Source organism: Lactuca sativa, chromosome 4 (assembly GCF_002870075.4).
Source record: "Lactuca sativa cultivar Salinas chromosome 4, Lsat_Salinas_v11, whole genome shotgun sequence".
Lineage (NCBI taxonomy): Eukaryota > Viridiplantae > Streptophyta > Magnoliopsida > Asterales > Asteraceae > Lactuca > Lactuca sativa.
The window spans coordinates 159,491,999-159,564,087 of NC_056626.2; the positions used below are offsets into that span (position 1 = coordinate 159,491,999).

Sequence of the window (72,089 nt, forward strand, 5' to 3'; positions counted from 1 at the left end):
ATTTTCCTAAAGTAACTAAGATTGGGAATTTATAAAAGGTTTAGTTACTTTATATTTATCATTAATACTTTTAATGAAGGGAGAATTCTAGTCCTTGTCCTACCCATTCGACTAACGACCCTCCACCAGTTAAGGAAGCGGTGGGTGAGAGTGGACACCCATTAAACTGCCATTTTATAGGCAGTAACCTTATACCCCCGTTATAGACCGACTTCATGAATTAGGCCTACTAACGGTAAGACTAACTTGCTTTTATACATACATACATACATACTTACATATATATATATATATATATATATATATATATATATATATGTATGTATATATAATTAACTTATAATACTATAAAGTATAATGGTTGAATTTTAACTTTTAAAATTCTAAGGGATTAACTTGGAATTAAAGTATTCATAAGGGAACACTTTTCAAATTCTAAAACTAGAGGGCAAGTTTTGAAACTATTCAAAACTATTCAATTCCATGACTTATGTGTTTAAAGTAGTTTTAATTCAAAAAACTCTTCAAGTTCCATAACTTGAGGACAAGTTATGGAAGACTTTAAACTACTAAAAGAATATGACTTTTGTTTATTCATAACCTATGGAAATATTTATGAGTTTTATGAATCTTAAATGTGACTTTTTCATATAACATGAGGACAAGTTACAAAGACACATTTTAGAACCAACTCTTAGATTAATTTGGATTGAAAACACAACTTCACACAAATTTTCTATTAATCTAAGCAACTCATATGAACAAGATAATTCAATCAAACTTTTTCATGTAATTAGCCTAACCATTAAACTAATACAAAACATGAATCTATTGACCAGTATCTTTGAAATTGGATTAGCATGAACATTACCACACCAAAAACAGGTTTATAAGTTGAAAAACGGCTTAGGGTAATGTCCGTAGTCCAATTCCAGCCAAAACAGTCAAGGATATGCTGTCTGGGGGTCCAACTCGTCGAGTGCATGAACCAACTCGGCGAGTTGGATGAGTTTAGCCTTGGACTCGTCGAGTCCCTTCATGGACTCGGCGAGTCTGCTGAGCAGAAAACAACAAAATTTGACTTTTTCAGCTAATTTTGCAAGTTTAACAAGAAAACAAGCCTAGGCTCTGATACTACTGTTGGTTTTTGAGCATTCTAACACTCCTAAGTGTACATGCAAACCTAAATACCTTGGATCTATGTTTTCTCTATTATACATGCAAATATGAATATTCCAAGGTATTACCCTAACTAGCATACAATCTTAAGTACTAGTATAACAAAACTAGACAGCATACATACCTTTTTGATGTAGCTTGATTCCATGGAGCTCAAGAGCCTAGTGCCCCAAGTGTGACACCTCAAATGGTTCACACAACATCAAATACACTTGGAATAACTTAGAGAGAAATGAACCACTTCATGAAATCGGCTAGCCCTCACCATTCGATCATCATGCCCGATTTTTGGAAGAATAAAATGCTTATATAGTGTGTCACAATTAGAGTTACACCATGTAAACCCTAATTGTCATGGCCTTTCATTTCCATGATCCATGGGTACAATAACACCATGGGGGCATCCATGGAGCATCCTATGGGTTTTAGCCCAACTTGATAATCCATAGAGCATTAGCCCACTATACAAGTATGAATGATTTACACAATCAGCCCATATATTTAATTAGTCTCCTTTTGATCACTTAATTAATTTCGAATTAATTCTTGATCAATAGTAATTAAATAATCTTGTTAATATATTAGAACTTATAATATATTAATAAACCTTAAGTGTTATTTCTCTCATTTTAGTCTATCAAAATGCATGATGTCATGCAACCCAAATTGACCATGCCAAATCGGGTCAAGTACATACCAATTATAGTTATGGACTTATACTGAGGAAAACTCACCTCATAGTCTGAAAAATAGCCGAACAGATCACTACTCCAAATACTGCCTCTATAGATCACCTATACAAATAATAGGGGCCCAAATCTCAAACTACTATTCACATTACCCAAAATGCCCTTAAGTCAAACTTGGTCAAGTCCATGGTTAAAAGGTCAAAGTTAAAAAGTCAAGGAGTCAACGCAGGCAGAGTACGCCCTGCATACTCCAACTCTACGCCTAGCGTACTAGGGTGCCTTCCAGATTACAGGGCCTCCATTTAGTTTGTGTTGTGTACACACAAGGTATGCCCAAAGTACTCAGTCAGCTCCCATAGTGCTTATTCCCTCAAGTCATTACGTTTAAAACTCAGATCCAGACCTCAAATAACTTCCTTAATCATAAAGTTTCCAACTTTATGACTTTGCATGGCTAGAAAGTGCTCAAAATCCAAACCCTAACTTATTACCAAAAACCCAAGCTTCACAACTCTTGCACGGATGGGAGAAAGGGACCAAGATCACATTTTTATGACAAGAAAAACTCAAAAACGTCTGAAAGGATAAATCATGTGGTCTAGTGTAAGACAAACTCATATATACCAAGATTATGGGACCAAAAGGCACAAAAAATAAAGAACTAGAAAGATGTAATGAAGTATCCATCAAGTTCAGAACTTTATACCTTCTGGAGGTTGCTAGAGAGTTGAAAGTTCCAGATGCACAAAGTTTGAAGCTCCTAAAATGCTCTATATCGGATTCCTTCTCCTCAAGAACACACATGAACCACACTCAGGCCTTAAACTCTCACAAATGGGGCTAGGGTTTTGAAATGTCTGCTTTGGCACATAGAGGCTGAGGATAAGGAAGACCTCAAGGACCTAAGGTCTTTTAAATAGGGTCTAAACCCTAAAAATTAGGATTTGAATGTTTCGGATCTATGCCATGCATACTCCAGGTATGCCCATCCTAGCTCATTAAATGCACGTGTCCTAATTCCCATGCTACGCTATGCGTAGGAAGAAGTTACGCCCATTGTACTCTCTATTTTCAGAACAGCCACCATGTGTTCATATCCTAACACCCATCACAACGGGTACCCTCGTTCACATCTGAACACCGCACTTTCATCCGATCACTCCAGTTCGCATCCAATCGCATTCGGGGTACTTCCTTTTGCATCTAAACACTCTTATTCACATCCAATCACACCTGGGGTACTTCCTTTCGCATCTAACACTCTCATTCACATCCAATCACATCTGAGGTACTTCCTTTCACATCTAAGCACTCTCATTTTCATTCAAACGTATCCATGGTACTTCCTTTCGCATCCCAACACTCTCATTCACATCCAATCGCATCCAAGGTACTTTTTTTCGCATCCAAACACTTTAATTCGCATCCAATCGCATCCGGGGTACTTCCTTTTACATCCAAACACTCTCATGCGCATCCAATCGCATCTAGGGTACTTCCTTTCGCATCCTAACACTCTCATTCACATTTAAAACACTTTAGGGTTTCTCTCATATTTAAGCCCCTTAACCCCCATTTTATGCCATTTCCTTCAGCCTCCATCTCCCCATTCTAAAACCCTATCCTCCTTTCCTTAATTTTGATCTTGGTGACTCTATCTTGAGGTCGTTTGCTTCATTTTGTGGAACTAGGAGAAGAAGGTAGTTCATTTTGGTGTAAGGAAGCAATGAGCAAGCTTGGAACCAATATCTTCACATTTTTGAGTTGTTGGAAGTAAAACGTTCATTTCTTGACCTTTTTTTCTTGTTTCAAGTATGAGCCCATTTTTGTATGTTTTGGTCCAATTCTTGAGTGGTCTTGGAGTTTAAGGAACCCCAAAGTTTGATGTGGTGCTCATTTGGTCATGAACTTTTGAGTTGGTGAGAAAAAGGTCTTGGCTTGAGTGTTCTTAGCCCCATGTTTGATTTTTGGTCATGTTATGGACTTAATGGACTTAGGGTTTAAGATATTGTCTTATGGTGAGGTCCTAATGGATAAAGTTGGAAAAATTATCCATTAAGTAAGCGTGGAGAAGTAGGTTTGGAAGTATGAGCATAAATCTGAAAGGATTAAGCTCTTAATGATAAAAATGGTGATTTTCCAGTGGCCATGGCATGGCAAAGGTAGCCACGGTGTGGCGAAGTCAAAAACCACGACATCCTTGTTCTGGCATTGCCACGACATGGCCAAGGAGGAGCACGACGTAGCAATGTCCTGCATGTTGACTATTTGACCTTGTGACCCCACAACATGGCCAAGGAGAGCCATGACGTGGCATTGACCTTGACCAACTTTGACCGTTGACTTTTGTGACCAACTTGACTTTGGGTCAAACTTGACGGTTTTGGACTGTTGATTAAGATTTTACCTAGTTTGGTGATTAGTGGATTCATAGGAGCTAGCAGTGCAGAAATGGAAGCGTGTATTAGTGTTTTAGGGTTCTTCATTTGATTTTTTCCTCACTGTACCTGTAGGTCGAAGGCACCAATGCTGAACCATTAGTTTCGGTTATCATTTAATGGAGGGATGCCATGTGGATTGTATGTGGTCACGTAGGATAGACTGAGGACTTTTGATCTAGGTTTTCATGCCTGCTCCTTGTTTGGTTGTGGCTCTAGATTAGGATTATCTGTCTGGGTGTATATCTAACCTCTGGGTAAATATGGTTATACATTCCTTGGATTGTTAGTTACGTATCCTGGTATATAAGACGTTGTTGTGCTGTAGTGATATGATAGATTTATGTACATATATCCTTGTATAATAGGATGCAACAATAGTGGTGTGCTGGTTAGAATACCAGTAGGTTGGTTATCGCCTAGTAGAGTGCCCTAGGGACTGTAGGTAGTCATGTAGGATAAACTTAGAACTTTTGATCTAGGCTTTCTTTCATTTTCCTTGTTTGGTTGTGGCTCTAGAGTAGATCGTCTGTTCGTGTGGCTATCTCACCTCTGATTACTTATGGTTATGCATTTCATAGAGATTAGCTGGTAGTGGAGCAGGGTGTTGTGAGAGGACTAGTAGGTGGTAGTGAGCTATATGATTGATAATTTTCTGTAATATGTGCTTACTTGATCCTTGATTGTTTATATGTCGACATATGGTGACAGATGAGGTTGAGACGATCCTACTGTGTGGTGTAGGCTAAGATACCTGGTGCGGGATAGTTGTACGCCATAGGCACGAAGTCTCGAGAAGAGCAGTTGGTGTGAGGCAACAGGCCAACAAACCCTGGGCATTCCAGTTCGATGACTGATTGGGCCAGGGTATTCCAATCTGATGATCGTGGGTCTGTTATGCATGCTAATACATTTTTTGTATAAGGTATTTTGGGGGAAACTCACTAAGCTTTGTGCTTACCTAGTAGTTTATGTTTTAGGTTCTATCGATGATCGTGGGAATGCTCAGGTAGGACTGTACACACTTATCAACAACTTTGAGGATTCTACGTTTCTTATATTACTCTGATTTTCAATAAATGTATTTTGGAATAAACGGTTTCTCTTAATAATGGATTTATAACTAGGAAGTTTTACCTTATTTAAAAATGAAAATTTTTGGTTGTGAAAATGGGACGTTAGAGTCGATATTTTTCTTGATGTCACGCTATGGTATTCTTAAGGCCACGTTGTAGGACTTGTTTTTACTTGATCTTCTTTCTTTTAAGCTCCAAGTTCAGCTTCAGTCCTCCAAGTATCCAACTTTTTTCGTTTTCAGTCTTTTTTCTTCAAGGATGTCCTTTTTGGCTGCCAAATACAATTTAACTCATTAAGTACTAAATATCTTTGCATTTTACCAAAATATAGCTTACAATGTATTAAAATAATGCCTAAAAATATGTATAAATATGACAATATTAGTTATCATCTTTCTTTTACTTACTCACTACTAAGACCCATGAACATTTATTAATTGAGGAATCTTTGAATTTTTTTACTTGGTCCTATTTGCTCATTACTTTTGCTGGTCATACCAGTTTCTAGTTTCCAAAGATTGGGTATAGTCCCTTTACAAACCACTTTAATCATGTTTTTATCATTCTTCACGAAATCTAACTCTCTTCTAGTCTTTATAGAATGAAGATAAATTTGTTGTTTAACCTCTTTGTCAATGTTAAGGTGAAAGTCCTTCATATCAACATCAATGTCATCCAACAAATTGTCCTCATCAACTATGAAATCACTATCTTCACTACTCTCATTACCCTCACTACCTTCATTACCTTCACTAACTTCATCATGTCTAACTGCTCTATCACTTACATCTCCCACATCCTGCTCAACATTAGGTTCCACATGACTCTCAACATTAGGTACCACAGAAGGCTCACTAAAAGGTTTAAACCATTCAAATGTATCATCCCAATGTTCATGCTCTGAAGTAGGGGTTTCTTAATTAGGACATGTGGTTTTCATTATTGGTTTATTTACAGTGCTTTCCATTCTAGGTAATATAAATAGGGGTTAACAAACCAAGAATTTGGTTCAAATGTGTCAACTAATGTAACAAGGATTGATCCAAGCTTGTATTAGGTAATGTAACAGGGGTTTGGTCCATAATCTCAACATGCTCTAAAACAAGGGTTTCTTCATTATGCTACTTGACTCAGACCTTGTCAAGTAAAGCCTTTTAGTATAGAGGTACTAAAGGATTTAATGTATTTTTAACTTTGAAGGGGTTGGGGACATGTTATACGCATGTAATTTGGTTTTCCAAAACTCTATATAGACTTCTATCAACTTGTGTTCAAAGATATACATGACTTAAAGTGGTTAATATCTTGGTCACTAGCCAATGCATCCTTACCAAAATCTAAATCCCAATTTGGTCGTTTGAAGTGATAGTAAATAACTTTACCTTCCTCCACGCAATCAAGAATTTCCATCATCTCATTTATATCATGAACTAAGAATAAGACATTGTCGATTTTGTCAATGTATGCAATTTTCCCATTGATGTATTCGCGGTCTGGAAAGTTCGTAAAAACCCTTCCATAGGGAAATTGTATGCCAAACATTGATGGATAAGCAACTGCAAAAAAAAAAAAATTCAAAATTGTTAGTCGTTGGGGGCATCTTTATGGATGATCTACATAGTAGAGGAGAAGATATTACATGTAACCTTTGCATATCATAATCCTCCTCCCATTCTTTCCTAATCTTCCATTCCACCATCGTTTAGAGGATTTGGGTTTGTCTGTGCAATGGAAAGGTTTGAAAGAGGATGAACTAGGAAACATTTGATTATACCCGATGTCGCGCCATACTCATTCATGTATATAAGACCTAAAATGACGAAAATACCCCTACGTACAAGGGAAGTAGGGCACTTAAAAGGAAACAATTAACAGTTAACGTCGATAGGGACTAAGTGTCCAAGAAAAAACAAACTCAAGGATGATCTGAGTTAATTTTTGAAAATAGGGACTAAAATGCAAAATGACATATGCACGAGGGACGATTGTTGTAGTTTACCCTTTAATATATCCTTATGGTTCATTTTTTTATTCGGTTTGTAGTTTGGTTTTCTGTAGTTTTTGCAAAATTAAAAATTGAACCGCATTAGAATTTTTCGTTTTTTGCAAAACTGAAAACCACAACGTCATTTTTTGTTTTGGTTTTGGTTTATATGGTTTTTCCTATTTGTGGTTTGGATTTTGGTCACCCTGTATATACATATGTATATCAAGCTATGCATAATATGTATATACATAAAAAAAGACAAAACTTCAAAAATGATCCATGTAGTTTTCGAAAATATCAAGTTTAGTCCCTAAGTTCAAAAAACCTCACAGATGGTTCCTGTGGTTTCAAAACTTTTAACAGATGGTCATTTTCGCTAACTCCGTTAGCTTTTGGCCGTTAAGTGAAGGGCATTTCTGTCTTTTCATTACTACAGGGACCATTTATGAAGTTTTTCCTGATTTAAAAAAAAAGAAAAAAATATAATTATTTTATATTAAAGGGTCTCTCTCTCTCTCTATCTCTCTCTCTCTCTCTCTCTCTCTCTCTCTCTCTCTCTCTCTCTCCCCACGCACACACACAAACTTCTAAAAATTCTTTTCTTCTTCACCTACACAAACAAACCCTAAATTCTCTAAGATCTCCAGCAAAATACAAAAACCTAAACCCCAATTCTGTCCATACATAATCATTGAAACCCAAAGCCAAATATTGCAAAAATGTAGTGCCCAAGCACTAATTCCTTCTATTTCAACTCTTCTTTATGTGATTGCCATCCTGGGTACTTGTACAACGCTATAACCAACATATGCTCCCCTTTCGTCGTATCCAGCGCCAACGAGTTCTTATTGGGTACCGGAGTTGATTATTCGATTAATTTAAACTCTATATTGGTATACGACCTGAATGATAACTCCATAAACTTGGAAAATGTGACCAAATCTAGTTCAATTGTTCAAAGCAATTGGAACTTCCCCTGAGCTTTTATTCACTAGTGTTGAGCTTTTATTCACTAGTTTTGAATCAAGTCGTAGGAATTCAAACTCTATGTTGGTATATGACCTGAATAATAGCTTCAAAGTTGTATAAGAAATTGGGCATAATGTAATCTTTGGTGCTGATCTTGATTCCGCAATTCCATCAACAAAATTGAATTGGATTCCAAGTCTTAAACTGCTAATGGCTTCTGGGTCTCACAGTGGACCATCTGGCGTTTCAGGAAACATCAAGTTTTGGGATATAATATCCGGGAATCTTGTTTCAGAAAAATAAAAGAGAAAGTGGATTGCTTTTCGGATATCACAGTTTATGATACCCTTTCATCTATTTTCAAGATAGGAACAAAATTTGGAGAGGCTTCATACATTGATTTTAGGAACATTTTGTCGGATAATTCTTGGAATTGTCTTGGTGATTCAATAAAAGTGATGAATGTGAAGAAAGAAGGGTATGGTTGTAAGATTGAAAGTCATGGGAATCAAGTTTTTTTTTGCAGTAAAGAAGGTGAATTGGAGCTGTTGTCTGAGGTTTTGATGGGTTCTTTGAGAACTGGTAAAAATGGGAAAGAAGAGAGGGTCTTTAAGAAGAACATGTTGGGTAGGTCGAAGGATTTAGGACAAAATAGGATCCCAAGAGAGAGAGAGAGAGAGAGAGAGAGAGAGAGAGAGAGAGAGAGAGAGAGAGAGAGAGAGAGAGAGAGAGAGAGAGAGAGAGAAGAAGAAGAAGAAGAGAGACCTTTTAATATTAAATAATTATATATATATATATATATATATATTTTTTTTTTTAAATAAGGCAAAACTTCATAAATGGTCCATATGATAGTGAAAAGAGAGAAATTTCCTTCACTTAACCATATGGACCATTTTTGAATTTTTGTCTAAAAATATGTTTTTCTTGTTTCTTCTAACCAATAATCTTAGATGGTTTGTCTAGATTGTTTTTGTGGTGTTCTTTTTAATATTACAGTATTATATTTTAGAAAAATAATATATTTTTATTTTTATAAAAGCCAATGAAAAACCATTTATTTTCAGAAAAAACCACCGATAGTGGAAGTTGTGAATCGTGAACTCTTGATCTGAAGACAGATTACCCATGGTCGTTTCAACCAGCGAACTGGCCGTTCTAGTTTTCGTTGTTTTGTGTCTATCAATACCTACATGTTGCCTGAGTTCGCAGGGGATTTTCGACCAACACGTTGCGCTCTTCGTCTTCGGTGATTCGCTGTTCGATCCTGGAAACAACTACATCAACACCACTACTGATTTTCAGGCGAATCATTGGCCATATGGTCAATCTTACTTCAATCCTCCGACTGGGAGATTCTCCGATGGCCGTCTCATCCCCGATTTCATCGGTGAGCAGTATCCCAAATCATATCAACTTGTTTTTCCTTCTTCCTTCCGTCATTCCTTACCTTACCATAATACCATGCCTCTTGATGCAGCTGAGTATGCCGGACTACCTCTCGTTCCGGCGTATCTCGAACCGGGGAATAATGAATTCACGCACGGAGCAAACTTTGCGTCTGGAGGAGCTGGTGCCTTGATCGACAGCCATGCTGGATTTGTATGCCTCCCCTTCTCTGCTTCGAAGAACTTATTCCCTACAATGTAAATGCGCCTTTTGTGTTCGATGAAATGCCTAGCTGAAGAGAACATTGAATTATTCTTCTATGTAATGTAGGTAGTCGATCTTCAAACACAGCTACAGTACTTTGGCAATTTAGTAAACCATTACAAGCAGAGTTTAGGTGATACCAAAGCTCAACAGCTTCTATCAAACGCTGTCTACTTGTTTAGCTGTGGAGCCAACGACTACCAAAAGCCTGTTGTCAATCATCACAGCATCTTCCATCCATATACCCATGAACAATACGTGGACATGGTGATCGGAAACTTGACTAACGTAATCCAGGTCAAGATTCAAATTATAATTCTTCTCATCTGTTCTATCTTCAAGCAATTAAACTCGATTCTTGATTCTGCTTTTACGAACAGGGAATACACGAAAAAGGAGGCAGGAAATATGGGTTTGTCACTGCCCCTCTTATAGGCTGTTGGCCTGGAATTAGGATGAGACAACCTGGGAATACGTGTAGTGTAGAGACTGATGATATCACAAGATTACACAATCAAAAACTTTCAAGAAAGCTAAAGAAATTGGAGAAGGAATTCGAAGGATTTATGTATGCAAAGTTCGACATTTCCACCTCCATTAACAACAGAATGAAGAACCCATCAAAATATGGTACTCATGAGCTATCTTTATGAACTATTATTATATTATCATCTTTGATTTCTTTTTTCTGTGGATTAATTTGACATGAAGGGTTTAAGGAAGGAGAGATTGCATGTTGTGGTAGTGGTCCATTTAGGGGGATTTACAGTTGTGGAGGGATAAGAGGGATAAAAGAGTATGAAGTATGTGAAAATTCCAGTGAGTATTTGTTCTTTGATTCTTTTCATCCCAATGAAGTGGCAAGTCGCCAATTTGCAGAAATATTTTGGAATGGGGATTCCAAGATCACAGAGCCTTATAATTTGAAAGCCTTGTTTGAAGGTACACATTTGACATTTACAAAAAAAAAAAGACAATTAAGTGTAAAGTTTTATGGTTTGAATGAAGGTTTTCTTGTGTGTACTTTGTAGGGATCCCAAATGATGAGTTATGATTAGTTAAAGTGAAGTGGAAGCCATGAAAGTTCTTGTAAGAAGGTTAAGTTAGTTGCACATATCTTCACAGGTTTTGATTAATATTTGTGTATTTTGCTTAAAATTTGGTTTTAGATAAAAGTTGTTTTGATTGTTAACACAAGCATCATGACATGTTATAATGTGTGTATAGTATATATACCCTTTAATCCTATGTCTACATTTATTTTGAAATGATAATATAGTATATTATTTGGTAATATGTTGGATTAAAAAAAATATTTGTAAGAACAAAACGTAAAATGTATAGAAATGAATAATGTGAATAGTTTATGGTTATTATTAGTGAACAACTTGTATGGGGGAAGTTGTGATTTTTATATTTCAAAGTAATTGTACTTCTTTATGTTTGTTGTATGATGTAAATTATGACATTTTAAAGCTAAGTTTCTATTCAAAAATTTCCAACTTTTCACCGACTTACATGGAGAATTATTTCATAATTGCTAATTTTAGGGGTTTTCATATGAACGGATATGTTTGATTTGGTTCAATTAAGTGAATTCAAATTGATTTTCATTTTTGAAATATAGATCCGAATAGTATAAACCATATTGATCCAATCAAATCAAATTACAATTCGGTATGATTGTTCTTTACAATTCGATTTTCAAGAATTGAGATATTCGAAAATATATATATATATATATATATATATATATATATATATATATATATATATATATATATATATATATATATATATATATTTTAATATTAACAAGTTTAAATCCTAAATCTATTCATTTTTTTTTGTAGATATATAAAGGACTTTAGGCTTTTTATTAGAGCCATGCCTTCTAATATAACTAATAACAAACTCTAATAAATTAACAAATGATTAAAAATTTATATTATGTACCTTGTTAATTTTACTTATTTTATATTTTTATCGGCCATGTTGATTGGACATTTCTTTGTTGACGTGACATGTCCACGCTAATAAAAAGAAATGGAAAGAATGATGAAAAAACGCTTGAACTCGAGACCTCTCGGTTTCTCCCTTTTACTTACTAATTCCTTAAAAAGAGGTATGTGAAACTGATGATGCGCTAGTTGAATTGCATTTTCATTTTTTAGTTACTAATTTGCTTCTAGTTCTACAAATGTAAAAGGGTTCATTTCACTGTTGATAGTTAAGGGAAGGAAATGCATTTAGGCTTTTAATGGTAGAAACTTGAAACATCCAACATGCTAAGCTTCAAAGTTCAAATTTCAATTCTAAATTTATATGAATTCTAGATTATCCGATGACAAATTACAATTGAGTTTTTGGTATTCAATGTTTAATGCTTCTCATTATATTTGCCTTAACATATTGAGTTTTTGGTATTTAGTAATTTTTACATTTTAAATTTGATTTATACCATTGAAAGCGACTTGCTTAATTTTTTCTTAGACCAGGTTTCAGAACCTCTCATAGACAAACATATTTTAACATACAAAATAAGGGAAAAGGAAGCCTATTATAAATCAAGTTTTTTGCTCTTTTTTTTTTTTTTTTTTTTGTTTTTTTGTCCCCTTTACACTTTAGGGCCTAAACTTAATCTTATTTACAACTCGAATGATATTTATTACAATAAATTCCAAAATTTAAAATGTTACAATGCAATGATGAAAATATTCAAACTTGTTGTAACTGTTTAAATTCATAGGGTTTTTAAGGAGCTGAAAAATGTCCAAAGTTCGAGCAATATGACAAGCTTTTTAACTGCCACTAAAAGAGGTATCCACACTCTTTGTTTGCTACTACTAATAATAAAATATTGATATTAAATATTAATGGCTAAAATGCAAATAACAGCAATATATACTTCCATTGATTTTGTTTATTTTATTTATAGCCTCCTACTTTCCTTTCTTCCTATTACAACATTCTACTTTGAAAGAAATGAAAATAGAATTCTGTAGTACAAAAATAAATGAAAGTTCGTTGCTATTTCTTGCATTTTAACCCTAATTCGCCTGGACAAATGGAAGATAATTCATGGCAAGCTTTTGTGTCTGTGCCTAAACACAATTGGGTTGTTGCAAAATGCAAACGCAAGTTTTCAATGCATTTTGTTAAACATTTTGGGATGCTAATGATGAACTTTGGAATGGAATTGCAGATTCCGTTGGCACATTACCTTCCAACATGGAGAGGGAATGTAATTGAGGATGATATAGAAATTAATCCATCAAGAGTTGTTGGAATTTCATTCTCAATGAATTAAAAAAAAATATATAAAAATATAAAACATTTCTGTTTTTAGTATAATAATATGAACATAGGAACTTACCTAGAGTTGTTAAGTTTTGTAAGTACCATGAGTTTGTTAACCTTGTAGTAATTGTATCTTATCTTTAAAAGATCAAATAAAATAAAATCCACACTTGTATGTTATATTGGATTATTTATCATTAGGGAAGTGCGTATTTGTTGTGCGATATCCTTTGGTGGATGGAAATTTCCTTTTATAAATAATTTTAATTATTAGTATTTGTCTTGATGATAAAATTTAGTATAACACGTTAAAATCATGTTGAGATGTGAATTGCACGTGTTTTCTATAGTTTGAAATAAGTGGTAATGCTCATTTAATGTATGATAGAATGAAAAAGCTCTATATTATAAAATAGGAGATTTCTATATAAAACCCCAATAATTGAGCAGATAAATTATGTAGATACATGCACCTTTTTAGAAGCATATGACAAAATTGGATGATTGGAGATAAGAGTTATCTTCCTAAACATTCTACGATTTTTTATATTGAGGCTGAAGAAATATTGAATTTTGAATACTTGAAATTATTCCATTTCAATCAATAGAAATGGTATCACGATTAGTATTCCCACTATCATTAGAGTTTTTATTAATATACTCACTTGAAAAAGATGTAATTGTTTGGTGAAGTGCCATTTTTCATGTTTACTCAAATATTTTTATTTCCAACCTTTTAGGTTATGTTTGGCAGACTAGCTGATGACTGAAAAGCTAGCTGTTAACTTATAAGCTAGCCGACAAAAAATAATGTTTAGTAAAAACTAACTGATAATCTAGCTGAAAGATATAAAATGAAATAAAATGACATTTAGAAGAATAAGTTTTCTGTAATTAAATAAAGGTATATTAGGGAAATTTTTAAAAAGCTCTTAAAAAACTATTCAAAGTAGCTTTTTAAAAAGCTAACTTATAAGGTAGTTTATCAGTTACTTTTTGACTTGTGAAACATGACAATTTAAAAAAGCTCGAAAAATAAGATAGCTGTGGCACGCCAAACTCAGCCTTAGATGGGTGTAGTAGTTTTTCTACTTTTGCGAATTGTTTTTTTACTTTATTTATAATGTAATTTTGTAGAACTAGTATTTATAAGTTTTCTTTGAATCTTTTGACACATTTGTTCATGAATATCGTAGATTTCACGAATTATGGCGTGAATTTACATTTTAGTTCAATGCTTTACTTAAGCAAACCGTTTCTTAGTTTACGTTGATTTCACCAATTATGACGTGTATTCGCAAGTTGAAATCACACATATGCCAATGTTACAAATAAAGGTGCAAATAATGGTGGATGATGTCATGAACTCAATTGAAATTCACCAAATCCACATTGTGCTTCATTCCGAAACATATCTAAATGAGGTCTTGTGTCTCCTTGTTGAGAGTTCCAACTTGCCCTACATTTGTTTTGCTTATGTTTATTTTAGAGTTTTGTAACATTAAAATAAAATTGTGGTGTATATATTTACGTTGTATTTGTGGAAAAGACACCTTGTGGGAATACCATATTATTTTAAAAACAATAATTGAAGCCAAACTACAATTCAGTACTACAAAAAACCTTTAATGGTTATTTTAATTAAATCCAACGTCGGATAATAATCTGATGCTTAGCCGCCAAAACCCTATACGATGATCCCGAAATTAACATATCGACAAGTAACATGAGCATTCTGCATGCCCTTTCTGGTGGAATCGACCACCTTTTTTTTTTTTTTTTTTTTTTTTTTTTTTTTTTTTTTTTTTTTGAGCCTCCTCAGTGATTTGGTCGACTAGCATGTAATTTGTCTATCACCGGTGGTTTCACGATCATCACTTGATCGGGTATTTACCCATTCAAAAGGATCGGAATTGGATTCCCTATCTTCTCGTATGTATATTAATATATTTTTATAAGAAGGTACAACTATGCAACGTCGTGTTATTCGGAATAATTTTATATTTCTAAAACTATTATCACATGACTAAAATGTAACCAAAAAGCTATTTGGGTACATGCATTCTGATTCAAATTTAGAACCATGAAACCACATTTATGATTGTCACATACTTATTTTGATATGGTTATGGATAAGCATTTGATTCGCTAGAACCGGACTGGATCGGAAAAAAAAACAAAAACCAACCCTAGACTAAACCAGAATTACATATTATCAGGGAAGATACCCACTTATTCAGTTTTAAGGTATTTGGTTCCTGCATCTAGAACCAAAAACAATTATGGACAAAACATTTTCAAAGTCTAATACCTTGTGTCTTTACCATATCTTCCATAGAATATTAGCAAGCGTTCTTACAATTTGAAGACTTCAATTGTAAATTCATCGACTTCTTATAACACCCCAAGTCCCCAACATTAATATAAAGTACAAAAACATGTTTCATTTCAAACATGCTTTAAACAAGATGGTATACTTTCATATTAAGTACAGGATATCAACTTATATCATCAATGCCATAGTTACAACAAACTAAACAAAGTGGCCTAATCGGGTGATACCATAAGTAAATAAAAAGCTACAAAAACTTCTTCTAAAAGTATCAGATGCTATCCATAATCTAATCCATCCCTTTCCTCTTATTGCTTGTACATATCCCTGTAACATACGTCATAAAAACAAGCATAACATCCCCCTTGCATAACAAAGGCATCACAGTGTGTACCAAAATAAAATAAACATAGTAAAGAAATGATATATCAAATATAACCAATAACTTTCACTTCATCAACTACTTGCACATTCAATGTCCCCACATTACTTTTGGGTGAACTATTCTCGGATCTTTAAATCAGGGCCGATCATGAGGATTTAAATGTCTAGGACGAGATGAATAAAAAAGGTCATTAGGCCTTAACGTGTAACGAATTAAATTACATAAACTCATTTTTTTAATTAAAATGATGATAAACTTTATAGATATAAGCATAGCAAAATCATAGTATTTTAATGAGTTATTACATATCGTAACAGCTAACCGACGACCCGTGAAACTCTTTTAACATTCTTGACTGCAAATTGGTTGATCAAATCTTCATAGTCTATATATTATTTAAGATTTCGTTCTCGATAGATATCATCAGAAAACCGCTAAGTCTTTCATGGGTCATTGTGGAGCGTAAGTAAGATTTCACAAACTCCAATTTCGAAAAACACTTTTCTTCAGATGCGACCGTTACTGAAATAGTCAACAATATTCTATATTCAATGCATGCATTTGGGAAACAATCAAATTCTTTCAAAAACTTCAAACCATCTATAGGGTTGCTAAATTCATTGGTTTTCAATGTCTCTAATAATTTCAACTCCATATAAAGTTCCTCGGTATCAATATCCGATATTTCTTCAAACTTGAGTGCTTTTTCAAGACGATGACAATACGACTTAAGATCTTTATCTTCAATTCCCCTCAAAGTATGTGGAAATAAAAAACCAAATACTTTGTCATACTCTTTGAATTGTTCAAATCTTGTCTCAAGAGAAGAAATGGCTTGATCAACAATATATAAGAAATAATTGACTCTGAAATTCTCTTCAGGTGTAAATGAAACTTCTTCCCTACTTGAACTCTTATCAAATCTTTTTTTCCTTTCAATCAAACGCTTTTGTGGAAATATTAGATCGATACCCATTTCAATAACAATCTCCTTAGCTTCAACAATCGCTTTTTAAAAACCAGTTTCTCTATAATCCTTGAAGTACCCAATCAAATTTTTTATTGCTGTAATAGCATTATCAAGATGCATATGCTTTGATTGTAACTTCTTACTCACAATATTCACATGATTTAGTACTTCATACCAAATAACAGTTGATACCAAAAATTCAAAGTCAACAAGTTTTTTTTTTCCTGTCAGTGAAGTTGCTTCACTTGCAATTGCAACATCATTATCTTTTTCATCAACTCCATATAAAGTTCCTCGACATCAGTATTCGATCTTTCTTCAAACTTGAGTGTTTTTTCAAGACGATGACAATATGACTTTAGATCTTTATCTTTAATTCCCCTTAAATTATGGGGAAATAAAAAACCAAATACTTTGTCACACTCTTTGAATTGTTCAAATCTTGTCTCAAGAGAAGAAGTGGCTTGATCAAAATTTCAAAGTCAACAAGTTCTTTTTCTATCCGTGAAGTTGCTTCACTTGCAATTGGAACATCATTATCTTTTTCTATAACTTGAAGTAAAGTTTGCCATACATCCACAAGTTGCAGTTTAATAGCGTTTATACTCTCAGCCCGACTTTCCTAACGAGTTTGACATAATGATTTAAGACTCCAATCTTTAACATTATCTTTCAAAATTTCCCACCTCTTATTAGAATTTGCAAGAACAGTATAAATGCATTGGATGAATCCAAAAAAGCTTTTTCCTTTAACACACTTGTTAGCCATATCACATTAGATTGAGAGAATGGCAACCACAAGGAGTGTCAAATGCTCTAGGAGTTATATCTAAAAATCTCTTTTACTCTCCTTGGTATTTTCCTTTCATGTTTGCTCCATTAAAATAGCCTTGACTATGTATAATTTCAAGACCAAGAGACTTTAACTCCTCAAGTGTAATATCAAATAGTCCTTTTCTAGTGGTATCATCAACATTCAAAAAACCTTAAAAGGACTCCTCGATAGTAACAAAATTATATGATAACTTTAAATACCTCACTATTATAGTCATCTGTTCTTGGTGACTTGAATCGGGAGTACAATCAAGTATGATTGAGTAGTACTTTGCTTCCTTTATCCTCTTGATAAGTTCTTTTTTAATTTCTTGAGATATCAAAAGTATTAGTTTGTTTTGGATCGTATGGCCAAGATAATGCACATGAAGCCCGTCGCTTGTGATTCACCACACATGCTCTTTGATAACTGGGTTAAACTCTTCCAACGTTTCAATGACACCCAAAAAATTCCCATTACCTATTAAATATAATTAACAAATAAGAAGTGGAATCATGCATAATAATTAACAAAAAAGTATTTGGTGGAATTGGAAGCAAAAAAAAATACAATTTATAGTTACCTTTTCTATACAACTTTTCATTGGATCCACAAAGTGCTAAATTATGTTTAGCAAAAAACTTCACTACTGCGATGATTCTCAAAAGGACTTCTTTCCAGTAATCTTTTTCTTTAATGAATTGATCATATTGAACTTTATCAACTATTTCATTCAAGTTCAATCTTTTACACATATCAAACCACTTACTCCTATTTGTAAGATGATACAAGGAAATTTCATGTTCTTTAACCCTAGTGGTAACATGGTGCCAATCTGCATAACCTTCATCATCCAATTTACCTTTCAAAATCATTTTCTAAACACTTTACAATAGAAGCAAAACACTTTTCGAATATACTAGCCATTCTCTATCTAACTTCTCCAAATTTGATAAAGTTCTAGTATATAAAGCTGTAGAAAATCGTCTACCAAATTTATCGTAGGGACCATACATAATACTAGTATCTCTTTTAGGACCTTTCTCAACCAAAAGCTTAATCTCATCATAATTAAGTTTTTTCCCACCTTCTTGGATCATATATATATCAACAAGCTCTTTAACGTGCTCTTACTTTTCTATCTTTTCTACTTCTACTTCTACATGATCTTGCTCTTCAACATGCTCTTCAACGTGCTCTTTATCGTGCTCTTCAACATGCTCTTCAACATGTTGTCTATAGATAAATTTATCTAGAGCACCGACGTCAACCTTTCTCTATTCTTCATCTAGTTTTCTTTTTTATGTTTTAACTACCAGATGGTTGTTTAGACTTCATCACTAAAAGTTCAACATTCAATAATCAACATTCATTCAGATTTCAGATAACATTCAAGTATAAATCTAATAAAGTGATTATGATAATATAAATATTCTTGCATAAAGACATAAAATAGTTCAAATTCAACATTCAATTTTTGATAACATAAATTATAAATACATTTTGTTTCTGATAATATTTAATTTCTCATAACATACATTAGACAATATTTATTGACTGAATTCTGAATACTAGAACAAAAAACAAACTAGATACTCATTACTCAATTCTGAATTCTAGAACAAAAAACAAACTAAGTACATGAATGTTGAATGAAATTGACTGAATTCTATTATTCTAAATACTGATAAGTGATAATATATATAATATATTCTTGATTTATTTTTTTTACTATAAAAAGACAAACAATATCATATAAACTAAAACAGTAAAACTCGAATCTGATGCTATACGAATACCAAATTACCAAACAATAATTCTGATACCAATTTTCAATTCTGCAAGTTCAATTTGGGTTTCACTATAAAATTAAACACTTACCTGATTAGCAGATTAGTGATCGAGTAAACTCAATCAGAGGGTATTCTGATTGATCGATGGTTTCTGGAATGCTGGATAAAGCCACTAAAGCCTGAATGATCAATTGCTTCTCCTTTTGGCGTTGTGTTCTTACGTACGTCCCAACTCCCACGTTCTGCTGAAGTCCTGATCTACAAATTACAAATGTGAACTTATACAAGTGGATTAGTGGATTAACATTCATGCTGGGCCTACTCTCAATATAGTATAAAAAGGGTAAATTACACCAATCGTTCCTCGTGCAGGTGCTGAAAAATGCATTTAGTCCCTATTTTCAAAAATTAACTCGGACCGTCCATTATTTGTTTTAAACGTGCACGCTTCATCCCTAATACACATTTTTATTGCAATATTAGTCCTTTCCATATCTGAAATGACCATAATGCCCTTTATGTTTATCTTTTCCAATTAATTTTATGTTATTATCATTATTATTAATTAAAAAAGAAAAAAAAAAGACGTGGTACCACTTTATACGCAACCATATCTCTCCACCATTGTACCTTCCCTTTACTGTCTCTATTCTCCAAACTCTTAAAAAACCCTAAAACCATTCATCCTTAAGCCACCGACAGTGGATACCATCTTCGTTTTACACTCCGACCACATTCATGGAAACCACCGCCATTTTACACTCATCGCACTCTAGCCACCATCTTTTTATGGCCTAAGTGGCTTTGAACCATCTAAAATCGATGCCGCCACCTGTGAATCAGTCTTCGATCTCTGATCTCCGCCAGCTAGGGCTTCGTCATATGTACCCCGCCATCGGCATCGGCTAGGGTTTTGACAAATGTCATCGATCTCTGTGCGTTTCGACATATGTATAGAGAACAATATCTACCTCCATCGTGGCCGAGATGAGTGGATGAGATATGGAGAGCATCGAACTCCACAGTCGGAATCGATATCGACATAAGGGTGGTGGTTGGATGATTTCAGGTGTAAGGGGGAGAAGATGATGAAAAATTTAGGTTTCACCTGAACCTCCTCTTAATCAATCGCATGAGTATGTTTTTATGTCCCCACCCTTCAACCCTATATCTCTCAATCACAGATTCCTCTTCAACCTTCTTCTTTCTTCTTTCTTTTGAGTTACAATTCTGATCAGCTGAAGATTAGTAGATAGGGTAGGGTAGGTGATGATCCTGATGGTAGTTTTTGATGGAGGTTAGTGGCTGTGAATGGCAATAATGAACAGGGATGGGAGGTGTCGGAGTTTAAAGACGGGATAAGGATGAGAGAGAGAGAGATGTAGAGATGTAGAGATGCAATGGTTTCCGGTGGCGGTGGATGGTGGTCGGAGCTCAAGGGTGGCCGGAAGTGGATGGTAGCCGGAAGTGACTGTAGTTGGAGGTGGTTGATGGCCAAAATGGTTTGAACTCCTTTTAAGGGATGTTTCCTTTTGTAAAAATAACAATTATAAAAAAAATAATAGATAATTTATAAACAGTGAAAAAATAAATGAACAAGAAAAAGAAAGGGGCAAGATAGTCATTTTATGTTTGCAAGGGACGTAACGTGCACCTTTTAACGATACGAGGGATTGTACGAGTTAATTTTTGAAAATAGGGACTAAACATGCTTTTCGGCACCTGCACGAGGGACGATTGATGCAATTTAGCCTATAAAAAATGGGCCCCATAAAAGAATGGGCCCTGTGCCTATGTCTTGTTTGCTCATGCTCTTTACCGGGCATGATCTAGATAGTCACACTCCTATTTGTTTATATTTGATAAATACCCTCAGATCTTTTGATAGTCTCTAACAACATCCTCACCTAGTTGTTATCCTCGAAATTCTAGACAACGTTAATCAACCATTATCTTTTGATGTGAACTATACATGGATCTCTAGATAGTGACATTGCTTTTTGTTTACATATGAGATGAGAGGTAGCTATGGTGTGGATACTATGCAGCCACATCATTCTTTTGCATGCCAACTATGGTTAGCATGGTGTTATGGAGGGGTGGTGTGCCTTAACAGGCCACATCATTTTTATTTAAAATTTTTTTTAACAACTATTTTTTTGACAACTAGCTATTTTTAAAAACACAATCATTTTAATATTAAAAATTCTTGAATTGAAAGACATTACTTAATACTAGAATTAAAACACGACTTAAGTAATACATGACTTAAAACATAAAAAGACGACTTAATAACTAGAAATGTTACTTAATACATAAAAAACAATGAAACGTAGAAGAAGAAGAAATGACTTAGATCATAGGTATGGATTAATAAATGACTTAAAACATAAAAAATATAAAGATATTTCTGAGCCAAAATGCATAGCATTTCTTATGTAGATATTTCCGAGCCTTCATGCAAGAGAATAGCTTTAGGTTTTGTCCCGACTTATTAACATAAATGCTCATGATCTCTCCATCGGGTAGGGTTAATCACACTACTTTCTCGTAGCATAGGATCTCAACACGATGAAGGGATAGCCGATCCATACCTATGATAATGTCAAAGCTTCTGATAGGAATTGGCATGAGATCTATTATGAAAGTATGGTCGTTTAGGGTCAACATGAAATTCTTTAATATTTCGGTGGTGCTTTCTATTTGTCCGTTTGGTACTTCTACCTCATATGCCACATCTAATTTGATAGACTCATGATTTAAGAGTTGTTTAAAAGTTGGAGTTACAAAACTTCTATCGATACCGGAGTAGAAAAGTATTGTAGCATACAAGTTATTGACAAGGAACATACTGGTGACTACTGGCAGATCTCGAATAGCATCATTGTTCCCTATCACAAATGCCCACCCATAAGCATTCACTCATTCGTTCTCCAATCTAGGAAAATCCCACTTGAAGTGCCCCTTATCTCCACACTCATAACATACCTTTCCACTTCCGTTTCCAAATTCCGTACCAGTCTTTTGATTTCCTCCAACATTTGCAGAGCTCTTACAAAAACTGGTAGTATGCCCCTCTCTTTTGCATTTGTTACACTATAAACACTCCCCGATATGGTGCTGGTTGCAAGTGGTACACAAAGGTTGTTTCCCATCATAGTTCTTATGTGGTGTTGGTGTTGGCGCTGGAGTTATTGCTAGTGGGGTTGCAACATAAATTTTTTTGGTCTCCTGTTTCTGAGGTTGAGTCGTGTTTCCTCTAGATGACTTGCGCTTGTTTGATCTAGACTTGAGGTTTTTAACACTTTCTTCCATGGTTCCCTGATTGATCTCGTATGTTCAGGCGATTAGTTATGTTATTAGCACTCTCAAAGGTTGTAGGTCTTGAAGACATGACAATTCCCTTTATCTTTGGCGCTAGTCCCCAGATGTAGCGCTCTACCTTCACGTATTCTGCAGTTACCAATGTTGGGTATAACAAGGCAAGACCATTGAATATGGTAGAGTAGGATTTATTGTTTGGACCTATCATTTTTAGGTTCCACAGTCCATTCTCCAGACTTTGGACTTCATTCCTAGGGCAGTATTCTTCCACAAACATTGTCTAAAGCTCTTCTACAAGCATACTTTGTTGTCCTCAACACAGTAATTATAACACCCGCTGATTCGGGCTACATAATTAAGATATAGTAAATAATCGTAGCCAAAGGTGTAGTAGTTGTAATAATGATCTCGTGGATATAAGGAATGCTTAAATCTAAAATTGTATAAAGTAGTCATGATTGTTTGAAGTTTTAAGGTCAGTCTTATACGACAAAATACGTCAGAAAATACGAATAGGCAATTGATTGCTTATTAGCCTAATTAATATGAACGAAAGTTGTATTAATTATAAAAGCAAGAGCATGCATATAGATATTGTCCAAATCTGAATTCGTATGAGGAAGTTACGATTTTTCGAATTTTCAACGCAACAATATGGACACATAAATCAAAATTAAGATTGGTTGATTATTAGGTAAATTAATCTAAATGAGAATTGAAGATCTGTTAAATATGAACTCGTCAATATAAAGACATTCGAGAGTAGATTTCGTATGAAAGAGTTATGATTTCCGCACAGACCTTAGCAGTCTAATCTCTATAAAATATGAATTTAAAATGGAGTTAGATTTAGCTATTGAGACTTAACGAAAGTCGTAGAGCTTGTCGAGAGGATTATGGGGATATAAAGAACGTTAGAAACGGAGCTTGTATGCTAAAGTTATGGTCATTCGAATATTTCAGGAATTTACTTATTGTGATGACATGACACCATGTGGCATGTCAGGCGGTCGACTCCTCTGTGGGACAAGGTAATATGGCTCGACGAGATTTGGACACATGGAAGCACTAAATTGTGACATGTACCATGTTCTAGAAGAATGACGCGAACGAAGGATCATCTGAAACGGGGCACCTGGATGAACTAGGCACATCAGGTAAAGGGTGCGACGCACCTATATAAGGCGTGTGGTGCGTATAGTAACCAACCTATATAAACCCCTATTTTTCCACTCATTTCATCCTACAATTCATCTCAAAACCTACCGATTTATCTAGATCCAACTTTAGGAGTTTTTTAGGGTAAGTAGTGGACCTCTAGAGCATTTGAGATCCGGAAGAAATAAAAGCTTTCGGGTCGAAGTTCTATCCATGCAATTTCTCAATTTTCGCTGAAATTTCTATAAGTTAAGATGCACTTACCTTGATTTAAGTGTAACTTATGTTTAAGTTCATTATTGTTATTCTGAACCTATAAACAATATTTATTAGTGATTCCAAGTCATAATACTAACTGAGCTCCTTACGGGAGTGATGTCTAGGCTAGATTTAGTGAGGTGTTTAAAGTGGGATTTCCAAATAATATACTCTGTATACCAAATGGACCCTACCTCCGATCTGATCTTACCTAGTTGCTCCTTATCAACTATAGATTAGTGTTCATAGGGATTATTGAGAAATCTAGACCCTCGCTATCCTTAGTCACATTGAATATAAGACTGAGACTTAGTGATATTCATACCTAGGTCATACCAAAAAAAAAGCCAAGGTGTTAGGCAGAGCGCTGCCCAAATCACCAACCATCCACTTTTAACAAGTGAGTGCATAGTTACTTTAAGCTTATATATATATATATATATATATATATATATATATATATATATATATATATATATATATATATCAAGTATTTAATTACTTAGATGTCCTATGTGCTTATTATCTGTGTTCCTGATATCTGTGCTAAATGAGATATTGATTTTTACTCAAAATAAATCATATATGTATTTTTATCATACTTATATTGTATTGGGTAAAAAGGGTAGAGAGAGAGAGAGAGAGATGAGAAAATAGTGAGAAACCATGTCTAAACATAGTAGTATTGTACCAATGAGACCAGAGAGAAAATAATGGTGAAAGACTATACCCAACATTGTACTGTTGTGCTACTGGGATCAATCATCTAACAAAGTATTGATGACGACCACATACTCTTTTAGTCAGTCCAGTGGAACATTATCAGACTCGTAATCTATAGGTGTTAATAAATCATACTATCCGGGAATGTGGATTGTGTGTTCATTTGAGTAGTGTATCCCTCTAATGTTTGCCTTATTGATATGTATTGCTAAGGAATCCCCGATGCAATATTGTTTATAAATTTTAAATCACAACTAAATAAAATTTATCCCCATCATGGTTGCCTTATTGTGTGTTTATTTGAGTAGTTGTTTAAAAGTTTTAAATCACAACTAACTAAGTCGTTTTTGCTTCTTCTATAAAATTGGATAATATTATAATTATATGATGTTTAAAAATGTTTTGGTTTTTGAAAACTGAATTATAAAAACAGATCAAACCAAATTGTAACTGGATCATATTAGATTGGATCTGAATTTTGTTTGGATTATTCAGATCCATATATTGAAAACCAAAATCAATTAGTATTTACATAATTGTATCGGATAGAACCGATCCATTCAAACGAAAACCCTACACTCAGTTTCTTTGTATCACATGTAGCGGTAGAAAGGTACATGGATAGTGATGTTTGTATCTGATGTGTTATTCGATGAGATGTAGTCCGTAGTATAATAATATGTTGTAAGGCCTATTATGACTATGTTTATGCTTATGTTTCTTGTATCCGTGATGACATCCTAAGTTTTAATAATCAATGAAAAATATTTATTTGGAAATACTTTTTATGGGACACATTCCACATTTGTAAAGAATACTTTGTTTTGAAATAAGAATAAAGTAGAGGTCTTTTCGGGTCATGAATATAAGGATGTCACAGTTGGTATCAGAGCATTACTTTAAGCAAATTAGGAATGTCTAGGATTTCTAGACTTAAAATGAGAATTCTAAGTGATGATTGTGAGGTGTGTGTCTATTTTATTTTAGGTAGTATACCTGAATTGACACAAGCACTAGAATATTTTAGAGAATGTGACTTAATTGCTATTATGTGCTAAATGAGTTGTATAATAGCATGCTTTAGGTTGGCTACCTAGATTGCTATTATTGGAAATAATCCAAGATCTGTTTCCGACCTTGATTTATATTCAAAACGTATATATTAATGTGTTAGAATTAGCATATAACTTTTTTTTGGGGGGGGGGGGGGGAGGGGGTTGTTAAGGAGAATTATGCGTCTAAACATTCTTTTCTATCTTAAGGAGAATTATGCGTCTAAACCTTGCTTCAAGTGTAACTTATTTTTAGGTTCATTATCATTATTATGAACCTATAAACAAGATTTATCAGTGATTCCGTGTCATAATACTGATTGATCTACTGACGGGGGTGACGTCTAGACTAGATTTAGTGAGGTATTTAAAGTGGAATTTCCAAACAATATACTCTCTATACCAAACGGACCATACATCGATACGATCTTACCAGGTTGCTCCTTATCTGCTATAGATTAATATTCATTGGGATTATTGAGGAATTTAGACTATTGCTATAATTAATCACAAGGAATATAAAATCAAAACTTAGTGATATTCGTACCTAGGTCATTCCAAAGGAAAAGCTAAGGTGCTAGGCAGAGTGCTTCCCAAATCACCAACCGTCCACTTTTAACAAGTGAGTGCATAGTTACTTTCAGCTTACACTTAGATATCAAGTATTTAATTACATAGATGACCTATTTCATTATTATCTGTGTTCCTAATATCTATGCTAAATGAGATAATGATTTTTACTCGAAATAAACCATATATGTATTTTTATCATACTTATATTGGATTGGGTAAAAAGGGTAGAGAGATGAGAAAATAGTGAGAGACCATGTCCAACATAGTAGTACTATACCAATGGGACCAAAGAGAGAAAGTGATCAGATAATGGTGAGATACCATACTAGAGATAAAATAGTGGTGAGAGACCATGCCTACCATTGTATTATTATATTACTGAGAGCGGTCATCTAGCAGTGACGACGACCATAGACTCTTCGAGGCTGTCGAGTGGAACACTAGCAAAATCATAATCTGTAGGTGTTAATGAATCAAATTATATTGGAGTATGAATTATGTGTGCATTTGGGTACTGTATCTCCATCATGGTTTCCTTATTGATATGTATTGCCAACGAATCCTCGAGACAATATTGTCTACTCATTGCTACATAGATCCTTTAGGTCCCTTGAGATTATCATTTTAGGTTCGAAGAGTGAGAATAACAGAAATGGGTAATCAAGATTAATCCTTTTGGTGTGATACATATACTTATAACAATATAATAATAATATTGTTGGTTGAAAACCCTATGTACTCACCACGCTCCAAAGATCCTAACCCACTCAATTTCTTTGTGTCACAGGTTGTGGTACAAAGGTACATGGATAGTGATGTTTGGATCTGATGAGAGATTCGAGCAGATGTAGACCATAGTATAATAATATATTGTAAGATCTAGGGCAATGGTTGCGGTACAAAGGTACATGGATAGTGATGTTTCTTGTATCAGTTATGACATCACAAGTTTTTAATAATAATAAAAAAATATTTCTTCGGAAATACGTTTTATGGGACGAATTTTGCATTTATAAAGAATACTATATTTTAAGATAAGCATAAAGAAAAGGTCTTTTCAGGTGGTGAAAATAGGGATGTCACAGTTGGTATCAGAGCATTAGCTTAAGCGAACTAGAAATTTTGAGGATTTCTCGACTTAAACTTAGAATGCTAAGCGATGATTCTGAGGTATGTGTCTATTTTATTTTAGGTAGTATACCTGAATTTACTCAAGCACTAGAATACTTTAGGGAATGTGCCTTAATTGCTAATTTGTGCTAAATAAGTTGCGTTATTGCATGCTTTATATTTCCTACCTAGATTTATTTGAAAGAATCTAAGGCCTATTGTTGACCTTGATTTAGAAACTTTATGTGTTTAGGATTCTAAACATATATATATATATATATATATATATATATATATATATATATATATATATATATATATTAGTGTATTAGAACTGACATATAACGTTTTTGGGGGGTGATAAGAAGAATTATGCATCTAAACATCCCTCTCTATCATAATATAATCGCAATTTCAATATAGTGAATAATTGTTCTGGTATACAGAATATTAGGGTGAGAACTCGTAGCGGATTGGGAAATAAGAACAAAAATCAATAGACTGAACCTCAAAGTGTGATCGAGCGTGCACAAGAAGTCGTGCCAGCGGCTAAACCAATCACAATGGCAGGAGTCCAAGCCATGATTCAGACAATGCTAGCTGAGAAAATGGAGGAGACTAGAAAACTAAACTAAATGCAAAAATGAATTAAAGAATTAAAGGGTTTGATGATTAATTATCCTAAGATAAAAAAATGCAAAAACTAAACTAAATGCATAAATGAAAAGAAATCGCAAACCAAGCTCGAGTTGCCTCCCGATAAGCACTTCTTTTTATTGGAGTCATGAGCCGGACTCTGTGCCCCCTCACGTTGAACTTGTCGGAGTGTCCCCCACCATTTGTATCTTTTGCTCCTTCCACCTTCTTTTGTAAGCTTAAACTCGTCTAATATATTCCTTTTTAGAATTTTATTTTTTAACCCTTGAATCATTTTCTTCAAGCTTTCTCTTAGTTCCCTTATATTCCTTGAAGATAAGGTTTTGCTTTGTCTTCATTTTTTAGCTCCACGGGTACCATCTTCTTATTCATAGTTAGTCTATTTTCATTGGAAATAACTTCATCCTCGTCACTTGATACCAACCAAGTCTTCACTTTCCTCACTCACCCAAGATGTTGGAGTTTTATAAGCAATCACCTCAAAAACAAGTGGAACAGATGCACTTGGTTTGGTGCGTTTAACTTGTTGAATCTCTTCCTCCATTAATTTTTCCAATTCTTCAAGTTCATTCTCTTCATCGGCATTGAAAACTTCACCTTGAACATTATTTCATTGAAAACCATCTTCTATTCCAAAAGTAGCTTCATCATCTCCAACTGTCAAAGTAAGCTTGGATTTGCGAATGTCTACCAGGGCTCGATCAGTATTAAGTAGAGGTCGACCAAGAATGATTAGGACATTGGCGTCTTCTTTCATATCTGAAATGACAAAATCAATTGGGAACACAAATTTCCCAATTTTTAACGAGATATTTTCCACAATGCCCCTTGGATGTGTCACTGAACGATTGGCCATGTAAATTGTCATTCTTGTAGCCTTCAAACCTGGAAGATTTAGCTTTTGATTGAATGAGTAAGGCATTAGATTTATGATAGCTCCCGAATCAGCTAATGTATAAGTCTTCAAATTATTCCCAAACTCACATGGAAGAGTGAGGCGTCCAAGATCTCCCATATTCTTAGGTAACTCTTCCATAATCACTTTAGAACTTTGCTCACTAAGAATTACCTTGGAATTCTTCTCTAACTGTTGGCGAGTATTGATGAAATCTTGTAAAAACTTTGCATATTCAGGAACCTTAGATAATGAATCAATGAAAGGGGTATTTATTGAAATACCCTTCACTTGCTTCATAAACTTCAAGTGTTGCTGCTCCAGTGGATGAATATGATCTCGTGACGGGAATGATAAAGGAGGACGATAAGCTTGAACATCATGGAAATTTTTTTGTTCAGACTCGCCCCACATCATGGATTCGATGTTTCTGCAACATTTTTTCATCTAATCGTTACTTTTTCGAGCTTGGTCCCGTTTGATGTGGGTCGACTTCAAGTTCTTCAAGGAAATCAGAGATGTTATCCTCTTTAGTTTCTATTACCTTTACATGTGATTGAGGCTTTGTCTCGGATATCTTTGGAGATAATTTTTCTTATACAAAAGTAGTTAGTTGACCTAGTTGGACTTCAATATTTTGGATCGATGCTTGGTGATTTCTTAGCAAAGCTTGCTGGTCCTTCATAATATTTTGATGTTCCCTTATCACTGCATCGGTCTCATCATGTCTTTTCTCGGAAGCCTCCATAAATCTATGTAACATTAACTCAAGATCAACTTTCTTTTCAGGAGTTGGTTGTTCGTTTTGGTATAAGCCTCGGTTAGTCTGCCTATATTTTTATTCTTTTAGCCTCTTATATTCGTCATATGGCAACCACTACTTCTTTGGTTTTCATCCAACGCCATACATATCTCCACTCGAGTAGCAAACTTGCACCTTTTTATTTCCATTTTCATCCAAGTGGGAATCTTTTGTTAAGTGTGGGCCATTACATCTTTCACAACCAACTCTAATAGCATGAATTGATTGGTCCATCTTGGTCATTCTTCGGTCCATAATATTTAGCATGGCTAGTACAACAACCATGTATTCAAAATTTCCACCCCTAATTCCTTTAACTCCATCATGTCTTGGATTGTGGTACTCACGAGAATGCTTGGAGAACTCTTCAATTAACTCCTGATTTCGGCTAGATTTTTCTTCGTAACTGGTCCGTGAGAATCAAGGAGTTTCCTTGTCATTACATTCAACCTGTCATAAAAGACAAACACTTATTGTTGTATGTTAAGGTCATTTTGAGGGCAGTTTCTTAGTAACCCTTTATATCGCCCCCATGCCTCATAAAGCGACTCACCCGGTTGTTGCTTAAATTTGGCTATTTCCTTCTTGAGTTTAGATATCTTTGATGGTGGGAAAAATTGTTCTAGGAATTTCTCACAAATTTGTGCCCAAGTTGTAATTGCACTGGGTGGTAGTGCCTTCAACCAATCTTTGGCTGCTCCCTTAAAAGTAACGGGAGGCATCCTTAACAAAATTGTCTCTCTAGGAATATTCAGGACATTGAAATAGTTTGAAATATCATTGACCTCATATAAGTGCTTGTAAGCGTCGTCATGATCATTCCCAAAAAATGTTACATCCTTAAGTGCAGTCAGAATTTTTCCTTTCAAATCGAATGTTACAACGGCGGGAATTGCAGGTTGTACTAAACCGGGACCGGTGTCCTCATAGATTCTCTTCTTGTATGCTCCCATGGACATATCCGCAAAGTTTTCCATCTCGTTTTTTGGGTTGTCTTCAGGTTAAATCTTTTCTAGTTCGAAGTCGGGTTTGGACTCGTCTTCGGATTCTTGTGGACTAGGTATTAGATCAAAGCCTTCAACCTTGCTTTTGTTCTTCGAAGATGTACTTGACTCACCCACGTTCTTTGCTTTCTTCTTTCCAAAAAATGATTTAAGGTCTTTGAAAGGCGACTTCTTTGGTGGTTGTTTTTCTTCTACGTTTTTATCCGTTTTTTTGTGAAGGGCCGACTCTGGATCTTCAAGCGGCTGTACCAAAGGTGTGTTGGAACCTCTACTGCAATAAAACAAAAAAATAAAAACGTAAATCTGAACAAAAACTAAATAAAATCGCCTAGTGACTATGTAACATCCCGAATCCTAGGTATTACATTTATTTATTTATTTTTGGGAATTAATGAGTGACTCGGCGAGTTGTGTGTTCGACTTGCCGAGTAGAATTGGATTTGAGCATGCGAGTTAAATAACCGACTCGACGAGTCAGAGATGCCGACTCGCCGAGTTGGCGCTGTGTGAGGAAACCCTAAATCCCTGGGTTTGGGGCCTATTTAAGGAAACTTATTTCCTCATTTCCACCTCACCAGCTACCCTACTCCCCTGAGTGAAACCCTAATCGGCCATTGAGCTAAGAGAGAGTGATAGAGCTAATATTTGAGTTTTTTGGTGAAGCATTGGAAGAAGAAGAAGTGAGATTCAAGCAAGGAACTCGGAAAGGCTTTGAGATCTAGTATTCATTCACTTGGAGCTTCTGTTGGAAGGTAAAAGTCATCACCTTGCTCATCATGTTGTTTAGATCTTGTTAATGAGAAACTTATGGGGGCTTTTTCCATATGTCATTAAGATTGGTATGACTTGTGCTTGCCAAGCATTAAGACATCAGATCTGGACCTTGTGAGGTCCATATAGTCCAAAGGTCCCAGCTTTATCCAACCATAAAGAGTTATTGTGCTTAAACACATTGGTTAGAGCTTTTATTTGGCATTATGGAGCAAACAACATGAACATAAAGATCGAAGGTTTACATGACATTCGACCCTTAGCAGGCTAGATCTAGAGTTTGTAGTGATAGATCTGCCTTAAAACGTATGAATGAGAATTTGACTTAAGGGACTCGACGAGTCGGCTAGGGTTTTTCCCGATGAGTCTGGACATGGGTAACTCGGCGAGTTTGACGGGACAACTCGACGAGTTGAATTGGGTTTTTGCGAGGTTTTGAAGGAAAAGGGGGACTCGACGAGTCACATAGATGCACTCGGCGAGTCGGGTCAACATAGACAGTTGACTCGAGTATTGAATTTTGTTGACTTTAGGGTTTGGTCAAGGCAGGGAGTATGAAGATCGTGGAGGGGTAAAATGATCTTTTACCCATTCCATGAGTTTGAGAGAGAGAGATGGAGAGAGAGAGAGAGATTAACCTAGTTTATTTCGAGTCGTGATTTAAGTGTTGATTAGAGATTATTATCTTATGTGTTAGGCAGAGGCTAGTTCGAGATTCGTGTACGAGATTATTACTTACTTGATTATGAGGTGAGTCCTTTCATTATACTTTACCTAGAGTGGTAATCCTTGTGTGATCGGAGGGTCTTATGTGTTATATTGAGTATTTTTGATATCCTGCATTATGTCTTTGTGATTTATGATGAGTATTATTATTATGAGTTTATTGAGTTAGGACCGGAGGGTCCACCCGAGCCGTGGGACCGGAGGGTCTCCATTGAGACACATTGACCGGAGGGTCGTATTGAGTTAGCCTCGAGTGGCTAATGTGACGTGTGTGGTATTTTGAGGAACTCACTAAGATTCGTGCTTACCGTGTTATGTGTTATGCGTTTCAGGTACCTCTCAGGATCACGGGAAGGCACCGACTTGATTGTAGACACACGAGTTGGAGATATGTTTTTGGAGGATCCTGGATTTGTGTTATAAACAGTTTTGGGACATGTGTTTGATAACTTGATGTTTGTGGAATTTTTATGATTTTGGAAATTAGAAATTACTTTTTTAAATGAAAATTTTGTTTGAAACTTGACAGTGTTACCAGTTGGTATCAGAGCGTTGGTTTGACGGATTCGAATGCTCCTTCGGGGGTGTCTGGACTCAAACTAAGGATTTGAGAAATTTTTTCAAAAGAAATGAATTTTTCTAAGAGTTTTAAGAGAAAACGAGTTAGAGCAGTGTGTACAATCAACTAGAGCCCAAACGGTGATTTCCTAAAATACCCTTACTTGTTTGTGTTATGAGATATTTATGAGATATTAGAAATGCATGCTGGAGAATAGGCTAGGTATTTCATATTCTAGGGCTAGAGTTGCCTGATTTGTGATGCCTTAGCCTAGGAGATGCTATTGATCAGTGTTATCTGTTATTTTCCCTGAGTAGGTGCTGAGTTCTGAGTTGAGGGGTAATCTAGGAGAGATACCTAGATGAGCATACGAGTAGCCTACTGAGAGAGTAGTATGATATTTGTGAGAGATAGAGTACTTGAGAATTAGAAACCTAGGATAAGGACTTGGGATGACTATAGGTTAGGTGTGGAAGGTAGTATTGGCCCCGTACTACTGAAAGCACCATATCTGTATGCAATCCAAGTAAAAATCCTTAGGATGCTAAGGAACAAGTAGGGATGAGTGGTCGGGTGTGAGTATGCTCGAACGAGTCTCTGATGATTTTTGTGTTATGTTTCAGAGACATCATGGTGGGTACACGCCACAACCCCGAGAGCAGTGGGACTAGCGATGATCAGATTCGCAGGATGATTCATGATGAGGTGGCCGCGGCCATTCGGGAGGCGATTCATGAGATGTTTGGGTCTATTAAGACGACCCTGATCGAGAAATTTGATGAGCGATATGCTGCTGTTACTGAGGTGGCTGCTGCTGCAGCCACCGCAACTGTCACTGCTGCCAGGCCACAAGGAGGTGACTCGTTGCTGTTGATGGGTTTTGAGTAATACATCATTCCTATGGTGTACATGCAAACCCTAATAGCTTTTGGATCTAGTTTGTCTAATGAACATGTAATTGAATATCCAAAGCTATAAACCCTAGATCTAGCATACAATTAATCATATTAACATAAAATAGGGTTTAAATGTTACCTTTGATTGTTATATAGAAATAACAATCAATCCTTGGCTTCAGAAAGCTTAGTGCCTCAAATGTTGCAACTCTAATGGAGTCACAAACACCAAGAGCAACTTGGATGATGAGGAGAAGAGAGGAGGCAGCCAAAAAACGTCTACAAACCCTAGAGGGAGTCTTAGCCACGTTTTTGGGGCAATAGGGTTCCTTTATATAGGTAGGCTATTAGGGTTTTCAACTAGGAAACCCTAATCTGACTGCTTAAGCCCTAAGCAGCCCATGGATTCCTTTAACATATCCCTTGGACGATTTCTAATGGGCTTCCCATAGAACTCGTCCAACTTATATATTATTAAGTAATCCATAGCCCAATTGTAATTATGTCAAAATTACAAATCCAGCCCCCTAAGTTTAATTAATCTCTTTTAGCCACAAAATTAATTCTTAATTAATTCTTGACTAATATTAATTAAACAATATGATTTCTCCTTTAATATATTATTCTTATAATATATTAGTAAATCATAATTAAACCTTTCTCTCCTTAATTCATCCTACATATTGCTATGGTGAAGGCAACCCAAAAGGACCATGCTCATAATCGGGTCAAGTACATACCAAAATAGTTATGGACTTAGACACTAATCCAACAATCTCCCACTTGGATAAGTCTAATAACTATTCTGCGTATAACTTCAGATCTTGATTAGCAATCGTAGCTTTGAAAATCCGCTGTCAACTCTGATCTTATCAGAAGTGTGTCCTTTAGATAAGGGATTATATATTCCTCCATTCTTGATATCGTATAGACATAAATTTCAATCATTCTCTCTATTCTATTTCCTGACTTCCGATTTATGACGAATGACAACAGACTACAATTGAACACATCAACTTAGTCTCGACTTGGCCAAGCGCTTATGTGCCATCACTAAATCATCGAGGGGCCCAAAGATATCACTTTTATCCCACTTTGGGTAAAAGGAATGGATAAAATTCGACTCAAATGCTTGCTTGCATTCACTCATCGAATCACACACAACAATAAGTTTTATGACACCAAGTTACTGGTGCGTTTACTTATAATCAATGTGCAACCGACCAACAAATAACAACTCACACATCTTGGTTTTAAGAATATACAATATTATCGACTCACAATCACTCGTGATAGAATCCATGAAGTGATTCTTGTGAGCGTGGGTTTAATCCAATGCTCAAAATCATATTCATAAGCACTCATGAACGTTGCAACAAACCTTTGCTATGTCTAATACACTTTAGACAATCTACAAACCAATTCATGACAGTCTTCATTCATACCTACTTCCAACATATGAACGACTGTGGAACATTCGAATAATTTGATTATTCTGAAATAATTAATTATTCAGGAAGTCAAAACATGCAAAGTGAAACACAAGAATAATACTAATCCTATATGGTCCCAAACCTTTGAGTATAAATAAAACACCTTTTTTTCATCACCATATCGATTACTCATTATTTGTTGTTTATGTTAATTAACTTATTACTTGAATTATTACTACACTTGTCCCATGCTCTCAGCATGCACACAATGTTTACCTACGGTCCTTACTTTGTGAAATAGAACAAATGAACACATTTCCAATCATACTCATTTCACAACTCCTAATCCTTATCACAAGTGTAAGAATATCAAATTCTTGCCACTTATAGAATATGCTAGATTCTAACATTTTATGCAATGATCCTTTCGCAATGTCATAGCACAAAAGTCACAATGACTATTGCCAATGAAATTACAAAGTCCTCTATTGGAGATTGTTACAAGACAATTCCATAGATGTGATGTCTCTCACTCAAAGTACATTCCTTTGAACATCTTTTTGCATAAAATTTTCTAATCTAAACATAGACTCTCAATATCCAACTCCCAATATGAAACATTTCCATATTTTCCATATGACAAGTCATTCATAATAGAATCTTATCTATTCATAATAATGTCGATATGGTCCATCCAATACCATACTTCCAACTACTCACAAGCAACCAATCTTCAGCAAACTTTGGACCGTCCTTTGATAGTTGTTTAATTATTTTAGTCAAAACCGGTTCTAGTTCTTTTTCCCTCTTAATGCGCTAGACATTTGGAAAATTTTAGAATGGTCAAATATTATAGCATTTGCAATCAATCCTATACCCGAAGCGTATGGGACATGATGCATAATGTCTTACATAAAGATGTGATACTTTATCAATCTTATGCCATAATATTTTATGTGTCACGTTCTCACAATTCGAACTATGAAGAGGAATGCCATAATCATAATCGAAATTTGAGAACACACTATGTATCCTAGACTAAATTTATTAAAATTTTTCAATCTAAGCTTTAGATTTTGAAATGAAGTACAATATTCTCTCCCTTAATTATAGCAAAACAACTTTTCAACCCTTACGACTTTGCAAAGTATAACTCTTGTTTTCTATAATTAATATTGCTAACTTGAAATATTTGCCTTAATCATACAAGCATAACATTTATGCCCCCACTATCATGATGATCATTATCATATAAGCATAACACTTTTGCTCCCACTAGCTTTGACATGTTTTTAGAAAACAACTGAACTTCCAGAAAATAATACCTATTAAATTTCTTAAGTTCATATTTCTAATACCTAATGTTTTGATAATCCTTTATCTAAGCTTCTTAAGTTCATATGTGTGTCTAAACAATTCAGACTAATTGCCAAATCTCACAATTCGAATTATGGAAAGAGATACCGTAACCATAATCGAATTCGAGAATACAATTTTTCACAATTACTATCTTCTTAAAATCTCTCTTAGTGAAAGCATTTCCTCATAGTCATTTTCATGAAGGAGGTAATCTTATGACACTTAGATTTTATGGTGTATGAGTTCCTGTCTATGTGAATTTTCCAAAACCAAAGTTTGCGACAAATCCAAACTCATATGGACCGAACCTTCTCAATCTTGATCTCTTGCCTTACAGTAACACGGGTGCCCACCATGTCTTCCAAGTAGTTAAGCAGCTCACCATTTCCTATCAATGTACTTTTCATTGATCAAGGTGCTTGCCTTTTATGCATTCAAATGAGAACTCATAGAACTCACATGTATAATTAACTCAATTGGAATGGCACAGACACAAAATAACGTCAACACGATAGGTTATAAACCTCAAGTCGTGTGCTAGTGATGATCGATAAGTTTTATTCTTGATTTGTTTTGAAACCTTTCAAGACCATTAAGACTCCCACTGACTCCTTGACATATAAGATTCTCTTGTCAATAAACATTTCTCGACAAACAAATATTCAAGAGTTAGTGTAGCTTTTATCAAGACAAAACACTTCACAAAATTGGTCCTAGTTGGTCTTCGTCTTATCCAACTCATCACTACTTTCCAATTTCAAATGTGAAAGAATAAGAAAGCCTTTTCCAAATTCCACATTTGATGAATGTTATAAACCTTCTTAAGACTTTTCACTCAATGTCACAATCTTAACTCTCAGACTTGTTTTTGGAACGAAGTATGATTGACTTCTTGATTAACCATTTCTTCAATTCTCGATTCCTCTTCTCAGACATACAATTGTACTAAGACTCACTTAGAGGATCAATTGAGATATGGTTCTTAATCATTAAGACCTATCATAAAACATAATAAAAGGTACTCTCCCTTCTTCTTAGAATAGAGAAACTTTTATCTTTCTGCCTACTTGATTCTTCTTATTCGTTCTGCTATTGATTGAAACTCTTTTAATCAACTCAGAATTACACTTAATCTTATAAGTACAATCATATTCACTAAACTTTAGTAAATCATGACGAATATCTCTGTCACTCTTGTGGTAGACTTGATCAACGTACGACCTATTGTACTCGATCTCCTAGTCCTTTAATTGACACTTTGTCAAAGAATTAGTCTAAATTTCCCAAATGTGAAAGTTTTTCATTCATCATACAATACTCGTTGCATGATTCCAAGTTTCTGTCCCATTGAAATTTGGGCGATGAGAAACTCTCCCTATTTGGTAAATTCTTGACATTTCCAGAAATAACATAATTAAGAATCAAATCCATTATTGCTAATAATAGAAACATTCAAACATCAATTTTTCATACACGCAATTGCAAGGATAAATAAATAATATAAAATCAAAATTTATTTTATTGCGGAAAAATTTATCCTTACAATACAATTCAATTGAAAACTATGTTAATACATATTTCTTAGCAATCTATTCTAACTCCAAGTATGTCACACCCCCGAACCAGACGGCGGAAACGTCCGGGGGCTTGTCGTGACTCAATTGAATACCATAACATTGAATATATGAAACATAACAACATTCGTCACCATTCATCAACATAGTACAACTAGTAGTGTTTACATATCATACATTGTTTAAACATTACATTTCCCAAAAAATTAATTTGTTCAATTCATACAAAAATAAACTGCAACCGTCACTGAATATGATTTCCCTTGATTCACTGGTTCCCTGAGAATACAAGTATTTTGAAAAACGTCAACATATGAAATGTTGGTGAGTTCATAAGTAGTGTTTGAAATCGAATGTTTGTATTGTTTGAAGAACCACCAGAAAATCCGATATTTTCTGAAAAGATAAGCTTTTGAAAACATTTGTGAAGATCCATAGGTATGCTTGTTTGTTTCTATACTTGTAAAAAAAAAATGTTCATTGAAAATGTATGCATTTCAAATTTGTAAGTATTGAAAACCCTAGGAAAACCCGATGTTCTCCTAGTTCCTTGAATTACGTGATGTTACATTGAAACCATTGCATAGCGTATAGTGACAGTCCCAGGCGACGTTGGAAGGTTCTCGAGCAGGATTATTTACTACAAACCCGCGTTACACAAACGCCCAGTTCATAGTTATACTAACGACTCCGAAGGCGTCGTCAGTACTAATCGCGTTATCCAATCGCCCTGACTAGGTGTAGTCCCACATCCGAAGAGAAAGAGGTCACGAAGACCCCGGTAACTCCATTAGCCGGTTGGGGATAAAATGTACGAGGGGTCCCCGACCCGCCTCGCATGAAATGTAGACTTTACTAGCAATACCAAAGGACCCTTGGGGACCAGTAGTATACAAGCCATTGAAAGTCCATTTACGTTGTGTCGGATCGGTAAAACCCAACACTCCGTAAAAAAAAAATGTCTTCGGGCCTTAAGATCAGGTCATTGGGCTAGCTAGGCTCAACGAACAAGATTTTACACTTGTGGGGCCCAAAGATGGTGCGTAGACGTCTGTGCACACTCGTTTGTATATGTATTACCAAACGTTACTTGTATGAATCGTAGTGTCGTAGTGTTAGTAGTTGTAGAATTCTATTGGCTCGAGACCGAGCCAATTCGTTTAACAACGATTTTTGGTATTGTAATGTATTGTATTTCGTCGATAGTCGCGGTGCCATTATTTGATCAAATTGTGTACATTGAACTAGCCTTGAAATATTCCAGTTTTCAGCCCCTCATTATTTGTAAAATTTACATTTTCAACCCTTTTTATTAAATACTTCCCGGTTTGGTCCTTAAACTATTTTTCTTGACATTTTAACACCAAAAATTATTGAAATTAATATTTTTCAGCATATTTTTCATAGAAAACAGTTTAAGTCCCTGAAAATGCAATTATCTCGGTTTTAGCCCCTTCTTTTCGCAACTTTGACAGTTTTGGCCCAAATTGTGAAACTTTTGCAACTTTGGTCCTTTTTAAATTTGGAAAGCATTTTAAACCTTTGAAAAGGATTTGGAACACTTATAGTCCACTGTTTTACAGAAAGTTACAGTTTTGGCCCTCCAAAACAGAAAAATTCGCATAATGGGCCTTATTGGGCCGAAATTTTCATTTTTAGCCCATTAAGCTTGGAATTTATGTTTTTAATCCCCTAAATGAGTATATTTCCAGAAATTTATTTATGGAAACTGTTTTGGCACACTTCATCCATCAGAATCTGTGAAATGTCAATTTGGGCCCTTATTTTTGCATTTTTCACATTTTAGGCCCAAAATTTGTGTTTTTAACCCAAAGAAAATTATTACTAAACCACTTAGCCATTTTTCTTGAAACACTTTGTGTTTAGAAATATATTTGAAGCTAAAATCATTTAACACAAGATATATCTCGGTTTTGATGGGTTTTAAGGCTAGATCCAACATAAAAACACATAAAAGCATACATATAAGCATGGAAATCATACAAGGCATACAAAACACATATAGATCTACACTTTCACTTGTATTCCCCCCCCCCACCCCACAAAACTCATAAAAACAGAAAATAGGGGGTATGAAGCTCACCTTGGGGTGTTGATTCGGTTTTGCAAGGAAAAATGGAAGGAAAAATGAAGTGTTTTTGGCCTTAGCTCCCTTTGATGAAGATCTCGAGTTTTGAGATGGTTCTAGGGTGCAAGATCGCGATTTTTGCATAGATTAGGAAAAGATTTTGATAGCAAAAGAATTTAAACCATAGATCCATGTATACTCTTACCTTAGATGAAGAATTTTGTGGAGATTTCCTCTTGAATGTTTCCTAGAACTCGAGATTTTTGAGTGGAGAGGGAGAGTTGTTCTTGAGTGATCTAGAGAGTGTTTGAGATATTTTTGGTGGGTGTATGTGTGTATGGCCGAGAGTGAGAGAGGAGAGAAGAAGTGAAGTGATCTTTGAAGTGAAGTGCATGGAGAAATGAGAATAATGCATGGATATCCTATGGGTAAAGATGAGGTGTCACTTGAAAGTCAACTCTTTCTTGTGTTTGGGCCTTGGGCCGAGATTTTAGAGAGGGAAAAGAAAAATTTGGGCTTTTTCCCTTAAGCCCAAAATTAGAGTTAGTTTTGGGTGCTTATTAGCCTTATAAAATAAAATTGTGATTTTTATGCTTTAATAAGCTAGGTTAGGTTAAATTATGGATCAAAGCTTGTGATTTATTTCATTCTAGGCCCAATATGACCCAAGATATTGAAATAAATAAGTGTGGGTCCAATTAGAGCCCAATTAGGGTTCTAAGCCCATGATAGTCTAATTGGAAGCTTATTGGTCCATTGGGATCCAATAAGGAAGTTCTAGTCTAAAATAGACTTAACAAGAACTTCTAGGGTCTCCAATTGTTTGATGACTATTTGTGGTACTTGCATGATGTATTTGATTGAAGTTTTTGATTCACATTAACTTGAATATATAGATTACATGGCTCAAAATTTACAGTTGTGACATCATCCCCCCGTTAGAGGGAATTTCGTCCCGAAATTCTGTTTGAAAGCTAGATTTGAGAATGCTAGAATAGGTGAGGGTACTTTTGCTTCATTTGATCTTCGCGTTCCCACGTGAATTCTGGCCCACGCTTTGCGTTCCACCGTACCTTCACGATCGGGATGCGACTCTGCTTAGTACGCTTCACCTCCCTGTCCATAATTTCGATTGGTTCTTCGACGAACAGGAGATTCTCATTGATTTCGATTTCGTCAAGAGGAATGACAAGGGTTTCATCTGATAGGCACTTTTTCAGATTAGAAACATGAAACACGGGGTGTACACCGTTTAGCTCTGCGGGTAGTTGTAGTCTGTATGCTACTGGACCTATTCAGGCGACGATTTCGAAAGGTCCAATGTATCGCGGGTTCAGCTTTCCCCGTTTTCCGAAACGTATAACCCCTTTCCAGGGTGAGACCTTTAACAATACTCGATCACCGACCTGGAATTCCAAGGGCTTTCGCCGTTTATCAGCATAGCTCTTTTGCCGGTCACGCGATGCCTGTAATCGAGCTTTGATCTGGACAATCTTTTCTGTGGTCTCGCGAATGATTTCCGGTCCCGTTAATGCCCTGTTTGACGTATGTGTTCTTGCTAGCTGGGTGTCACCTACTTCAGCCCAACATAACGGTGATCTACATTTACGCCCGTACAGTGCTTCGAAAGGGGCCACCTTAATGCTCGAATGATAACTATTGTTATATGAAAACTCGATCAACGGTAGGTGGGTATCCCAAGACTTTCCGAAGTCTATCACACATGCACGAAGCATGTCTTCAAGCGTCTGAATGGTTCGTTCGCTTTGACCGTCCGTTTGTGGGTGATACGCGGTGCTCATATCAAGATGAGTTCCCATGGCCTTGTGGAGCGACTGCCAAAAGCGTGACGTGAACCTACTGTCCCTATCCGAGATGATAGATTTTGGCACTCCATGAAGTCTTACAATCTCTCGTAGGTACAAACGCGTCAGCCTCTCCATCTTGTAGGACTCTTTGATGGGCAGGAAATGGGCAGATTTCGTCAGTCGGTCGATTATTACCCATATGGTGTCCAATCCGTCCGACGTCTTGGGCAGCTTGGTCACGAAGTCCATAGAAATCCCCTCCCATTTCCACTCAGGGATTGCCGGTTGCTGTAACAATCCGGAAGGTTTCTGGTATTCCACTTTTACTTTGGCACACGTAAGGCACTTACTAACATAAGTTGCGATTTCCGCCTTCATGTTAGGCCACCAATAGTGCTGCTTAATGTCCAAATACATCTTGTCCGAACCAGGATGAATGGAGTATCGTGTCTTGTGGGCTTCCTTCATAACGATCTCCCTGAATCCTCCGATTTTTGGAACCCAAATACGGTTCATGAAGTAGTATACCCCATTCTCTTTGACTTCCAGGTTCTTCTCCATTCCGCGTAATGCCTCGCTAGTTCTATTTTCCGCTTTCATAGCCTCTGCCTGGACTGATGCAATTTGAGCGGTCAGATGAGACTGAATGGTTATCGAGTGCGTTTTCGTACGGCGATTTGTGTACTCCTTCCGACTTAATGCGTCAGCTACCACATTGGCCTTGCCTGGATGGTACTTGATCTCGCATTCGTAGTCGTTTAACAACTCCACCCATCTTCGTTGTCTCATGTTCAGCTCCTTCTGATTCAAGATGTGCTGGAGGCTCTTGTGGTCTGTGAAGATGGTGCACTTGGTACTGTACAGGTAGTGCCTCCAAATTTTTAGGGCGAAGACCACGGCTCCCAGTTCTAGATCATGGGTTGTGTAATTTACTTCGTGCGTCTTTAGTTGACGGGACGCATATGCTATCACTCTTCCACGTTGCATGAGAACGCAACCTAAACCTTGATTTGACGCGTCACAGTAAACTACAAAATCTTCCGTTCCTTCGGGTAGAGATAGTACAGGAGCGCTACAAAGAGCTTGCTTCAAGGCTCGAAACGCAATCTCTTGTCGGTCTGTCCACTTGAATGGCACACTCTTTTGCGTAAGCAAGGTAAGTGGCTTGGCGATTTTAGAGAAGTTTTGGATGAATCTCCTATAGTAGCCTGCTAGGCCTAAGAACTGACGAATTTCTGTGGGCGTAGTCGGAGTTGCCCATCCTTCCACAGCTTTGACCTTAGAGGGATCCACATGAATTCCATCCTGGCTAACTACGTGACCTAGAAAATTCACGCTCCGTAGCCAAAACTCACACTTAGAGAGTTTGGCGTAAAGCCTTTCCGATCGCAGCGTTTCTAGGACTTGTCGGAGATGTTGGCCATGCTCCTCTTTGCTTCGAGAATAGACGAGGATGTCATCGATAAACACAATGACGAAGTTGTCCAAGAACGGTCGACAGATTCGGTTCATTAGGTCCATAAATGCGGCGGGTGCATTTGTTAGACCGAAGGGCATTACGACGAATTCATAATGTCCATAGCGGGTTCGGAAAGCGGTTTTAGGAATATCTTCTTCTCGGACCTTGAGTTGATGGTATCCGGACCGTAGATCTATTTTAGAAAAATAGCTAGCTCCTTGGAGCTGGTCGAATAGATCATCGATTCGTGGGAGTGGGTAGCGGTTTTTAACAGTGAGTTTATTCAACTCTCTGTAATCGATGCACATTCTGAAAGATCCGTCCTTCTTCTTGACAAAGAGCACCGGAGCTCCCCATGGCGAGTAGCTAGGTCGGATAAATCCCTTGTCCAGAAGCTCACTGAGTTGGCTGGACAATTCCTGCATTTCAGCAGGTGCCAATCGATATGGTGATTTAGCGAGAGGAGTTGCTCCTGGGACGAGGTCGATTCGGAACTCAACCTGTCTCTCTGGGGGTACTCCTGGAAGATCTTCAGGAAACACGTCCGGGAATTCACACGCTATCGGAATGTCTTGGATGTTAATTTCTTCTTTGGCCTTGTCCACTATGTGGGCCAAGAACGCTAAGTTGTTCTTTCGCAGATGTTTTTGTGCTTTGATGCATGAGATAAGACGAAGATTCGTGCTAGGTTTGTCTCCGTAAATTACTAGGGTTTCTTGATTCGGGAGACGAAGGCGAACGGCCTTCTCGTGGCACATAATCTCAGCATGGTGGGGGCTTAACCAATCCATGCCGATAATCACATCGAAACTCCTAATTGACACTGGCATCAGATCTATTCGTAAGACGTGTTGGTTAAGGGTTAGGGTACATCCAGCGTAGATTTCCCTAGTGGATTCGGTCTTCCCATTGGCCATTTCCACCGTATAGGTTTCATTTAGCTTTTGGGGTTGTTGTTTTAATAAATGTTTAAACTTCTCGCTTACGAAACTTCGCTCCGCTCCGGTATCAAATAAGATGCATGCATAAGTGTGGTTTAGGAGGAACGTACCGGTCACAACTGCGGGGTCCTGAACTGCATCACTCTGACCCATAGTCAGCATTCTTCCTGCTCCTCTGTTTCCTGAGTTGTTGTTGTTGTTAGGGCAGTCTCGACGGAAATGTCCCGTCCTTCCACACCCGAAACAGGTGTGGCTAGGCCCTGCGTTGTTGCCGCCGGCATTGGTGTTGTTGGTATTGCGGTGGTTGTTGTTGTTGTTCTGGTTGTTTCCCTGACTCTGGTTCTGAGAAGGATAAGTCCTGCAGAACCTTGCAGTGTGTCCCCTTCGGTTGCAACTGGTGCAATGGAACTCCCTACATTCTCCTTGGTGATGGAAACCGCACTTGTTGCATTTGGGAAGATTACCGGAATAGGGTCTTGAAGTATTTGAAGCAGCTGAGGCTGGAGCATGTGATGTGACTGGTACTGGCGCAGTGACAGCGTGAACTGCCACCGTTTGCTGCTTTTTAGAGGTCTCGGGACCCTGACGCCCCTTCCTCTTGTTGTTCCATCCTTTCTTACCATCACTCTCCTTTTTCTTCTCAGTCTCTACCGGTTTCTCGCCCTTTTTGTGGTTATGATCATATAGCCTCTTTGCCAATCTCTTCGCACTGTCAAAAGTTTCAGGGTTCGCAGCTATCACATTCCCTTGAATGGGGGATGTCAGTCCCCAAATGAATCGTTCAATCTTCTTTCCCTCTGATGTGATCATACCCGGGCACAACAGAGATAGTTCGCTGAATCTCGATATGTAAGCATCGATGTTCCCATTCTGCACCGTGAGATTCCATAGTTCCTGCTCCATCTTCTGTATTTCGCCTCGGGGGCAGTACTCAGCTGTCAACATCTCTTTCATCTCTGCCCAGGGAATAGAGTTGGCGACAGGGAGTGTCATAGCTTCCACATGACCATTCCACCAAGTGAGTGCTTGGTCCACAAAAGTGCAGGCCGCGAACTTCACTTTCATCTGCTCGGGGCACTCGCATATCTCGAATACCGACTCTACCTTCTCGATCCATCGCTTTAGGGCGATCACTCCTCCGGTACCGTTGAAAGTTCGGGGTTTAGCGTTCGCAAAATCCTTGTAGGTGCACGTTTTAGTGAGTCCTTGGTTCGTCCCGTTGTTCGAACTTCCGGATCCTTGCCCGTTACCTCCTCCGTTGTTCCCTCGGTGAAGTTGTGCCATAGCCGCTGTGACTGCAGCAGACACGGCTGCCTGGAAAGCAGTGGAGTCAACTTCCGGCGGGGTTGGTTCGGGATTTCCGCGAGTAGCTGGGCGAGGCATCTTTCTGTCATGAAACGGAAAGATGTTGAGTGTACGTGGTTTCTGTGAGGTGGCGACTCTACTAACTAGGTGTATGGTGCGAACCTAAACATTACTATCATCAAGCATGCAATCATAATGTCTCAACACATAGCAACTGAGAATAATTTAGCAAAACACACAAAAGTTTATTAATATTATCCGCATTTCGTACAAGAAAATTTGCTCGTAGGAGCATACATAAGTAACGCTAATCCGACAGCATAACGGCTCCATGAGTAGTGTAGTCACTTAAACATAGAGCCGGAGTACATAATATAGTTCCTAATGATCTACTACGACGAGTCTATCCCTAACCGCGATGAGCTGCGTCAGGAGGTGGTGCCGAAGTCACATGCCGAAATGTTGCGCCAGTAGCTGCGCCATCTCTGCCATGTCTCCTATAACCTCATCCCTCTCATGCTCTGCTTGCACTGCCCGAGCTTCCATAGCATACAGCTGTTGTCGCAGTGCGACGACCTCAGCTTCGAGGGAACGGTTCTCTCTTGGGGGGTTCACTGGTGGAGCGGGGTGATCGGGTTGTGCCACGTCCTCATATGGCGGGATGGGGTCCTGGTCCCCAGCCTGACCTTCCTCATCGTCACTGTCGATTCCTCCAAACTCGTAGTCAGTGTCTACGTATTCGTCGGGTCCGACATCGTGTGCTTCACCTGGATTCTCTCCTGGCTCATCCACAAGCATCCCGTGAGCTACTAAGGCCTGATGATACTGGATACCCTGCTGCTCCTCCTCAGGCTCCTCCTCCTCTAGCCACCCGTTGTTTCCCGGATTAGGGAAGTAGGGGTCTCCAGGGTGATGAAAGCCAGCCATGCTGTCTGCGCGAGTACGTAAATATGCTACATTATCCTAGGATGCTATGTCTATCATACATACCAAGCAAACATTCTCCTTTTGGGTGATAAAAGGTATAGTGTTAGGTTCCCTGGCTATCCCGATCTCATCAAGACGTGTGTTAATTTTACCTTGGAGAGAATGTAGTTGATCAGGCTACATTCACTCCTTGGTATCACTAAGAACAGTCCCGAATTAACCGAGATACCAGAATTATTGTGTTTGATTCGGCGTTAGGTTCTTATCCCTAATGCAAGCAAGTGTGTTATATTTACTTGTTTTGTTCAGAGTTATGTTAGTCCCTCTTTTTTTTTTTTTTTTTTTTTTTGGTTTATAGTTGCATATCAATGTATGGCTCGACATGCTAGTTCACTATAAACAAAGCTCTGATACCAACCTGTCACACCCCCGAACCAGACGGCGGAAACGTCCGGGGGCTTGTCGTGACTCAATTGAATACCATAACATTGAATATATGAAACATAACAACATTCGTCACCATTCATCAACATAGTACAACCAGTAGTGTTTACATATCATACATTGTTTAAACATTACATTTCCCAAAAAATTAATTTGTTCAATTCATACAAAAATAAACTGCAACCGTCACTGAATATGATTTCCCTTGATTCACTGGTTCCCTGAGAATACAAGTATTTTGAAAAACGTCAACATATGAAATGTTGGTGAGTTCATAAGTAGTGTTTGAAATCGAATGTTTGTATTGTTTGAAGAACCACCAGAAAATCCGATATTTTCTGAAAAGATAAGCTTTTGAAAACATTTGTGAAGATCCATAGGTATGCTTGTTTGTTTCTATACTTGTAAAAAAAAAATGTTCATTGAAAATGTATGCATTTCAAATTTGTAAGTATTGAAAACCCTAGGAAAACCCGATGTTCTCCTAGTTCCTTGAATTACGTGATGTTACATTGAAACCATTGCATAGCGTATAGTGACAGTCCCAGGCGACGTTGGAAGGTTCTCGAGCAGGATTATTTACTACAAACCCGCGTTACACAAACGCCCAGTTCATAGTTATACTAACGACTCCGAAGGCGTCGTCAGTACTAATCGCGTTATCCAATCGCCCTGACTAGGTGTAGTCCCACATCCGAAGAGAAAGAGGTCACGAAGACCCCGGTAACTCCATTAGCCGGTTGGGGATAAAATGTACGAGGGGTCCCCGACCCGCCTCGCATGAAATGTAGACTTTACTAGCAATACCAAAGGACCCTTGGGGACCAGTAGTATACAAGCCATTGAAAGTCCATTTACGTTGTGTCGGATCGGTAAAACCCAACACTCCGTAAAAAAAAATGTCTTCGGGCCTTAAGATCAGGTCATTGGGCTAGCTAGGCTCAACGAACAAGATTTTACACTTGTGGGGCCCAAAGATGGTGCGTAGACGTCTGTGCACACTCGTTTGTATATGTATTACCAAACGTTACTTGTATGAATCGTAGTGTCGTAGTGTTAGTAGTTGTAGAATTCTATTGGCTCGAGACCGAGCCAATTCGTTTAACAACGATTTTTGGTATTGTAATGTATTGTATTTCGTCGATAGTCGCGGTGCCATTATTTGATCAAATTGTGTACATTGAACTAGCCTTGAAATATTCCAGTTTTCAGCCCCTCATTATTTGTAAAATTTACATTTTCAACCCTTTTTATTAAATACTTCCCGGTTTGGTCCTTAAACTATTTTTCTTGACATTTTAACACCAAAAATTATTGAAATTAATATTTTTCAGCATATTTTTCATAGAAAACAGTTTAAGTCCCTGAAAATGCAATTATCTCGGTTTTAGCCCCTTCTTTTCGCAACTTTGACAGTTTTGGCCCAAATTGTGAAACTTTTGCAACTTTGGTCCTTTTTAAATTTGGAAAGCATTTTAAACCTTTGAAAAGGATTTGGAACACTTATAGTCCACTGTTTTACAGAAAGTTACAGTTTTGGCCCTCCAAAACAGAAAAATTCGCATAATGGGCCTTATTGGGCCGAAATTTTCATTTTTAGCCCATTAAGCTTGGAATTTATGTTTTTAATCCCCTAAATGAGTATATTTCCAGAAATTTATTTATGGAAACTGTTTTGGCACACTTCATCCATCAGAATCTGTGAAATGTCAATTTGGGCCCTTATTTTTGCATTTTTCACATTTTAGGCCCAAAATTTGTGTTTTTAACCCAAAGAAAATTATTACTAAACCACTTAGCCATTTTTCTTGAAACACTTTGTGTTTAGAAATATATTTGAAGCTAAAATCATTTAATACAAGATATATCTCGGTTTTGATGGGTTTTAAGGCTAGATCCAACATAAAAACACATAAAAGCATACATATAAGCATGGAAATCATACAAGGCATACAAAACACATATAGATCTACACTTTCACTTGTATTCCCCCCCCACCCCACAAAACTCATAAAAACAGAAAATAGGGGGTATGAAGCTCACCTTGGGGTGTTGATTCGGTTTTGCAAGGAAAAATGGAAGGAAAAATGAAGTGTTTTTGGCCTTAGCTCCCTTTGATGAAGATCTCGAGTTTTGAGATGGTTCTAGGGTGCAAGATCGTGATTTTTGCATAGATTAGGAAAAGATTTTGATAGCAAAAGAATTTAAACCATAGATCCATGTATACTCTTACCTTAGATGAAGAATTTTGTGGAGATTTCCTCTTGAATGTTTCCTAGAACTCGAGATTTTTGAGTGGAGAGGGAGAGTTGTTCTTGAGTGATCTAGAGAGTGTTTGAGATATTTTTGGTGGGTGTATGTGTGTATGGCCGAGAGTGAGAGAGGAGAGAAGAAGTGAAGTGATCTTTGAAGTGAAGTGCATGGAGAAATGAGAATAATGCATGGATATCCTATGGGTAAAGATGAGGTGTCACTTGAAAGTCAACTCTTTCTTGTGTTTGGGCCTTGGGCCGAGATTTTAGAGAGGGAAAAGAAAAATTTGGGCTTTTTCCCTTAAGCCCAAAATTAGAGTTAGTTTTGGGTGCTTATTAGCCTTATAAAATAAAATTGTGATTTTTATGCTTTAATAAGCTAGGTTAGGTTAAATTATGGATCAAAGCTTGTGATTTATTTCATTCTAGGCCCAATATGACCCAAGATATTGAAATAAATAAGTGTGGGTCCAATTAGAGCCCAATTAGGGTTCTAAGCCCATGATAGTCTAATTGGAAGCTTATTGGTCCATTGGGATCCAATAAGGAAGTTCTAGTCTAAAATAGACTTAACAAGAACTTCTAGGGTCTCCAATTGTTTGATGACTATTTGTGGTACTTGCATGATGTATTTGATTGAAGTTTTTGATTCACATTAACTTGAATATATAGATTACATGGCTCAAAATTTACAGTTGTGACAAAGTAGTAGCTCAAGAATCCAATATTCAATCAATGCGATCGAAATCCATTTCTTCATGATTAGATTCCGCTCACTTCTTCCCTTAAGCTTCCTCTCTTTTCTTCGATCCTACAAAACATCAAAATGTAATCTTATCACATCATGTATTAAGAATCTAGAATAGGAACTTAAAAGAGTTAGATACTGGATTTTACCTGAAGTAGATCCATACGTCTTGACTCTCCCATCTCTTAGATCTCTCAGGTAGTTAGGGATGCTCCGTCTCCAATGCCCCTTCTCTTGGAAATAAAAGCAAATGGACTCCTTTGGCACAGCACATCGGACAATCATAGACTTATTTCTTTCTAGACTTCCGATGTCCATTGCAGTTTGGGAGTTAGACTTACAAGACAAATTTTCTTGACCAACACGCCAAATCATTTCTGATTCAACAACTATAAGCAAATAGGTGAGATCAATGAGGGTCACGTCGTGATCCATCGTATAGTACTCTCTAACGAACTCACTATATGATTCAGGAAGTGACTGAAGAACCCAGCCAATAGCCAACTCTTCTAAAATCTCGACACCCAACATCCTTAACCTATCAATGTGTGACTTCATCTCTAAGACGTGTGCACACACAAGTTGTGACAACCCAAAGTTTGCTCCATCGCCGTAACCCGTTTCCGTTCATAAAATTCGTCTTTCTCGAATCGTTTCCGTTTACATTTTTAATTAAGTCATTTATTTCGAGACTTCCATTATGACTTAATTGGTGTCCAAACACGTTAGAAACTCATGAAAACATCCCAATTTATTATTTAGAAAATTTATAGTTTCGACCACGTCGGGTTACGACAACTTAATCGGGTGCGACCAAAAGCCTCGCTTAACATCAGTATCGGGTAGAATTCCACCGTGTCCCAAACTTTAACCATATATAAATTGGAATGAGCCTCATTTGAAGCCTTTACCACTCTCTCTACTCTCTCTCCTCAATCCAAGTTCTAGGTCCCAAAATCATCAAATTCAAGCTCCAAATCGTCAAGGTAACTATCCTAGCTCATAGTATAACCTCTTTAGCTTTCAAATCCATGTTTAATCTATGAAATAGGACCATTAACATGAGTTTACGGTCCTAGAACAGTCCTAGGCCGTAAACTCACCTAAAATGGGTTTTGGAGCCCAAAAACTAGCCCTGTCGAAAATACCTGATACCCGAATTACCCGCCCGATTTTTTCGGGTATGGGGTAAATTTTTCCGGGTAATCGGGATACCCGATTTTTTTTTCGGTCGGGTAAAGGGTACATTTTTTGGGTTTCGGGTATACCCAAATTACCCGAATTACCCAAACTTTTTAAAAATTCCTATTTTTTAAAGCTTATACTATACAACAGGTATTTGATCACGCTTAAACTAACTATCAATATTGTAAAACATAAATATATTTATTATGACAATACGATTCTAACAATACTAAAAGTAATTTTTATATGTCATCACGTTCTTTAAAACTTAACTGTTTCTAGATTATAGTTTCTATTGCAACTAACAAACTCATTATCTTGACGAAACTTCAGAACATGACAAAACATATGGCTACATTTATCTTAAACATTTTAAACTTTTAAATTAAGATCTTTAGGTATTTGTTTTTTTAACATCTTATTAGATTAGATTAAGTTGTTAAAAAATTACTTGATATCTTATGTATTATTGATTAAAAAATCTCAATGTTCAAAGCTTGAGTAACTTCGTTTATGTCTCATTTGTTTATATAAACAAGACTAATAAAGCACGACGTATTTATTTCATTCAATTTATTTTCAGGTGAAATTCAAAAAAAATTATATATTTCGGGTAATACCCGAATTACCCAAACCCAAACCGATACCTGAATTACCCAAACCCGAATTACCCGAATTTAGTTTGGGTAGGGTAACGGGTAATTTTTCTAACATGAAAAACCCGAATTACCCGAAAACCGAAAAAATTACCCGTTCAACACCCCTACCAAAAACCCTCCCAAATTACTCTTGGAGCTTGGAAATGACTTAAGGACTTATTGGAATGGACTTGGAACACCTTAAACTCAATATTTAGGGAGTAAATAAGAGTTTACGGCCCAAGAGCATGCTTGGACCGTAAACACCATTTCTTGGGCAGTAAACACATATTAAGGTGTTAAGATGCCCCTTAAACACCTCATAAGCCTTGGAATAATGTCTAGAAGCAACCACAAACGATTTAGGGGCCTTAAACTTGATGAAAACCACCCCCATAGGAGCTTACGACCGTAAACCCCCCAAGGATGGATTCCTGGGCCGTAAACTCCTATAACTTAGTCAAATGATGCCCAAATTTCACCCCATGACTTGTATATTGAGCTAGAAATACTTGGGATTGACCTAGGACCACCAAAACACCATAGGAATGGGTATGAGGGAGCTTACGACCGTAAAATCCTAGTTTACTACCGTAAACTCCTCAAATGGTCCCTATGATGTTCAAATCCCATTTCAATGCCTTAAAACCAAGCCTAACATTAACCCTCAAGAGTTGTAAGACCATTTAGCACACTAGAACCCGCCACCATGAGTTTAAGGCCGTAAATTCATGGGGATATGTTCATTAGGGCCATAAAATATCCTAGGAGTTTACTCTTGAAGAGCAAACTCCATATCCAAGCCATACACAACCACAGATGCCACGCGGGTCACTCCAAACACTTGTAATGAAGTGTTTTCGCGACTGGAAGTGTATATCCTCAACTAATTAGTAGTACAAACCCTAATTAGATACAAATGTGTATCTTTTCATATTACATAGGAACCTCGCACGTGTTCAAGCCCCGAACTGACGTTCAACATCCAAAACCGACACATTCCGCGACTGGTGAGTTCATACCCCTACTCTTTTTCCGTGTTTTTCAAATGTTTTCAGGGGGAATACAAGCAAAAGTACAAGGAAATCTTGTACTCAAACTTATTATTTCAGTTCAAATGTTTATATATTTTGTATACTTTTAATATCGAAAACCGTATTAACCAATAGTTCGAATTGCAGAGTTAATTTTCAGACTAATTGTAGATTTCTTTATAAAGTGTTATAATCTATGTTATATTTAATAATTTGCGAAGGATTCATACTAATTATAAATTATGATTAATACTAATAAGACACGCCTCGGATAGTATCAGAACGACGAAAGTATAGTTAGGAACAGAACGACGAAAGTACAGTTAGGAACAGAACGACGAAAGTACAATTAGGAACAGAACGACGAAAGTACAGCTAGGAACAGAACGAATATGAAAGTACGCCTTTGGATGACACCACGACTTCAGAAATACAACTAGTGTACGCCTTGAGTGTCACCAGAGTTTCAGAAATAACTCGAAAGTACGCCTTTGGATATCGACAGAGTTTCGAAAACATACGCCTTTGGATGTCAACAGAGCTTCGGAAATACGTCTAAAGTACGCTTTTGGAAGTCACCAGAATATCGAATATACAGTTAATGTACGTTTCTAAGTGTATCCCAATATTCGAAAATACGGCTAAGTATAGTAGATATTCGACATTCGCGTGTAGGATAACTAGGATAACTAATACTACAAGTATGGTAGGTACTAATACATTGCATTCCGAATCAATAACTAATCATCGACTATTAGGAAAATAAGGGTTTTTCCTGGGATAACATAACTGCTTTTAACTAAATGGTGTAACGAATGGATAACTAAACTTTCTTATAAGAAAATATGGGATTTTCTTGGATAACGACTTCTTCAGAAAACCAAAGGAAACTTATTTTTTGCAAAAACAAACCGCTTATGAACTCACCAGCTTTATGCTGATTTTCAAACTGCTTATATTCTCAGGTCCACATTAGACAGGTACCCTGCGATCTTTTGGTGAAGACGGAGCGTATAGAAGACTCGTCTTAGCTTTTTTCATATGATATATATATATATATATATATATATATATATATATATATATATATATATATATATATATATATATATATGTATGTATAACACTTGTAACACTTTAATCTCAAAAAAATGTAATGATTCTATGTAATGTAATGTTTTGTGTTTACTATGCTTACTATGTACATTGGTTGCGATATACATGACGTCCTCCGCCCCGGAACATTTCCGCCATCGGTTTCGGGGTGTGACACAAGTTTCCCATCTTCGTGCTTAATTTCCAACAAGGCTTGAGTGAGCTTGAACTTTTCAAGCCTTTGAACTTGTGGGCTAGGGAGAACAATTGGAGGAGGTGAAGCATGATCTCTTGTTCCTCGATCGAATCGTGGAATATCATCTTCATGTGGAAAGCTTATTCCATGGAATTTGGGAAGACCATAGTTGTCATACTTTGACATCTACAAAACGGGAGAAAATTCAAGTTAAGTTGATTAGAATCCTTGATGTGACACCCAAATGAAACATCGAGGCTAGGATCCAACACAATAGTCTACAACCTAGAAGAGGGATGCTGTAATCTAGTTGCAGAATATTTGAAGGTAGGTAAATGACGATTTACCAATTTCCACCATGAAAAAAGAAAAAGGAAACTTAAGTTTCAAATGTATTGAAAACTCCTAGATCTTTTGAGATTCATTGAACTTTTCAATGGCATGTTTAAATCTTGATATGCCCCTCGATTTGTGACTGGGATGCCGATGATCACAAAACAGGGTGTGAATAACCATGCAAACTTACATGGTGCCCCCAATTTTACAGTCACCTATTCGATGTGCCGGTTAACCACACATGCTCCACCGAACTATCACAAACAGTGAGTCACCCTTTGCTACCTTTGCTTAGAACCATTTAGTGTTCCGGTTAACCACACACGCTCCACTAACGTCTTCGTAAGGGCACAAAGTGTAATTTCATGGAATTGCATCAATTCACTTTTGCCTAAAGTAACTAAGATTGGGAATTTTGTAAAACATTTAGTTATTTTATGCTTCATTATACTTTTAATGGAAAGGGTTTTTGTCCTATCCTACCCGTTCGGCTAACGACCCTCCACTAGTCAAGAGTGCGGTGGGTAAGAGTGGATACCCATTCAATCGCCATTTTATAGGCAATTTCCTTAAACACCCCTTATAGACCAGCTTCATAACGGTAATACTGACTGTTTACTCATACATATATAATACTAGACTTTTAATGTTATATATAGTATAGGTTGTATTTTACACTGTTAAAATACTAGGTGGTCTAATTTAATAAATTATACTTTTAATTTAATTAAATGTAAACCAAAACTTTATGGGTTTATTAAATCTTTTTTAATTATACACTTCAATTAATTAATCAAACCATAAGGGTGTGATTTGAACTTTTCAAAACAATACTAGGGTTTTAGAATTTAACATTTCTAAATTAAACTTTTAATCAACTTTTAAATTCCAAAACTTGAGGGCAAGTTTTGAAACATTTCAAAACATTAGGGTTTAACTTATTTAAATTTCAAAAACAAAACTTTTAAGTTCAAATTTAAACTATAAAACCTAAAGGGATTAATTTTAAACTTTTCCAAACTTTATCAATAATATTCTAGATCTCAAAATTCAAATAAGGCAATTAACAATTAATTGGTGGTTATCTAATTTGACCTAGTCCAAATTCTTGCAAGATAATTCACCAAATAATTCAAATAATTAAATCTAATCATATAAGGAAATAATTATTTAAGTAATATGAAGTTATCTTTAATTTTGGCAAAGATAATCACCCAATATCATACAAATCTGATTTATATCAATAAAAAACGTTTTGTTAGCTATCCATCAGCCAAAGAAGCACAAAATCCCAATTTTCCCTCTTTCTGACCAGCTGACTCGTCGAGTCAGGCATAGACTCGGCGAGTTCACCATGGACTCGGCGAGTTCAGCCCCCAAAAACCCTAAATTTCGAATTTTAAGCAAGGATAATCCATAATAGCATCAAATACATCAAACAAACGGCCATGGCTCTGATACCACTGATGGGTTATGAGCAAAACATCATTCCTATGGTGTACATGCAAACCCTAATAGCTTTTGGATATAGTTTGTCTAATGAACATGCAATTGAATATCCAAAGCTATAAACCCTAGATCTAGCATACAATTAATCATATTAACATAAAATAGGGTTTAGATCTTACCTTTGATTGTTATATAGCAATAACAATCAATCCTTGGCTTCAGAATGCTTAGTGCCTCAAATGTTGCACCTCTAATGGAGTCACAAACACCAAGAGCAACTTGGATGAAGAGGAGAAGAGAGGAGGCAGCCAAAAAACGTCTACAAATCCTAGAGGGAGTCTTAGCCACGTTTTTGGGGCAATAGGGTTCCTTTGTATAGGTAGGCTATTAGGGTTTTCAACTAGGAAACCCTAATCTGACTGCTTAAGCCCTAAGCAGCCCATGGATTCCTTTAACATATCTCTTGGACGATTTCTAATGGGCTTCCCCATAGAATTCGTCCAACTTATATATTATTAAGTAATCCATAGCCCAATTGTAATTATCTCAAAATTACAAATCCAGTCCCCTAAGTTTAATTAATCTCTTTTAGCCACAAAATTATTTCTTAATTAATTCTTGACTAATATTAATTAAACAATATGATTTCTCCTTTAATATATTATTCTTATAATATATTAATAAATCATAATTAAACCTTTCTCTCCTTAATTCATCCTACATATTGCTATGGTGAAGGCAACCCAAAAGGACCATGCTCATAATCGGGTCAAGTACATACCAAAATAGTTATGGACTTAGACACTAATCCAACAGCTGTTACAGGAGTTCAGCAACACGAAGCCACCAGAGTTTGATGGGACACAAGATCTGATTGATGTATGAGGTGGATCTCTGATATTGAGGGATGTTTTTACACTTGTTCATGCCCAAAGCATTTAAGGGTTTGGTTCGCGCTGAACCAGCTTCGCTTGGGAGCGAAGGACTGGAGGAAATTTGTGACAACTAGTTTTACTCCTGCAGAGCATACTGTAGTGACATGGGAGAGGTTTACACTGATGTCCTGAGATGAGTATGTTCCCCCGATGGAGAGGGAACGGTTGGCCTAGGAGTTTCTGTCTCTCAAGTAGAAGACATTGTCAGTGACGGAGATTATGAGGATGTTTCACGAGAGGGCGTTGTTTTGCCCTTAGCACGTGTCTACCGAGCAGGCATGCATGATACGATATTTTAGCATTCTGAGGAGGGATATTCAAGAGTTCGTGGCGAACTCGTCTTATCGTACATTTGCCGAGATTCAGGAAAATTCCAGGAAGAGGGAGATCGATTTGGAAACTTAGGCCAGGGAGGAGGCGGAGTCTCAGGGGAGAGACCGGAGGCCGACGTAGTCGCAACCAGCAACGAAGCGGGCTAAACCCGCTGATTCGAGATCAGGAGGCCAGAAGGGCCACACTTGTGGAAAGTGCGGCAAGAGTCATGAGGGATCTTGTCGGGTGGGGATTTGCTACAAATGTGGCAATGAGGGGCATATGGCGAAGGACTACCCTAAGGGATTTGCATTTTTCTTTCATTTCAATCAGACCGTCCATTGGAAGGCCGAGTTCCCTTAGCTTGTTCAGGGATCAGCCTAGGGTTCCACTATTGCTGCTTTGTGTGCTATTGATAGTCGGTCGGTGAAGGCCGAGGCACCGAGGGCTCGTTGGAAAACTTTTCAGCTGTGACGGAGGAGGTCCGCGCAACACCTGATGTCGTGGTTGGTATGTATTTCCTTATTTATTTATTTTGAGATTTATTGTGACATCCCCAAAATCTCGGCTAAAAAAGACCGATTTCATTTATGCTTTTAAAATAATTTTCAGAGTAAATCCTTTTGATTTGAAAGAGTTGCGGAATTTGTTCCCAAAAACAAAACATGATAAAACAATGTTTACCAAAACATTTCATAAAAGAAATGTATTTTTCATTATATAATCAAAACTCGGGGTGTCATGTTCCGATACAGACCAATAAGCATAAACGATAACATTACAAGTCATATAACAAATATAAACATATGCAGACTTGTAAACAAAACAACTGATGGTTCATCCATCTCATGCCCTCGCGCCACTTCCTGTAATACAAATAAAACTGAGTGGGTCAGGCTTGGGAGCCTGGTGAGCATATAGGGTTTTCAACCCACAATAAATAATCATATTTAATTTTCACCAACCAACAATAAACCAATTACCCATTCCCGTTATTCTCACTTTATGTCCCTAAAAAAACTAACATAAGGGACCTAGTCTAAGAATATTTCATCGGGGCGACAACACATGCTTCGGGGGTACCTCAGCAATATAAGTCAAATAAGGCAACCATGAGGGGGATGGAGTACAACGAATGAACACCCAAGTTCATTAACACCTACAGGTGGCGAACCTGCTAATGTTTCCACAAGACTATCTAGAAAAGTATGTGGTCGTCATCTAAACTCCGCTAGATGACTAAATCAAACAACAATGAGGCCTCTCATCTGTTTATTACACACCAACTATCTACCCATGTTCTACCCAACATATTAGTAGATAAAATATACATTTTGTATACATAGTTTAAAAACCTGTATAGCATGCTTTAATCAACACATATTTCACATAACAGATGAGGCACACACACATAACACATATCTCATAGAGAATAAATCATATCTATGAGTTAGAAGAAAGTGAATACACATTCACACACATAACCACAAAATTATACACATAATACGTATTCCGTATAAAATACTTCATAATTATGTGTTAGAAGAAAGTAACTACACACTCACCTGATCAGAAGATGATCGGACAGCACTACGACTTGCAAAAGTAGTAATCCTCAACAGATATGGAAGATCTCTTCAAAAATCGAACTTCTCGCGGGCAGAGCTTCGGCTCGGGAACCGCACTTCTCGGGATCTTCAGGATCTCGGGACTTGCCTCGGGGCTCGGGAACAATACCGGGGCTTCGGGATACTTCTGGCACGCAATTCGATGCAAAACGGGAGAGAGAAGAGAGAAAATAGCAACCCTAAACGGCTGGCCCTTCAAATCTATTTATAGGGCAAATTTGGCCCTTGCCACGTCGTGGCAACCTTGTTCCACGTCGTGGGCTTGGTCGTCATTGCATGCGTCATCCCAAGTTGCATCTGGGGGCCTTCCGGAGGTGACAGGACACTTGCCACGTCGTGGCAACCTTGTTGCACGTCGTGGGCTCTGACAGTTTTGGGGTTTCGCGCCCCGAACTTCAGAAATTCATAACTTTCGCATACGAACTCCGTTTTCGACGTTCTTTATATCGCCGCGAAGGTGAGATTATGCTCTACAACTCTCGTTTAGACTCCATTGGCTAATTTTGAATTTATTTTTAATATATTATAAGTATATTACTTATATATTATCTTTAGTAGGCCGGGACATGAAAACTCCGTTCGAAATTCATAACTCCTTCATCTGAACTCCGATTCCGTCTGTCTTTCCGTCGTTGCACTACTATCAATGAGATCTTCAATTCTCATTTAGATCACTAAGGATAGATATCTATCTACCTTAAATTCACTATTTACGTCGCGCTGGGTCGTGCCGGTTCTGTCGCGAAACTTCGACAGGTCATAACTTCTTCGTTATAACTTGGATTTCGGCATTCCTTATATCTCCGGAATCCTTGTTTCGACCACTACAACTTTATGAAAAGATATCGGGCTTATCTCATACTTTAATTTTGACGCTTATTTTTATTCTTAATTAATCAAACCACATAATTAAGCAATTAAGCACAAAACACATAATATTCAAATAATACACTTTTATTATTTCAAAACGGGTTACAAAGGTTAACCTAGACTATTAAATTGCTAAAAATGGCAAGCCCGGAAACACATGCGTTACATTTGTTGTGCTTATTATGTGCTGTATTTAGGTACATTTCTTGTGAGTTCTATACCTACTTTGGTGTTATTTGACTTGGGTGCGAGTCGAACCTTTGTGTCTTTAGCTTTTAGTCGTCACATCAATATCTGACATGAGGCGTTGAGTCGACCTTTGAGGGTTTCCATAGCTAAAGAGCATGCGGTTTTTGCTGTTTATGTATTTTGAGGATGTGTGCTAGAGATTTTTGGTGTCGAGTTCCCGATAGATCTGGTGCCGATAGCGACGGGTGATGTCTGTGTCATCGTGGCATGGATTGGTTGAGCCATTTTGGAGCTGTGATCGACTGCGAGCGTCATTTGGTGACTATACGAGACGCTAGTGGGGGAGTGCTTATAGTGTATGGTGAGGGTACCAGATCTAGGTCAGCTTTCTGGTCTGCTGCCAGAGCGAGACAGAGTCTACAACAGGGTTGTATGGGCTTTTTTGGTGAGTTCTACCACCGAGGTTCCGATAGTGTGTGATTTTCCGGATGTTTTCCCGAGGAGTTGTCGGGTGTGCCTCCTGAGAGGTAGGTGGAGTTCCGGATTGATTTGGTTCCGGGAGCGGCACCTTATCACCTCACGCCACTAGAGATGCAGGAGTTATCCTCACAGCTCCAGAAGCTGTTAGGGAAGGGTTTTATCAGACCGAGTAGCTCATCATAGGGAGCGCCGCTCCTTTTTGTTAAGAAAAAGGATGATTCACACCGGATGTGTATTGATTACCGGGAGTTGAACAAGATGATGGTCAAGAACCGTTATCCACTTCCGAGGATCGACGATTTATTTGATCAGTTGCAGGGGGCATCTTGGTTTTCCAAGATTGATTTGAGATCTGGATATCACAGATGAGAATATGCGAGGAGGATATTCAGAAGACGGACTTTAGAACTCGTTATGGGCATTACGAGTTTGTGGTGATGCCTGTAACGACCCGTCTTCGGTATGATAATTCCTTGGTATTTATTTTGAAGTTTTGCTAGAGGGACTCGGCGAGTTCATAGCCTGACTCGCCGAGTAGGGTCGGGATTTCGAGCACGTGTTAGCTGGCGACTCGGCGAGTCTGTCCATCTGGGAGAAACCCTAAATCCCCGGGTTGCCCACTATTTAAGCCACCTTATAGCCCCTAATCTTGCCTCCTTCACCCTCAAAAACTGTGAGAAAACCCTAATTCGTTCTTGAGTGATTCTAAGTGATTTTGTGTGCTATTGTGAAGGCTTGAAGAAGGAGAAGAAGGAAGGAGCAAGAAGAAGGACTGTAGAGCAGAGATTCAAGGGAAAGCAAGAGCTCTTTGACGTATTCTTCCGTTTTCCCTCTCTTTTATGCCTTAAAACCCTTTCTAGATCTTGTTAATGCCTTTCTCAAAGCTTTATGTTGATATGGAAGATCTCTTATGCCGAGATAACCTTAGATCTGTTCATTTAGGAGTTGTAGAGCCCAGATCTATTGTCTTTATGGGGCTATTTTGCATATTAACCCTAGATCTACCCCTTTTAAGCATCTTTTAGCCTTTATTTCCTTGTTCATGTGTTTGTACACGTAAAGTTGGAAACTTTACGTGGTAAATCAGCTTATTGGACTCAGATCTACCATTTGTATGTTTTGGATTCGAGCAGAATCGAGTGTAGAGTAGTTGCATGGCGGTGACTCGGCGAGTCGGAAGAACGACTCGGCGAGTCAAGTCGCGAGTCCCCGATTTCTTCCCTTTTGAGCGATGTCGAGTGGGACCAGTGAGTAGTGGAGTGGACTCAGCGAGTTTGAGGGTAGACTCAGTAATGGAGGGACTCGGCGAGTTGTTCATACCACTCGGCGAGTCCAAGGCAATCTTCTTAAGCTCAAGAACAACTCGTCGAGTTGTTCATATGACTCGGCGAGTCGGATGAAGATTGTCTGAGTTCTTGGATTGAATGAGTACTTGTCGAGTCGATGCCATACTCGACGAGTAGCAGCGAGTAGGGTCGAGGAGTGAGAATAGGGACTCGGCGAGTTGGCGGCCCAACTCGGCGAGTCAGGACAACTGTGGGTTGACTTTAACCGAGAGTTGACTTTATCTGAGAGTTGACTTTGACCAAGGGTAAAAGAGTCATTTTACCCAATGCAGTGTTTAGTATTTGATTGAGTGTGTTTATGGACTTGTAGCCGGGGAGATACCGGAGCAGCAGCAGTTAGACCTCAGAGCTATTCACTCAGCAGCCAGTTCACGAGGTGAGTTTCCCTTCAGTAGGAACGGGTCTACGGCCACAATGCCGGCCCGTTTAATTATCGGTAGTTCCGGAAGTTGATCTGATGCAGTAGCTAGAGTGCTTGATGTCTTTGTGATTCAAGCATATTTGTGTTATGTGTTCCGGACTTCCGTCCGAGGCAGTATGCAGTATATGTGATTATAATAGTTGTTATGTTCTATGCTATGCCATGATCGATCAGTTCCGGACTTCGGTCCGATGCAGTTAGTTCCAGACTTCGGTCCGATGCAGTTAGTTCCGGACTTCGGTCCGATGCAGTCAGTTCCGGACTTCGGTCCGATGTAGTTAGTTCCGGACTCTGGTCCGATGCAGGGGACAAGGTCCCAGTCAGTTCCGGACTTCGGTCCGATGCAGCTAGTTCCAGACTTCGGTCTGATGCAGTGGGCAAGGCCCAGTATGTGCTTTTTATGTATTGTATAGTATGTGGTAGCTTGAGGGAGCTCACTAAGCTTCGTGCTTACAGTTTTAGTTTTGGTTTCAGGTACTTCCGCTAGCAGAGGGAAGAGCTCGGGATGATGGCATCGCACACACCACAGCTTCAACTTTTATCCTAGGAGTTGATTTAGTTTTTATATGACATGGTTATGATACAGTTTCCGCACAGTGTTGTTTTTATTACGTTTGGGATACATCACGTATGGTTTTTATTATATGACACTCAGATTATGGTTTTTGGTTATATGGGAAATGAAATTTTTGGGTCGTAATTTTTGGGTTGTTACAAGTTGGTATCAGAGCCCTGGTTTGAGGGATTCAGATACACTTCCGGGTGTATCTGAACTCAAACTAAGGGGAAATAAAAAGATTTTTCGAAAAAGGAAAATGTTTTCTAAAAGAGTTTTGAAAGCACTTAGAAGGAAAGAAATTTTTAAACAAGATAAGGGTGTGGTGCATGCGATCAGCCGAGCTCAAGTAAGTACTCCCAAATTACCCATACAAGTTAATTGTTCAGTTTCAGTTTCAGTAGAACAGCATGCTAGTATAGGACTAAGGATCTAGGAGGATGCCTTATGTACCTGTTTTATGTGTTACAACTTTATGAGTATTGCATGCCAGTATTGAGTAGACAGTAGTAGGATAGCCTGTTTAGGTTATGCCTGATAGTAAGGGCTTAGCATTGTATGCTAGAGTAGCTTCTCGTTATAAGGATAGTTTTGCCTGAGTATGTTTCCTTATCCGAATGCTGCTTGCTTTGTGCTTTGTGGAACTCTGAATGGTGGGAGTTAGTCATTAGGTGAATACGCCACATCACATGTGATCAGGGTTGAATAATCTCAGAGTGCTGGATTTGGCCCTATTGCGCAGCTCTTGTTTGAGTCCAACCGTTATAGGGACGAGTCTTTTACTTGAAGGATTATCTGAGCCTCGTCACATGTGATGGTGTTCAGGTGATGGCTAATTAGCATTATAAGGAGGCCTTCAGCAGCTGAGGACTAGTTGTGTTGAGTCTGAGGTTTCCCTAGGGCAAGCCTAGGATGAGAGTAGCAGAGGTCAGCAGTAGTAGAAGTGACTTGGTGGAGTCAAGGCGGTTCTTGAGGAAAGTACGGATAGATGTGGAAGGTAGTATGGGCCCGTACTACTGAAAGTAGAGGATCCGTACTCGAATCAAGGAAGGCCGAGACAAGGCCAGGAAGCTAGTAGTAGTATCAATGATCCCTTGAGATATTTCAGTTTTCTGATATTGCTATGATGTGTTTCAGTATGGTGGTTTTGCGTCCGAGGACAGCAGCCGACAGTGGAGGCGCCGGGGAGGGATCAGGATCAGGCTCGGGGAGCGAGCACATGGATGAGCAGACCAGAGAGTTTCTTTCTTCAGAGATTACTGGTATCATTTTAGAGCAGACTCCTGTGATCTTTGGTTCGATCAAGGAGGGGATTTTAGAGATGATGGATGAGAGATTGGGCACCTTCCGTGCCGAGGTGGCGGCTATGATGGGGTCGCGCACCCTTACTTTCAGGGAGTTCAGGGCATGTGGAGCTCTGGACTATCATGGGGCACGAGACCCCATAGCGAGTACCAGATGGTTGGCGGATGTGGCCAATGCTTTCCGCACTAGCAGATGTCCCGAGGGGGACAAGGTCAGATTGGCATCCTGTCTTCTGAAGGACAGGGCACAGGATTGGTGGGAGGAGGTCGGACACTCAATTGGAGATGACGCAGCATTGGACACCATGACTTGGGCTGATTTCTCTACCAGGTTCAGGGTGGAGTTCGCACCGGTTATTGAGGTGCAGCAGTTAGCTAGGGAGTTTCAGGACCTCACCCAGACTACAGAGACAGTGGCGGAGATCACCGCCAAGTTCAGGGAGAGGGCTCTTCTCGTTCCTCAGTACGTGGCTGATGAGGAAATGAAGAAGGCCTGTTATCATGAGATGTTGCGGAGCGATATCCGCCAGTTTGTGAGCCGGTCCAACTGTAAAACGCTGGAAGATATGATTGCTAGGGCTCGGGAGAGGGAGATTGATCTCGAGATGGAGAGGAAGAGGAAACCGGAGGCGGTTTCAGGTACAGGCGGTTCGGGCAAAAAGCCCAAGGTTTCGGATCACAGATTTAGGAGTCAGCAGAGCCACGGTCGATGTGGCAAGTGTGGGAGATTGCACGAGGGAGCGTGCAAGGCAGAGAGTTCCGGCTGCTACAAGTGCGGTCGGATTGGGCATCTGAGTAGGGATTGCACGGCCCCTGCTACTGCCGTCGCAACATCAGATCTGATTTGCTTTCAGTGCAATCAGAGGGGACATAAAAAGTCCCAGTGTCCGAGTTTAGCTGCAACAGGGAAGGTGGTTGCACCTGCCCCTGCTACCTTGAGGATTACAGATGGCCGGCAGGGCCGAGCCGAGACGCCGGTGGCGAAGAGCAGGGCGTTTCAGATGACAGCAGAGGAGGCGCGAGCGACTCCTGATGTGGTGACGGGTATGTATCTTCCTTCATCTCTTTATTATTATTATCGTTTGAGTATTGCTTATGATTGTATGTTTTATTCAGGGTCGTTCTCTGTGAACGACATTTCTGCTATGGTATTATTCGATTCGGGGGCTACCCGATCATTCGTATCGCTTGCGCTTAGCAAGAGATTTAGTAGAGCTCCAGGGGAGCTGGATTGTCCATTAGAGGTTGAGATAGCAGATGATAGGACCGTGAGGGTCGGCAGGGTCCATAGAGGGTGTTCTCTTCAGTTATTTGATGAGCAGTTTTCAGTGGATCTGGTACCTATTCCCCTGCGAGGGAATAAGGTTATTGTGGGCATGGATTGGCTAAGCCCCAATGGGGCGGTGATTGATTGTGAGCTTCAGCTAGTGAGGGTCCGCACTCCCAGTGGGGGAGAGTTAGTGATTCAGGGCGAGAGGCCACAGCGGGGACCGACCTTTTGTTCCGCCGCAAGGGCGAGGCGCTATGTTCAGCAGGGTTGCGCCGGTTTTGTAGCTTACGTCTCGGATGCCCGAGAGAAGGGCAAGACGACAGTTGATGATGTCCCTATTGTTCGAGACTACCCGGACGTGTTTCCCGAGGATTTGCCGGGGATACCTCCTGAGAGACAGGTCGAGTTCAGGATCGACCTAATTCCTGGTGCGGCTCCGATAGCCAAAGCACCGTATCGACTAGCTCCCCCTGAGATGCAGGAGTTGTCTACACAGCTGCAGGAGCTGTTAGACAAAGGTTTCATTCGGCCGAGCAGTTCGCCTTGGGGAGCGCCGATCCTGTTTGTGAGGAAGAAGGATGGGTCGCATCGTATGTGTATAGATTATCGGGAGTTGAATAAGGTAACGGTGAAGAACCGTTACCCACTTCCGAGGATAGATGATTTGTTTGATCAGCTTCAGGGAGCGTCTTGGTTCTCCAAGATCGATCTACGCTCCGGTTACCATCAGATGCGGGTTAGAAATGAGGATGTACAGAAGACTGCTTTCAGGACCAGGTATGGTCACTATGAGTTTGTGGTGATGCCATTTGGGCTCACCAATGCTCCAGCCGTGTTCATGGATCTCATGAACCGCGTGTGTAGGCCGATGCTGGACCGATCAGTGATAGTGTTCATAGATGATATCTTGGTATATTCCAAGACGCAGGAGCAGCACGAGGAGCACCTGCGGGAGGTGCTGGAGGCTTTGAGGAGGGAGAGACTTTTCGCAAAGTTCTCCAAATGTGAGTTCTGGTTGTGCGAGGTGCAGTTCCTTGGTCACCTCGTCAACCAGAAGGGTATTTTGGTAGATCCGGCCAAGATAGAGGCCGTGATGCAGTGGGAGGTCCCGAAGTCTCCATCTGAGATTCGGAGCTTCCTAGGGTTGGCAGGGTATTATCGGAGATTTATTCAGGATTTCTCCAAGATAGCAGTGCCGCTCACCCGACTGACCAAGAAGTCGGTGGTATTTCGTTGGGGGCCTGAGCAGCAGGCAGCGTTCGAGACCCTCAGGCAGAGGTTGTGCGAGGCTCTGATCCTTACCTTTCCAGAGGGAGTAGAGGACTTCGTAGTCTATTGTGATGCCTCGATCACCGGTATGGGAGCAGTTTTGATGCAGCGAGGTCATGTGATAGCTTATGCCTCGAGACAGTTGAAGCCTCACGAGGCTAATTATCCTACCCATGATTTGGAGTTGGGGGCAGTTGTGTTTGCCCTCAAGATTTGGAGGCATTACCTTTATGGGGTCCGTTGTACTATTTACACGGATCACAAGAGTTTGAGGTACCTTATGGATCAGCCGAGTCTGAATATGAGGCAGAGGAGGTGGTTGGATGTGCTAAAGGATTACGACTGTGAGATCCTATACCATCCAGGGAAGGCCAATGTGGTGGCCGATGCCCTGAGCCGCAAAGTGTCGGCGGCCCCTATCAGGGATCTATGTTTGAGGATGACAGTGATCACTCCGTTGTTGGAGCGGATCAAGGAGGCTCAGGTGGAGGGCCTCCAGGAGGAGAGACAGAAGTGTGAGAGGATCGTGGGTCGAGTAGCCTCGTTTGATTATGATAGCCGTGGTTTGCTGACGCTTCACGGGAGAGTGTGGGTACCGTACTAGGGTGGAGTACGGCAAGTGTTGATGGATGAGGCTCATAAGTCTCGGTTTTCTATCCACCCAGGGGCGACGAAGATGTATCGAGATCTTCGACCTGATTATTGGTGGACCTGCATGAAGCGGGACGTCGCCTGGTTCGTCGAGAGATGCCTGACCTGCTGGAAGGTCAAGGCAGAGCACCAGAGACCTCACGTCAGGGTGCAGCCGTTAGACATTCCCGTGTGGAAATGGGAGGACATCACCATGGATTTTGTCACCAAGCTTCCCCGGACCGCACGTGGAGTGGATTCGATATGGGTAGTAGTGGATCGGTTGATGAAGAGTGCTCATTTTATCCCGATCCAGGAGAGTATATCGGCGGAGAAGTTAGCCGATATCTATGTGCGAGAGATTGTGGCACGTCATGGAGTGCCGGTATCGGTGGTGTCAGACCGAGATGTCCGTTTCACATCCAGGTTCTGGAAGCGGTTCCACGACGAGATGGGTACTCGTCTCCTTTTCAGCACCGCTTTCCACCCTCAGACAGACGGGCAGAGCGAGAGGACGATTCAGACTCTCGAGGACATGCTTAGGGCATGTGTCCTAGATTTCGGTGGCAGTTGGGATACGTATCTTCCGTTAGCGGAATTCTCGTATAACAACAGTTATCATGCGAGCATTGATCGACCTCCCTTTGAGATGCTGTATGGGAGGAAGTGTAGGACCCCAATTTGTTGGGGCGAGGTCGGTCAGCGGGTCATCGGGAGCACGAAGGTGGTGCTCAAGATGACTGAGTTGATCCAGCAGGTCCGTAGTAGACTGCAGACTGCTCATAGTCGGCAGAAGAGCTACGCCGATAGGAGGCGTTCGAACTTGGAGTTCTAGGTGGGGGATATGGTCCTTCTGAAGGTCTCACCTTGGAAGGGTGTCATCAGGTTCCGGAAGAGGGGCAAGTTGGGCCCTAGATTTATTGGTCCTTTCCGGGTTTTGGCCTGGGTGGGTCGGGTTGCTTATCGGTTAGATCTTCCTGAGGAGCTTAGTCAGATCCACAACACTTTCCATGTGTCTCAGTTGAGGAAGTGTCTGGTGAATGAGTCAGCAGTCGTTCCCCTAGAGGATATTCAGGTTGATAGCAGCCTGAATTATATTGAGAGACCGGTCGCAATTCTGGACCGGAAGACCAAGACCTTGAGGAACAAGGAAATTCAATTAGTGAAGGTGCAGTGGCAGCACCGGAAGGGGTCTGAGTGGACGTGGGAGGCTGAGGAGGAGATGAGGGAGCACTACCCAGAGATATTTGCAGATTCAGCCGTAGCAGACTTCGAGGACGAAGTCTGAGATAAGTGGGGGAGAATTGTAACGACCCGTCTCCGGTATGATAATTCCTTGGTATTTATTTTGAAGTTTTGCTAAAGGGACTCGGCGAGTTCATAGCCTGACTCGCCAAGTAGGGTCGGGATTTCGAGCACGTGTTAGCTGGCGACTCGGCGAGTCCATATTCCGGACTCGGCGAGTCTGTCCATCTGGGAGAAACCCTAAATCCACGGGTTGCCCACTATTTAAGCCACCTTATAGCCCCCAATCTCGCCTCCTTCACCCTCAAAAACTGTGAGAAAACCCTAATTCGTTCTTGAGTGATTCTAAGTGATTTTGTGTGCTATTGTGAAGGCTTGAAGAAGGAGAAGAAGGAAGGAGCAAGAAGAAGGACTGTAGAGCAGAGATTCAAGGGAAAGCAAGAGCTCTTTGAGGTATTCTTCCGTTTTCCCTCTCTTTTATGGCTTAAAACCCTTTCTAGATCTTGTTAATTCCTTTCTCAAAGCTTTATGTTGATATGGAAGATCTCTTATGCCGAGATAACCTTAGATCTGTTCATTTAGGAGTTGTAGAGCCCAGATCTATTGTCTTTATGGGGCTATTTTTCATATTAACCCTAGATCTACCCCTTTTAAGCATCTTTTAGCCTTTATTTCCTTGTTCATGTGTTTGTACATGTAAAGTTGGAAACTTTACGTGGTAAATCAGCTTATTGGAGTCAGATCTACCATTTGTATGTTTTGGATTCGAGCAGAATCGAGTGTAGAGTAGTTGCATGGCGGTGACTCGGCGAGTCGGAAGAACGACTCGGCGAGTCAAGTTGCGAGTCCCCGATTTCTTCCCTTTTGAGCGATGTCGAGTGGGACCAGTGAGTAGTGGAGTGGACTCAACGAGTTTGAGGGTAGACTCAGTAATGGAGGGACTCGGCGAGTTGTTCATACAACTCGGCGAGTCCAAGGCAATCTTCTTAAGCTCAAGAACAACTCGTCGAGTTGTTCATATGACTCGGCGACTCGGATGAAGATTGTCTGAGTTCTTGGATCGAATGAGTACTCGTCGAGTCGATGCCATACTCGACGAGTAGCAGCGAGTAGGGTCGAGGAGTGAGAATAGGGACTCGGCGAGTTGGCGGCCCAACTCGGCGAGTCAGGACAACTGTGGGTTGACTTTGACCGAGAGTTGACTTTGTCTGAGAGTTGACTTTGACCAAGGGTAAAAGAGTTATTTTACCCAATGCAGTGTTTAGTATTTGATTGAGTGTGTTTATGGACTTGTAGCCGAGGAGATACCGGAGCAGCAGCAGTTAGCCCTCAGAGCTATTCACTCAGCAGCCAGTTCACGAGGTGAGTTTCCCTTCAGTAGGAACGGGTCTACGGCCACAATGCCGGCCCGTTTAATTATCGGTAGTTCCGGAAGTTGATCTGATGCAGTAGCTAGAGTGCTTGATGTCTTTGTGATTCAAGCATATTTGTGTTATGTGTTCCGGACTTCGGTCTGAGGCAGTATGCAGTATATGTGATTATAATAGTTGTTATGTTCTATGCTATGCCATGATCGATCAGTTCCAGACTTCGGTCCGATGCAGTCAGTTCCGGACTTCGGTCCGATGCAGTTAGTTCCGGACTCTGGTCGGATGCAGGGGACAAGGTCCCAGTCAGTTCCAGACTTCGGTCCGATGCAGCTAGTTCCAGACTTCGGTCTGATGCAGTGGGCAAGGCCCAGTATGTGCTTTTTATGTATTGTATAGTATGTGGTAGCTTGGGGGAGCTCACTAAGCTTCGTGCTTACAGTTTTAGTTTTGGTTTCAGGTACTTCCGCTAGCAGAGGGAAGAGCTCGGGATGATGGCATCGCATACACCACAGCTTCAGCTTTTATCCTGGGAGTTGATTTAGTTTTTATATGACATGGTTATGATACAGTTTCCGCACAGTGTTGTTTTTATTATGTTTGGGATACATCACGTATGGTTTTTATGATATGACACTCAGATTATGGTTTTTGGTTATATTGGAAATGAAATTTTTGGGTCGTAATTTTTGGGTTGTTACAATGCCTTTCGGGCTCACCAACGCACTGGCAGCGTTCATGGATCTCATGAACCGGGTGTGCAGGCCTATGTTGGACCGGTTGGTGATCGTGTTCATCGATGACAACTTGGTGTATTCTAGGTCTAGAGAGCAGTATGAGGAGCATCTGCGAGAAGTTCTTGGGGTAATGAGGTCGGAGAGGCTGTATGCCAAATTCTCCAAGTGTGATTTCTGGCTACAAGATGTCCAGTTCCTGTGACACCTCATTAATCAGAATGGGATATTGGTCCATCCGGCCAAGATTGAGGCAGTTATGCGATGGGAGGTGCCGAGATCCCCATCCGAGATCAGGAGTTTTCTGGTATTGGCCGGCTACTATCAGAGATTTATCAAGGATTTCTCCATGATTGTGGTTCCTATCACCAGATTGACCCGTAAGGGTGTTACTTTTGTTTGGGGTCTGAGCAGCAGGCATAATTCGAGTCTCTTTGCTAGAGGTTGTGCGAAGCTCCAGTGTTAGCCTTTCCGGAGGGAGTGGAGGACTTCGTAGTCTATTATGATGCGTTTATTTTAGAGATGGGTACAATGTTGATGCAGAGGGGTTACGTGATAGCATAAGCGTCAAGGCAGCTGAAACCTCATGAGACGAGGTATCCCACCCATGATTTGGAGTTGGGGGCGGTAGTGTTCGCCCTCAAGATTTGGCGCCACTATCTTTATGGTGTCTGGTGTACTATATACACGGACCATAAGATCCTGAAGTACCTGATGGATTAGCCCAACGTGAATATGAGGAAGAGGAGATGGTTGGATGTAGTGAACGACTATGACTGTGAGATCTTATATCACCCAGATAAGGCTAATGTGGTAGTCGATGCCTTGAGTCGCAGAGTCGAGAGTGCTCTGATACGAGATGTGTGTATGAGGATGACGGTGATGACTCCAGTCTTAGATACCGTCGGAGAGGCTCAGGTAAAGGCTATGAGATCGAAGAACCACAAGAAAGAGTGTGTGGTCGGTCAAGTTTCCGAGTTTCAGTCAGATAGTCTGGGACTTATGACTTTCTGAGGTCGGATTTGGGTGCCATATACAGGTGGAGCTCGGTGTATATTGATGGAGGAGGCACATAGATCGAGATTTTCGATCCATCCTGGGGCTACTAAGATGTATTTGGATCTGAAGAGGGATGTGGCTTGCGTAGTCGAGAGATGCTTGCGCTGTC

General features: G+C 38.7%; 2 protein-coding genes and 1 non-coding gene across 3 annotated transcripts; 2 read left to right on the forward strand and 1 right to left on the reverse strand.

The window, feature by feature from the left end:
* Window positions 1-9,396: 9,396 nt before the first annotated feature.
* On the forward strand, window positions 9,397-11,285 carry LOC111906902 (GDSL lipase). Its single transcript, XM_023902689.2, has 6 exons — window positions 9,397-9,728; window positions 9,819-9,940; window positions 10,058-10,288; window positions 10,372-10,621; window positions 10,703-10,933; window positions 11,023-11,285. Exons 1-6 carry the CDS (start codon window positions 9,467-9,469, stop codon window positions 11,043-11,045), a joined length of 1,119 nt encoding a protein of 372 aa, XP_023758457.1. The 5' UTR covers window positions 9,397-9,466; the 3' UTR covers window positions 11,046-11,285.
* A 17,765-nt stretch (window positions 11,286-29,050) lies between these two features.
* Window positions 29,051-29,782, reverse strand: LOC111906878 (uncharacterized). Its single transcript, XM_023902655.1, has one exon. The coding sequence runs from the start codon at window positions 29,780-29,782 to the stop codon at window positions 29,051-29,053; it is 732 nt and encodes a 243-aa protein (XP_023758423.1).
* An 841-nt stretch (window positions 29,783-30,623) lies between these two features.
* LOC111906905 (small nucleolar RNA R71) lies at window positions 30,624-30,730 on the forward strand. The gene has a single exon (XR_002855377.1). It is a non-coding gene; the product is annotated as a small nucleolar RNA R71 (small nucleolar RNA).
* The last annotated feature ends 41,359 nt before the right edge of the window (window positions 30,731-72,089 follow it).

Bases quoted from the DNA above. Each gene is read 5' to 3' on its own strand.
- LOC111906902 (XM_023902689.2), top strand. From the start codon at position 9,467: ATGGTCGTTTCAACCAGCGAACTGGCCGTTCTAGTTTTCGTTGTTTTG. The intron at 10,289-10,371 runs GTCAAGATTCAA...TTTTACGAACAG, and splicing joins ACTTGACTAACGTAATCCAG to GGAATACACGAAAAAGGAGG. The intron at 10,622-10,702 runs GTACTCATGAGC...TTTGACATGAAG, and splicing joins GAAGAACCCATCAAAATATG to GGTTTAAGGAAGGAGAGATT.
- LOC111906878 (XM_023902655.1), bottom strand. From the start codon at position 29,782: ATGAAAAAATGTTGCAGAAACATCGAATCCATGATGTGGGGCGAGTCT.